Here is a 71,547-nt window from a genome sequence, read left to right on the forward strand (position 1 = left end):
TACAGATGACGCGTCAAATAAGCGGACTAGGCATACTGACCGTGATTTTTATATTACAAATGAGGTGTTATTTCAGAAAAAGACAGAGCTAGAATGGGTCAGCACGAAGGACCAGCTTGCTGATATTTTTACTAAGTGCATGCCGGCAGAAAGTTTCACGTTATTGAGAAGGAAAATTATGTCTGCGTAGTTTTTTTTTGCTGGGTTCTGTCAATTTTTTCCTTTTGCACATATTTTTTTTGTTTTGTTTCTTTTGTTTTGTCTCAATTGTTTTCTTCCTTTTCCTTTTTCTTTTGGTTGTTCTGTGGTGTTTGGGATACCGCGTCTACGGCGAGAGGGGGGGTGTTGTAGCCCAGAGGGCTACGCACTCCGAGACTCGCCGCAGTCGTGGTATCTTCAGCATCCTGGACTTGTGTCCGGGCTGAGGGAGTGTGAATCCATCCACATCTGTCATTAGAGTTCCTGAGTCACATCAGCTCTATCAATGACTGGCTATAGCGGTCATTGCTGGCTATAGTAGTCATTGAGAGCTCTCTTGATGACTGGCTGTGCCGGTTGTCAAGAGATCTCTCAATGAATTGCTATACTGGTCATGGAGAGCCCTTTCAATGACTGGCTGTAGTCTCTCAATGATTGGCTACATATACCGGTCATCAAGAGCTATGTTGATGACCGGTTTTATGTTTGATGACTTGGTTGCTTCTGGGTGCGTATGTATTATAGCACCCACGGGTGTGTGCCAGAGCCCCACGGGTTGCTATATGCCAAAATTTGTGAGAATTCACGCCTAGGTGAACGGCACCAACCTCATAAAATGAGAAAAGTGCCGGGATCTGAAAAAGCTGCGGAAACTGGTAAGCAAAGCAAACTGTCTCCGCAGTCCAAACCAAGTGCCATGTGTTGTGGCAAAATTGAAAAAATCTCTTGGATGATTACAGGTCCAACATCTGTGAGCAGCAAGGTTAGCCATAAAGGAAATCCTGGCCCAAAGTCATTGTCAGAGAGGATAACAACCAGCGCCAAAGGTAAGCAGTTTTTATAACTCAAAAACAAATAGACCAGATAGATGCTAATGCTCTATCCTAACATTTCTATAGACAAAGTCAAAGGAAAAGATACCAAGCACCCCGAAGCCACTCAAAGAGTAGGAAAAACTATTGGTAAGTGATTGTGTTGTCTCAAATGATGAGGAAGGAGCACAGTGAGAGCTAAAGCAATGCATTGGACTGGAAAGACAATGTTGCAAAGCTTCTCAGCCGATTTGCTGACTCAGAATAAGGAAAGGACAAAAAAGGGTCACATCCCTTGTTGAGTTGTCTGTTAGTCTGCTATGATGATGTATCACCACAGTATGGAGGGCTGTCGGATTGACCCATGAGCACTACCAACCAACCACCCAGCTGGCAGCCACAAGTGTCTGTAGCCTAGTTGGTAAATGCAGCACTTTAGTATGTGTCTCAGCATAGCTGAGGTCGTGAGTTTGGCTCTCACCAGACACATCTTCATTTTACAGTCTCTACATCCCTGTCCAAGTAAGAAGAAAAGTTCCTTGTAGAAAAGAGAGATAACGTTTGAATGAACTAACTGGCAGATACTTTGTAACAGAATTGATCATAACAATCTCCAAACTTCCCGCAAGTTCTCTATCTCTCAACTACCTCAACAACCAAAGAAGAAGCGGCCCAGATCCTGCTCTTAGGTAATAACCTGTTTCTGCTCTTTTTATTTTTTTATTTCTTAGCCCAAACAAAGTTGTATTTACATCAAGAGATATCATCTTAGTTCTCTGGAATCTTTCAGATTTACAGTCTTGATAGCTAAAAACGCAACCTCAGATTCAAAAACTAGGAGCAGGACAGAAAGATGGCCAATTCCCATACTGACTCCAGCAATTCATCAATCTGAGGAAAACCCACAATGAAAGTTCCTAAATTCACTGGAGAGAACTTTGAAATATGGGAGAAGAAAATAAGATGGCACTATCAACGGTGCACTGCTACACTACTTTTAGTTTTTAGCGTAGTTTAGTGTAGTATTTTTACGCTAATCTACACAAAAATTACCTGTAGCGCCAATTCTAGCCAACTAACAACTAACAAAATAAATTAGTCAAAAAAAAAACTGGTAGCGTAGCGTTAGTTTAGACCTAAATAAGAGAACTAACGCTACCATCTTTCACTGATAGAAGCTGTTTAGTAAGCGTAGCGTAGGTATCAGCTGCACTACCTTTCAGTGTAGCGCAATCATCAGCTACACTCGTCCCTTGCCGCCCCATTTGTTGCCCAGTACTTTTGACCACGTAAATCCTGCTCCGCGTCTCCGAGAAGAGAATAAACTATCTTTGTTTCATTTCGCGGAGGCCTCAGCCCCACCTCGGGAACCCTCCACAAGCTCTCGTTTCCCGTTTCAGAAGAATGCTCAAGAGCCAAACCTCGGTAGTCTCCGCAAAGAGAATAAACTACTCCCCCTCTGTGAAGAGGCTAAACTATTTACGTCTTGTGACGGCCTCCGTGATGAGGTTAAACTAACTCCTGTAAAGAACTTAGATGCTCGGTCATGCGGACAATCGCGGAGGATTGGGAGTAACAAAGTAAGTTCCTCCCAATATGCACCTCCGAGGCGTGATGCCGCCTTAGTTTCAAAAACCCTATCTCGTGCCACTCTGGTGAGCCACTCTCTGGATTTTGGCGCTCTTCTACTAGGACTTGGAATCTCCGACGGCGCGAAGCTCCGAGACAAGCTAAAACTATGCGGACATCATGTGGATTGCAAAGAGGGGAGCTTGGTGTTTGGGCCTTCGTGGAGAGCTCATGGCGTGAAAGTAAGTTCCAACCATGATGCACCTCCGAGGCGTGATGCTCCAAAAACGTCGAAAACCCTGCCTAGTGCCTGTAAGAGTTTCACTCAGGTTTCACACTTACTCAAACTGAACTCATTAGACACATATGTACTTATGCTTATACATGATATTGTTGCCCGATATATCTTGTACTCCCGTTTGAAGGACTCCTCTCTCCTTTTTTCCTCAAGCTGGTCTTCACCTAGGTTTCCCTTTCTCATTCATTCTTTTGAAATCACACTCTTTTCATAGAACTTCAGGCCTTTGGCCCTCCGCTCCACTGATCCTCTCAGTGAAGGACTTCCAGTCCTTACAGTGCCACATACGTGAGCGAAGAAGCTTTGTCTGGATTTTCCCTTGCAGATAAAGTAGCGTTCGAGGATTGGTCGGAGCATCGGACGAGTCTCTTGGTGGAAGCGGGACTGAGGTGCGGCGCGCAGGCAGTGCTAGCGAGAGCCTGGCAAGAAGGCAAATACTTGGCTATGGCAGCCAAGTATAAACCGGTCGCCAAGAAAGTCAAGCCAATGAATCTGCCCATGCCTCAGGAGCTGAACCCCCCTCTCTGCCGTCCGCCGCTCTCGCGAGATCCGTATCAGGGTTTGTCTCGCGCCTTGGCCGGTCCCTTCGTGCCCAAAGGAAGAGTGACCGAAGAGCGTCTCTCAGTGGTTAACTTCGGACCCGAGGGGTGGCTGTATCCCGATGAGCTGGCCCTAATCAAGAATGTGTTAGCGGAACGAAACCTTTCTATTGCGTTCACGGAAGAGGAGCGAGGCCTGCTGAAGAACGACTACAGGATGCCGTATATTATCCCGGTGGTTGAACACAAGCCTTGGCAGCAACGGAAGATCCCCATCCCTGCTGCTAAGATGGAGGAATATGTGTGCATCATCCGGGAACAAATTCGAAATGGCCTATACGAGCAATCCACCTCTAGCTACTCGAGCCCCGTCTTTTGTGTGATCAAAGGGAACGGGAGGAACGGGAAGCTTAGAATTGTTCACGATCTTCAAGCACTCAACAGGGTGACAATTCGAGACGCGGGCACGCCGCCAGCAACCAAAGAGTTTGTGGAGTCGTTTTCAGGGCGCGCGTGTTATGGGTTGGGGGATATCATGGGCGGCTCCGACAAGCGCGCCTTGGATCCTGTCTCCCGGCCTCTAACGACCTTTGATACGCCGCTTGGGCGATTTCAGTTAACCCGTCTTCCGCAAGGTGCCACAAATTCTGTGGCCGTTTATCAGGCCCAGATGGTCTGGATACTACAAGACAAAATTCCGGAACACGTCGGGATCTTCATCGATGACGGGGGCATAAAGGGGCCAAAATCGGACTACGACGGAGAGCTGCTCCCTTGGCATGCTGGTATTCGCAGATTTATATGGGAATATGCCGAAGTTCTGGAGAGAGTCTTATTCCGGATCGAGGAATCAGGGTTGACAGTGTCGGCCACGAAACTCGCGGCCTGTGTTCCAGCGCTGGAGATAGTAGGCCATGTGGTTTGCAAGGAAGGCAGGAAAATGGCCGCCAGCAAAGCGAACAAGATCACCTCTTGGCCAACGCCGGTTAACGCCACCGAAGTGCGCGGGTTTTTAGGAGTCGTGGTCTATGTCAGGATTTTCATACCCTCTCTTTCTTGGATCTGTCTACCTCTCCGTCGGCTTACTCGCAAGGACTCAGAGTGGGGTTGGACAGAGGAGTGCAAGCGGGCCTTTCAGGAGCTTAAGAAACTGGTCGGGGAGGACATAGTCCTGGTGAAGATTGATTACGGTCCGGACGCCGGCAAGCTCAAGCTGGCTGTTGATTCGAGTTTTCACACCGCCGGCGCCGTTCTCACTCAGGAGGATTCGAATGGGCTGGACCGCCCTGCGCTTTACGAGTCTTTGTTGTTCTCGCAGGTCAAGTCGCGTTATTCTCAAGCCAAGCTCGAGCTTTGTGGAGTGGCGCGGATTCTTAAGAAGCTCCAGACCGTGCTATGGGGACAACATTTTGAGTTGCTGGTTGATCCACAGTCGCTAATCCAAATGATCAATACTCCAAGCCTACCGAACGCCCCAATGACACGGTGGGTCTCCTTCATACAGCTCTTCTCTTTTGATATTAGACATTGCCCGGGAAAATCTTTCACCATGCCGGACGGGTTGTCGCGGCGGCCATCAAGTGACGATGAGGAGGACCGCCCATTCGATTTTGACAAGGAGGCTCCGTGGATTCGACCAGCGCGCGCTTTCTCTGTGACGGAGAAGGAGTACACTGGTTATCAGGAGGGTTATTGGCGACAAATGGAGCTCTTCCTCACTACTCTGCTCAAGCCCAAAGGAATGGACGGTGTTGAGTTTCGTGCGTTGAAGCGGAGGTCGGCGGATTCCTTTGTGCAAAACGGACAACTTATGAAGAGGGGCAGCCCACTGCCCCGGATTGTCATCACCATTCCATCAAAACAGGAGGAGGTTCTGCGGCAGCTGCATGAGGACTTGGGCCACCGCGGGGGGACGGAAACGTATAGGAGGATAGCCGATCAGTTTTGGTGGCCATCGTTGAAGAAGACCGTATTACGGTGGTGCCAGAGCTGCGACGCCTGTCAGCGGCGCAGTCTGCGGAGGCCTTTGGAACAGCGGTACCCAACCGGTGAATCAACGGTTTTTGGACGGGTAGCTATGGACGCCATGCATCTGAAAGCTAGCGGAGCTAAGTATCTCATCGTGGCTCTTGACGATTTCTCTGGGTGGGTAGAAGCAAAAATCCTGAACAATCTCACTTCAGAGGCGGTAGCCGCCTTTCTTCAGGAACATTGGACAATGCGGTACGGGCCGGCTCAATCTTACTCGACAGATGGGGGTTCCGAATTCAGAGGCGCATTGGCGGAGATGTTGCGTGGTCTTCCTGGCCAACATTGGGTGTCAACTCCCTATTATCCGGAAGGGCAGGGCATGGTCGAAAGGGGCCATGCTCCTTTGAAAGCGGCTTTGGTAAAACTGGCAGGGGAAAGTGGAAAGAACTGCCGTAAGTTCCTACCCTTGGTGCTCTTCGCCGACCGAATCTCCACCAAGCGCACCACAGGTTATTCTCCCTACGAACTGGTTTTTGGGCAAAGGGCGGTGCTTCCAATCAATCTTGAGATGGAATCTTACCTGGGTGTCGACTGGGAGTCGGTACGCACAACCACGGACCTGCTGGCGGCAAGGTCGCTGCAGTTAGAACGCAGCAAAGAGACTCGAGGGGTTGCTTACCAAAAAATGATGGAAGCAAGGGATGGTTCAGTCCGGTATTGGGAAGACAAACACGCTGATTGACTTCGCGACCCGCTCGAGGAGGGAGAGATGGTCATGGCGTATAACCGATCTTTGGAGACGCAGTGGGGCCAGTTATTCGCGAACAAATGGAACGGGCCCTACCGCGTCGTTCGCCAAGTTGAAGGAGGCTCCTATGTCCTGGCTGAGTTGGATGGCACTGAACTCAAGAGGCGTTTCGCGGCGGATCAAGTCAAGAGATATTTCTCTTGTGAGGACATGGAAGGACAAAAGTAAGTCCTCCCATGTGTATGCATCTCGAGGGTTCTTCTGCACACGTCGAAAGCATTACATGCCACTCTGTGAGCCACTCTTTGGTTTTCTCTTCCGGTCCAGCGGCAGGTTTCAGCAAGGCGATGCGCAGTCTAGGGACAGACTGCAAATGGGATGGGGATGTGGTGTTCAGGCGCGTACTCCGGATCAAGACACCAGAAAAAGGGCCAGAGGATCATCAAGACGCTTTAAATCCGACGGCGCGGCGCACGCAACCCCCTCAAGACCTTTCAAGCAGCTGTTATCATTTTTCCCCCTTCCTCTCTTTTCCTTTTTTTTCCTTTTTCTTCTTTTCTCTTTTTTTTTGTTTTGTTTGGTTTTGTTTCAGTTTCCACTTTTTACATTTCTTTTACACATGTCTTTCTTTTTTTTTCTTCTGTTTCTACCTGGCGCGCATTGGAGAGTTTGAGTTGTAGGAGGGTTGGTTTAGGGTTTGTTTGTTTTCTTGGTCTTTGTTTGTTGTTTTGTTGTCTCTTTTTTTTGGTTGTTCTCTCTTCCATGCTCATCTTAGTTGTACGGGCGCGGCGGGCACGAGGGCTCGTCGCGCGGCATGTTGCGGGACTGAATCCAAGTTCAGCCAAACTTGGAGGAAGGATCCGCATGGTATCCACCTCTGGACGACGAGGAATATCATCATATTTTTGAGTTCTGAGTTTATTGATCCGGATCGTGAAGATCCCGAGTCTCTGAGTTTTTCTTCATCTGATCACCCTCTGATAGTCCAACGAACGCGCCGGCCTTCCCTCCATTTTCTTTCCTTCTTCTTCTGAGCTTCTTACCCAACCAAACCGCCGAGGGTATTCCACCCCCCTTGTTCCCTCTCATACAAATCCCTTCCCCCCCCCCAACCGCTATCGCTTTTCTGTTTGACTATTCTCGATACTTTTCGCAGGACCACCAACGAGGGCAGCACTCGAGCACTTTCCCCTCACCCGACTGCCTCCGCCTGGCACGGTGAGGGACTCTTGTCCGTACAAGCGGAGGCAGTCGTGTGAGGGGATGGGTGCCGTTTAGGCTGCCCTCAAGGTGGGTGGTCCGTGAAGGTTGAGCGCTGAAAATGGGGGGGGGGGATCTGGGATAGCTTTGTGGTTGGGGTGGTTTTGAGAGGTTCGCCGGGGTTTTGGATCCTCGGCGGCGGTTGTTCTTTTGTTGTTGAGGGGATGAGAAGTGATCTTAAAAAGGGGAAGGAAAGGGGATCTGGATTTCTGGATGAAAGATGATCGGCGGGCGGAGCCCGTAAGTTGAAACTCTGAAGACAGGATCTATAGACTTGAGGATGGACCGTATTCTGGGGATCAGAATGCCATGCCTCTCCCATCATCCAAGTTTGGCAAACTTGGACTCTGGGAGAGCCACATGTCACATAGATTTCATCACATCCTCCGCACGCTACGCGCGCACACACACACAACAAACAAGAGAAGCAGGAAAAAGAGAACACAAAACAAGGAAATAAGGAGATCACAGTGAGTTGAGACAGAAAGAAAAGAACCAAAGAAGAAAAAGGGAAAAGAGGAAAGAGAAGGCAGAAACACTCAGGACAGAACAGACAGAACAAACAGAAGGAAGAGGACCAGAAACAACCAGGGAATAAACCCACAGCAGGCGCTTTTGTACATTGGAGCTTTGCCCTTCTGTTTGTCTGGTCCGGTGGTTGTTTCTGGGCTGGGAGGCAGTTTTTCGAAATTAGACTGCAACAAAGCGATATCTTCAGCCAGTTGGGTTCGGTGAGATATGTCGTTGATGTGCCAATTCGAGGCACCCACTGATTTTGAGGTCAAGGCAGGATTTGGTGTCGGAGTCATGGATGAAAACGTGGAAGTCAAAATGGGGAAGAAGGGAAGGAATGGGAAAGGAAAAATATTGGAGAGTAAAACGGAGAAGGTTTTCGGAGATATGTAAGCAGGTGAGAAAATAGGGAAAGGTGGAGGGAAAAACTAAGTTAAAGGTGAATGAGGAGATTGAAGACGTAGAGATATATAAGATTAAGGATATTCGGTAGATAGAAAAAGGAAAAAAAACAAAACAAAAATCGGTCGAGAGAGGAGGAGTGGAATCGGTCGATGCCTAGGACGTAGAAGTACCTAGAGCTCTCTTTCTCTAAAAATCAGCAGCGAACAAGACCGGGCCACAGTCTTGTATTCGGAAAGATGGCTAGTCTTCCTAGCTACTGAAAATTTTCAAAATCAAGCTTTCAATACCTCCGGCGAGTCCTGACTGGGTGTTGTCCAACTAAGTCGATCCAAAGAGAGAGAGAGTCGGGGAAAAAAAAATATGTGACCTGAAGAAAAGTGATTAACAGATCAAATAAGCAAACGTATTAAGTTTGGCGGCCGCTCGAAGAGTTTGAAGATTTAGATATTCAGAGGATTAGCCGGAATTTATAAGCGTTGGGGGCTCATAACCTGATGTGACTCAGGAACTCTAATGACAGATGTGGATGGATTCACACTCCCTCAGCCCGGACACAAGTCCGGGATGCTGAAGATACCACGACTGCGGCGAGTCTCGGAGTGCGTAGCCCTCTGGGCTACAACAAGAGCAACCAGTAGAGCCGGTAATTGAGAGATCTCAATGACCAAGCTTTCTTGATGACCAAGCTTTCTCAATTACCAAGAGCTCTTGATGACCTGCTCTCTTGATGACCAAGCTCCCTCAATGATCAAGCTCTCTTAATGACCAAGAGCTCTCAATGACCGGCTCTCTTGATGACCGAGCTCTCTTGATGACCAGTATAGCCAGTCATCAAGAGAGCTCTCAATAGTCATCAAGAGAGCTCTCAATAGTCATCAAGAGAGCTCTTGATAATGACTGACTGTACTTTTTCAATGTCTGCCCAGTCATTGAGAGCATTAAAAGCTATTGATAGCCGGCTGTATCAACACTGGGAATTTATGCTATCCAGGTTGCTTGGATGTCATTGAGTTATCCAGTCCTATGTGATGTGAAAAACAACATAAATAGAATCTGTGGGTATCACAAGAAAGCTTGAATGTTTCTCAACATGATAGGACCTAATTTCTTTGAAGAAATTCATGTTTTTGATTTTGAAATATCACTTTTGTCATCAAAAATTAGTTATCTAGCCTAAGTTACCCAGATAACTAATTTTTGTTCACAAAAATGATATTTCAACATGAAAAAGAGGAGTTTCTTGGAACAAATCAGGGCTCATCTTGTTAAGCAAAATTCAAGCTTTCTTTTGAAACCCACAGATTCTATTTATGTTGTTTTTCACACCACATAGGACTGGATAACTAAATGACATCCAAGCGACCTGGATAGCGTAACTTCCCAGTGTTGGCTGTATTTACCAAACATTTAGAACATTGCAAGCTAGCCACTACCGGCTAGACCAGTCATCAAGAGCTCTATCAATTGTTTTTTGTAGCTGTACTGTATGGTCGTTGTATGTACCCAAGGTGGTAAGTTTGGAGGGGGGATGAGCTGCAAGGAGTTGCTATTGAGTTGCTAGCGAGTTGCCAGGTGTAGCAACCCAATGCTGATTTTTACCTCCGCAGGCAAAATGGAAACTTGTTTTACACCCTGGGTGGGTGGTTTTTTTTGGGTTTGGGTTGGTAAATGCGGGATAGCAACCCGGTTTACCTCCCCAGGTGGAGATGCTCTGAGGAGTCAATTTTTTCCCTTTTTTGAAAAAAAAGTAGATTTGGAGACTTCTGATAACATCAATGGTTGAAGTAAAGAAAACAATTCAAGATTTTTGAGAGCCCTCAGTCACCCTGGATTAATCCTAAAACTTGCAATGTCTTTTTTTCAGGAAGAACAGAATGGTGTATGTAGAAATTCATGAATTTTATCAGGCAAAAAAAAAAAATCCTGTGGCTTGAAGCTAACACAGGTGCAAGTTGAGAGATTATAGGAGAGTATTAAGGAGACATGGAACACAGACAAAGGCATCAAGAGGAATAAAAAAATTGATCAATATACGCTATACTGATCAATATACAACATCGCAAATTCATCCATGTTGGTAGTGTGATTTAATCACAGACCTCCCTGAATCCGGCTCATGCAATAGCATAATGACCGTTGTTGACCACGTGACAAAAATGGTGCACTTTATTCCCTGCAGAAAGTCCATGAATGCGGAGCAACTGGCGGACCTGATGGCAGAGCATGTTTGGAAACTACACGGCACTCCGAAGACTATTGTTTCCAACCAAGGAAGTGTTTTTATCTCCCAAATCATCCACAATTTAAACAACTGACTTGGCATCCGCCAACGGTGGGCCGCTACGCTACACTACGCTACAGGGCCACTTAGCTTTAGCGTAGCGGCAAAAAGCGCCCGCCCATTTTGAGTAGCGTTAGCGCGCTGTTAGCGCCGCTACGCTGCGCTACGTTTCAGCGGCGCTAACAGCGCGCCAATTTTTTGTTAGTGTTAGCGCGCCGCTACAGTCACTACGCTACGCTACGCTGCGCTACAGCGCTTTTAGCGGAAAAAAAGGCCTTTTTTTCAGCTAAAAGCACTGTGGCGCACCGTAGCGCGCGCTCTTTTGCGCCCTGCGTGTGTAGCGTTAGCGCAATTGCGCGCATCTGCGCTAACGCTACGCTAACAGCTAAATTAGCTGCGCACCCTTTGCGCGTAGCGTTAGCGCAGAAAGGCGCAATTCTGCTAACGCTACACTGAAATTTAGCGGAATTCCGCTACGCTACGCCACGCTAACGCTACGGTTAGCGTAGCTGGCCCACCGTTGCATCCGCCTCCACCCCTCAACAGCTTACCACCTGCGGACCAATGGGCAGTTGGAGATTGCAAACAAGGCAGTGGAACAATACCTCCGCCACTTCATGTGCTACCAACAGGAAAATTGAGCCCCGCTTCTTGCAACGGCGGAGTTTGCCTACGACAACAACAAGCACACATTGACTGGGGCGTCACTGTTCAAGGAAAACTATGGATTTAATCCTTCGTACAGCAGGACCCCGGCAGTGGAGCAGTGCGTACCAGCCATAGCGGAATGACTCTGCCAGCTTGTGGAGGTGCAGGACAAGCTCAAACACTGCCTCAAATCAGCGCAAGAGACTATGAAAAGCCTGTTATATAGAGGAGTGCGGGACACACCGGAATGGAACAGCAGAGACAAGGTTTGGCTAGATGGACACAATATTTTGACAACCCGCCCCAGCCCCAAATTGGAACACCGCTGGCTAGGACCATTCCCAATAGCTACAAGAATTTCAAACTCCGCTTACAAACTGACCCTTCCGCTCTCCATGCAGGGAGTCAGGTGGAGAGGGCGGACAACTCAATATCCTGTCAGCTAGCGCGGATTTGGACCGGTGGAGAATTAATGGGATCCCAAAAAAAAATCCGTTTTAGGAAAACAAATCCCAAAAAGCGCGGTAGCCCAAAATAGGGGCCAGGTTGACGTCCGGACCCGGTCGCGATTTGGTCCCAGCGACGTATGGGAGTCGTTTTACCAATTTATGGAGTCGTTTTTCCAAGTCCCTTATAAAATTCAGTATAAAATCACAAGGTTCTGCATTTCTTCTGGTTTTGGGTTGGATGAACAAGATGATGCAGCTCTTCCAGAAACCCTGACCAAACATCCTCAAAGTTTTGAGGATGCCTGGTGGGTGCAGCTTGAAGTTTTCTCCCACTAAAAGTGGGAAACTCATCGAGCGAGTTTGCCGACCTATGGCCCAAGTCTCCCCTGCGGGGAGTTTGCTTCACGAACCCGTGGCTGGCCCCCGGGCAGACTTGTGTTAAGTTCTGTGGCAGGACTGCTGACAGGGCTTGTGAATCTATCCAAACCTGAAACAAGAAGACCCAAAAAGAAGCATAAGCTGCTGAAGAATCTTCTCCTGAATGCCGATGTTTCAACTAACTTAAAACAAGTCTCTCTTTTCGGAGGGCCTTTGTAGCTTGCGCGAAGAGCGAGCCTCCGAAGGAGGGACCCTGCGAGACGGCGTCCCCCCTCCACAAACAGAGGGACTTAGTTGAGTTTAGATGTTTCAAGTTCCAGTCGGAATACCCTCGGCCCACAGTTTTCTTCGGATACATAGTTCTGGACACCCAGCAAAATGTATGTAGGCGCTAACTGAACCAAGTCCCTCTCTATGTGGAGGGGCCGACGCCGTCCCGCAGGGACTCTCCGAAGGAGGAAATTAGCTAAGTTAGATGTAGGCTCGTATCAGGATCAGATGAACCATACATCCTAGCTTCCATCCTACGAACATAGCCCGGCCCTGGTCAAGATTTTCTTGCCTTCAGAACTCTTGATCAGTCCTACTAGACTTTCTTCACAAGTTTGAAGAAAGAATCGAGAGTGCTGATTGGTTACCAATTTCCTTTCTTTTTTTGTTATAGGTTTCCTATCCATCGCGCATTTCATCTCTTTCGCTATCTGTTTGACTCGACCACTCCCCTGGTTGCAACTACGGCCAATCATACTTTCTTTCCAGTCTTGTGATCAATCAATCTGAATTTCAGTCTTCTTATTCCTGAAATAGATTCCCGAAAGGTGAATAGTGTGCGCTGGTGGAAACTTCTTGTCGAGTGCGACAACCGTAAAACCCTACCAATAGGTGCAATTCCTCTTCAAAATCTGTCAAAGAATACAACGTCTTCCAACAAACACTACTCACACAATCTGAAAACCTGGCAGAGCTTATCACGCATTTGAAGAATAAAAATCCCTTGAATTATTGCGATGGCTGCGCGGTTATTATGGCTATTAGTTAAGCGCTCTTCATTCCATCATGAAATATTTGGATTGTAATCTTCGAATTCTACCACTCATGATTGGATTTCTAGCTTGTTGGGTACAGCTTACAAATGGAACATGCAGGAGGATTTACACATAATTCGGGCATTGGACCCGCTATAGAACTCTCTAGCCACTCCGACACAGTTGACAATTACCGAGGTCACATCATCGTGGATATACCTCGAGAATTCCTCAATAATGTGAGTGCTTTTTGTTGAAAAGATTGAGCCTTCAGCCTCCCGATTCCTGCGAGCTGAATTTTGTTTTTTATTGAACTGAGGAGGGCAGCAGCCCGAGGTATCTTTGAGCAGGGCATCTTCACAAACTTCCATCCACGCACCCACTGTTTCCGCAAGCTCTAGTGTTAGATCTAGTGGTAGAGCGGTACACATTACCATCCGCCCTGATGACGAATGTGGGATTTGCCTTGAACCACTCCTCGAAATAATAGAGGCCCACAAACTAGAACTAGAAGAGGCCAAGAAACTAGAGACAAACAAACTAGAATTAGAGGCAAAAAAAACGGACGTCGAAGAACCAGGCGCCGACACCAAAATACCGGATGCCCAAATACTAGAGGCCGAAAACCCAGAGGCCAAAGAAGAGAAAATAATTACAACACTTCAAATATGCGGCCATTCGTTCTGTACCAAATGCGTTAATAAATGGTTCACAGAACACTCTAGCTGTCCAACTTGCCGAGCACTTTATCCTCACGCAACAACATTACCCATACCTCCAGAGTCAATTGAGCAAACCTTAAGTCGATTACTTCAGCGAACACCAGTAGTTAGGCCAACCAGAAGTGCATATTGTCAATCGTCTGCCATTGTCATAATCAGTTACACGGCCATAGCGTTGGGGATTCTCAAAGCGTAAGTTGTTTAGTTATATTTTCATCCCTCACGTCATCTTGAATCAACTTTTGGCTTGACGTTCTTCTGATGCACCTGTTTCAACCCCAGTTGCCATGTTTATTGAATCTAGCAATGAGCCTGAAACTTGAGTAGCTGTAACTCTTTCCCACCTCCTACCCAGCCAAAATTTTGTGACATGGAAGTCTATATTAATGCCATAAAGTTTGCATCCAATTCATCAGACAGTTCAAGGGTGGAATGGGTATTCCATTGCTTGAGATTGCATTTACATAATGTTCCTTGTATTGAGTTCTTCTCTTCTTTTTGAATTTCCCTTGTTTGATCTTCCTCTTTTCTTACTTGTCTCATGTCACTCCCTGTTTAACTCTTGTCACTTGTTTCATTATCAGTTATCCTGTTTTTTTCCTTATTCATTATGTATCACCATGGCACCCACAAGTTGATCATTTTGTATCTAGTCTATTTAAGCCCACTAGCTACTGATAAATTACAACTCATCAGTGCTGACCAATCTGCATCCTTGAGTTGGCACTTCAGCCCCTTGAGTCTCTCTGCTTAGGAACTTGAGCCCCTAAGAGTGAGTTGCCTGGTCCTTTTCAGACCTTTTTGTAAGCCAATCTTCTTACCCTGTCATCTGTTCTGCCTGACTCTGGCTTTAATTTCAACATCTTTACAATGTTCTTTTACAGATTGATTTTTTGACAGTCCCTGCAAATAAGGTTTTTGTTTTCATGACATATGTTGGTATGTTGTAACTTTGAGGACCTTAACTCCAAATTGGTGATTCAAGGTGTTACCCAAGCTTATCCAAGTCTCTCCTTTGGAGACTCTTTGCACCTCCAAAGGAGAGGGTTACCTCTAATGTCACACCATGGGCCCTACAAACCCAAGTTTTTCTTGTAAAAAACCATTATTATTTCAAAATGGTTTTGAGAGGGTAGTTTGTGATTTTGAAGAAAACTGAGAAGAAAGACTGGTAGCCTGCTATCTCAGATTTTCTGCAGATTGTTTTCCCAATGCCTCTCATGACTACTAGCCCAATCCACCTACTCTGAGGTGGTTCTGAAGTGGTCTTTGAGCCTAGGTGCTTTTGAGTTCAAAATTTGAAATTTTCTGTGTTCAGATGGCCTCGGCTCAAATGAGACAGATTGTTACAAAAATCAATCATTTGAACAAATTTACAGGATGCTTCTTGCCAGGGGCAACAATGGGTATATATTATGTTCCTTTATTTGCATAATTTCGGTAACATAACTACCCTTGTTACCCATAGTTGCCAGTTACATTATTTGTAACAGGGTCTTTGCAGGCCTTGCAAGTAAATTAGTAACAGCAGCGGTCAAAAAATACAATACAAGACCAGTATTGGCCAATACTATGTATTGTATTTTTTTTGATACATCAGAATTCAATACCATATATCGTATTGAAAAAAAGATATGATACAGCATATTGTATCTAAAAAAACAACACCTTTTCTGGGCAATTGGCGCTCAATCCAATGTCCCCTCCCAGCAATACACTTGTATTGTATTGTATTGGAATGTATTGGCAATACAATACACATGTATTAGATTGGTTTGGTGACTTTATCCAATACCAATACAGTGTATTGGACTCAAAAACAATACCAATACATGTACTGTACCGTTTCACCATTGGTAACAGGCTCTTTTTTTGAGGTTGTTACTGCGTGTTATCCACCGGATAACGCATAACGGGCCAAAAATAGGCTGTTATCTGGTGGTCCGCAGGCGCCAGTAACGTAACAACTATCAGGATTTTTCTCTTAAATGAAGTATTGCAATTACAATTAACAGTAAAGATAAAAGCTAAAAAAACGCTATGTTAGACCATGGGAGTTTGCTCAGCACTTGCATGCAAGTGACAATTCTGAACTCAGTTATAGATTTGGTTGTATCTCAGTTAGATACTAGTTTGAAGGCAAGGTTCATGTCTGCCACAACATATTCTGATATTAACTTGAACAACACTTGATGTATTGTATAATGTATGTGTAAAATGTATGCCATACCTATCCTGGAAACAAGGCCAATTTAATGATAAGGTTTACTTGATCCTCAATCTTGACCAAAGTTCCTCATGTTTTGATGGTGATTATTTTTGACCTCTTTGCAAACACATACCCTGTTGGTTTCTCAGAAACTATTTTTATATTGATTTTCAGGGTGCATACCAAAAATCTGCTAGTTTTTGTTAAATCCAAGTTTATTGAATCCACACAATCATGGAGCTCAAGATCATGGTTTTGGCCTAACTTTTTCTCAAAAGACTGTTGAATTTACTCCCCAAACACTCCGGAGAGCACCTTGGAATCACCCTCCAGCCCGTGCCGCAGCAACACGCAAAAAAGGGCGGGTCAAAATGAATTTCAAGGAGGGCCTAATCAAGTGATCAGGGAAGCTCCAGGGAGGGGAAACACACCTCCTCCCTCCTTAAATAGACATTGGGTCGCCATACCTGTTTGTCACCCGCGGCCACCGCCACCGCCCACGCCTTGCTGTTGATAACAACAGGCTCCCACGTGACCTATCCGGATCAAACTCGTCTGTCTTCGGACCCTTCCCCTCGCCTTGTTGGTTCACAACCAACACCACGGCAATAGTACCACCAAGCAGTATTAGAGATGTCATCAGGTACCTCTTTGCAGGTACCTTGTGTTCGTGGGCGGGTTCCTGTTGGCGGCTAGCAGGTACCCGCCGGCGGGTGCGGGTGTCTGGCCTGATGAGCTGCTACCCCAATACCCGTCTACCTCGCCAAGTGGAATCCCTCATGGCGAGCGGTATACAAACAACCCCTTGCCAAGAGGGATTCCACTCGGTGAGCTGGTATACATATACCAACTCGCCAAGATGGATCCTTCTTGGCGAGTGGGTATACTACACATACACCAGCTCGTCGCCGAGAGGGATTCCTCTTGACGGGCTGGTATGATACTCCAGCTCGCCAAGAGGGCTTCATCTCGGCGAGCTGGTATACATATACCAACTCGCCAAGATAGATTGCTCTTGGCGAGTGGGTTCACACACACCAGCTTGTCAGATTCCTCTCGACGGGCTGGTATGTATAATGTACACCAGCTTGCCAAGATGACTTCCTCCCGGCGGGCTGGTATGCGGACACCAGCTTGCCAAGACTTCCTCTTGACTGGCTGGTATACATCCACCAGCTCGCCGTGAGGGCTTCCTCTCGGCTGGCTGGTATACATACACCAGCTCGCCGAGAGGGCTTCCTCTCGGCTGGCTGGTATACATACATCAGCTCGCCGAGAGGGCTTCCTCTCGGCTGGCTGGTATACATACACCAGCTCGCCGAGAGGGCTTCACGCCAGCTCGTCGAGAGGGCTTCCTCTCGGCTGGCTGGTATACATATACCAGCTCGCCGAGAGGGCTTCCTCTCGGCGGGCTGGAACACGTACACCAGCTCGCCAAGAGGGCTTTCTGTCGGCCGGCTGGAACACGTACACCAGCTCGCCAAGAGGGCTTCCTCTCGGCGGGGTGGTATACATACACTCACTGGCCGAGAAGGCTTCCTTGCTTACGTAGCCGCAAAAAATCTCCACACCCGCAGGTACCCGGGTACCTGCTTCCTGCTCCTCAGAGGGGTGCCGGTGCGGGTGCAGGTGCTGAGAATTAGTGGTTTTTTTGGGGAGGTACCCACACCTGTGGCGGGTACCCGGGTATCAAGTGACATCTTCATGCGGTATACCCAACGTAATGAGTTCATTTGTGTGCAACTGAAATTGACAACACTTTTTTTTGATATTTAGCTTGGTGCCAGCACTTATCCTTGCAATTGGGACTACAAATTCTTGGGGTATATTGCTGATTGCAAAAGTGTTTTCTTAATGATTGATTTCAGTCTAGCACGTTCCACCCCTTGATATGACAGCTTTATTTTGTTAAATTTTGATGTTTGACAATCTAGATGGCCCATATCTCAGGACTGATAGGCAAACCAGTGGAAACCAACCCTGTTGAGGAGTATGATGTGGTGATAAAGACAAACACAAAATGTCACAATGACCACGGTCAAGAATGATATGTTTCTGAAAGGATAAAAATGAAACAATCAAGGATTGAATCTAGAAGGCGGTGTTTGCGGGCTGCCAGGGCGGGCCACAAAATCACAAAATTGCGGCCATAGCGGTGGCTAAGCCAAGCTTTGTAGATTAAGCGCGCCTAGCTTTGTAGATTAAGCGCAAGCGGTGATCAAGAACTGCAAGGCTCTTCTGGAAGAATTGTTGAGCTTGGGCATAACTGGAAGCAAGGTCAAGAAGATCTGTGATCTATGTTGAACCCACCCCTTTGTTCAAAAAGGATCCTTCACTTTTCGCCTGAAGAGACTCTCACTCTTGAGGTGATTCCTTTTTTCCAAGACTTGTTTACTATTAACAATTCCATTTCTGGTGACAACAAGCCCATGTACCAGGATAAGTCCAGCTATGAAGGTACCTCAGCAATCAACACATGTCTTAGGAGATGGGCAAGAAGGCCAACTTCATGCATTGCGTTGTCCAGAAGCTAGATTTTTGATGCTTTTGAGCAACCTTTTCTTGTCATCATCTCACTCCCCAAAGCCTTCAGGCCAAAAGCAGTGGAGTACTTCATCAACCATTCCAAGACAAGGCTGGTTGTCAACGCCTGCCACATCATTCATGAGCTGCACTACGCACATGTGACCTTGTACATTAAGGTCATCATCTCTGCCAAAAGCAAAGGAACTCCAGCCTGTTGAGCCCAAAACTGTCTTTTCTGGGGACCAGCCCCGGCGCCTGAAGTGATTGGACTAACAGCTTGGCATCAGCATCCAAGAAATTGAAGCAAGGATTTTGGACGCAGCACTTTCTTTGGGAAAAAAAGTTACACATATGTACTGAAATCAACACCCTTTCACCAAAGCTTGAAGTTGTTCCCATCCTACAGCTCACATTCCTTCAAGTCCAGCCTCACTGAATTCATTTGGCTGCACCTCTGAGACACTTGGGATGCTCAAAGGGGTTGCATGACTTAATCAAACCATTGCTCTTGTGTGGTTGGGCAACTGACCTGGCTCAGGTTGGACAAAAGGGCACAACATTGTGTTCTTCTCTAAACTCAGTGGCTACTGTGTCTCAGCCAACAAACCTATTTAGCTATGTTTTGAACTGCACTGATCCTCTGGCTAGTAAATTCTGCCTTTCTTTTCCCCCTCCCCCCCACTTCCCCCACATTATGTTATTTGTGACTCCTTTGACCTGCCAATTTTAGTTTATTTTTTCTGATGCTGGAGATTAGTTTTTTTTTTTTTCTTTTTTTTTTGCTGCAATGTCATGCATCCTGAGGGAAGTAGAAAAATCAAAATGAGGCCTGTCCTGATTGGGTGTTATTTTTCTTTTTTTGAGTTTTCTCAGATGTGTCGAACTGTGGTGAATGTTGAATGAGTCCCCTTGAATCTTTTGAACTGACTTACTTGTGATCCATACTTCAAATAAGAAGAAAGCAAAGTTTGATTTTCTCAAACTTATGGGTCTTTGTCAAGTTCCCCCAGGCTGTTCTGTAAAATCATGAAATGGTTTTACAATGTCCTATATAGTGTTTAGGGTGGTGCCAAAGCTTTTCCACCAGACCTCTGGCTACAAAAAATTAATAGGAACCTGTACATACCTGGTAAAATTGCTTTGTTGAAAGGTTTTCCTCCACGGAAAAGTGGGAGAAATACTATGGAAAAATTTTCAAGTTTGAATTTGAGCTGGGTGGCCTCTTGCTGTGATGGGGTTTGCAGCGGCGAAGCCGCCTTGACCTCTAGTTGTTTCTATTACATATGGTTCAAACTTATGATGGAGTGTAGTGAGACTCTGGGAGGTCTGATTTCGCCCTGGTACTATGGTTTGACTTTGGCTTGCATTGGCTGAGGGTCCCACTGTCACACAAACTTATAATGCGTGTGGGCTTGTGTGACAACTTGTGTCACACAAACGTACGCCCCCACGTTTGCGTGACACATTGTCCATCACAAAACAATATTGCACCACACTGAGTGCCCCTGCAGAACCAGGGGATTCAGAGAATCCTTGACAAATTTTACTTTATTTTCATACATCTGTACATAAATCTCTTTGAGGAGATCTTCTGAAGTCATTCACAAACCCTGTGTAATCTGGGGCCCCCCTGGACTTGTCCCAGAATTTAAACTCCCTGGGGAAGAAATTTAGCAGCTGAAGAATATTTTACACAAATTTACACATGCATGGTGGTGTGTCACATTTTTTATCACCAAGCTGAGTGCGCATGCAGCACCACAGGCTTATGTGGACCATTCACAAATTGTATGTAATTTTCAGCAATATGTATAAATATAATCTTAGGGAGATTTTATGAAGTCAGGTCCAACTCCTAGTTAATGTGAGGTTTTTTCCCATGGAATTTTCCCTGAGCTTCAGCTATGTTTTGAAAAAATTCAGCAACTGAAGAATGTGTCACACAAATGTGCATGTGCATGTTTTTGTGACACTAACATACATAAAGATTTTTGGAATTTATGATAAACACATGAGAAATCCAATATATCATTCCTGTGAAAAACCCCTTTTTTCTGCAAAGTATCTGATATTGCTTTGCAAGGCATTTTGAAATGTGTTCTAAAATAGTTCCAATAATACATAGAGTCAAGTTTGGGCTGGTTTTCAATCAAATTCAACCCTTTTTCAGCATTCCTTCAGCTCAATTGAGCATCATCTCAACATGAATTCATCATGACTTGAGCGTGTTTTGAGGTTAATGTTCCAGGATATATCTAACAGGGCTCTAAAAAAATATTGTGTGATGGCACTTGCACGCAAGTGCCAAGCAAACTCCCATGGCCCTTAGTCTTTAACCAGTGCCTCCGCCCCAGCTCCACCCGCTTTGGCTTTTCTGGCTCACCTGCTGGCGCGCCGCTGCTATCAGTCCACAATTTTGGTCCGCCGCAGTCCAGTCCTGCCTATCTGCTCCAGTCCGGGTCCCCAATCCAAATTCCGTGTTCTCCCAAACCGTGCATTCTGTCCACACGCAACTTTCTGTAAACTTTCTTACTGTGCTTTTCTGACATCATCCTCAGTGCTTATGTCACCAAAATGCACTCTGCACTCAGCCGCTTTGTGCATTCCCGCCCGTGCTATTGCTGAGTTGAAATTCTTCCACGCCTGCCCATATAAATCACCACAATGTTGGGGAGCAGTCCTCCCAACATAAACTGCATTTGGTAGTTGGAAGTCAAATTTTAGTTAGTCAATTAATCAAGACCCTACCATTATTGGCAACGTAACTACCCATCATTGCCGGGGGGGATGGATATGAAGGAGTTTGAAGTGGGAGAAAATAAGCTAAGGAGCTTCTGATTTCAATGGTGCAAAAGTAAAAGTGAGCATCAGAAGTCTGGAGGGGGATATTGGGTAAAATGTGGCCAAGTCAGGTCTCCCCTGCCATTTGGCTCAAGTCTTTAGAGCCAGAAAAGCCATATTAGGTGCAATTGCCTCCTTTGGAATCAGAGTTCACTATGCTCCCCAAGGAGGGTCTACTTATGTTAATTTTAATCTACATATCATGATTGATGAAGAGATCATGTGGTTCCATCTTCATTCTTGATGCCAGCACTACTCAGCTTATCACTAAAGTAAGGGGCTTCCTGTCAGTTCTGCAGCCCCAGTTCTGCAGGGGCCGCCCGGCTGTAGAACTGATGGGATGTCTACCAGTGTCATAGGCAGGCCTGCAGGAAGCAGTCCAGGAGTCACTTTTCTTGCCACTTGGTGCTGTTTTTATTTTTAGTTTTAAGTGCTGATTGATTAAACATTGCACACTATGGTGATATTAAAGGTGTTCAAAGTTGGTTTGCATAGTTTTACGCATGCATAAATCATAAAATCATAAAAATAAATTTGCAGGTGATATAAATGTCTGATTATGTAATACAAAATTTCCTCACCAAAATATTTTTATAATTTTATGATTTACTAGAGGCCAAGGCGGCTGCGCCGCTGCAATTTGAAGGAGTTAAATTTTCTGTCTTTGTAGCTCTGTACAAGATAAATTCACATAAAATCCATCTCATTTTTCTACTATGCAGCATCTCAGATAAATAATTAGGTTTTCATAGGTACAAAACCAAATTTCAAAATGACACACTTGTCTTGGCTACTGAATTCCACAGCTGTTAAATGTATAATTTTTTTTCAAAATTGTGTGGAGCTCAGCAGCCCGGCAGGGCCGCAGAGGCACTTACTGTACATGACAACCAGTAACAGCTGCAAAGAAAAGAAGAACAGCATGGTGTGTCTGAGTTTGGTTCTGGTTAAAACAAAAAGAGGTGGTGGGAAAGGTATTCCAAATTGCAGAGATGTATACAAAAAGTGGTGGATGATGTTGAGGAATGGAGCATTTTGGGGGTGATGATTCTCCCTGACTTTCAGGTCATGGTTTTCAAGGAGGACCAACTTGTATGTGAACTGACTGCCTAGATGGGAAATGGCCAAGGCCCAATCAAGCAGAGAATTCAACACCTTGAGGGGACAGAATAGAAATCCATACTGAGCCCCCATCTGCAGGGGACTCTGTAGTACCATCCTTTGTCAGGGAACAGTTCATAAAAAAAATGTTCTGATCAATGGAAGGGCCAGATGGCATAAGATTTTCTAGGGAGTACTCTAGTAAAGAAGGGCTACCCAGGCAAAAATAGAAAGAACAAAATTGTCTTCACATGACATGGTACATGATGTGGAGCCCAACCAATCAGGAAATTTTCCAGGGAGGAGAGAATGAGTGGAAGAGGCTCTGTTTCTTCTGGAAGACCAACTGTTCAAGGGATGGGACGAGAAAAGGCATGATGTCTTGCATGACCGGGCGAAAGTTCTGGGTGATGATGCTATTGAAGCTGAAAGACAAAGAATCAGTGGTTTGCTGGAAGAACTTCTGGAACAATGAGGTGAGATTCAAGAAGACTGCTGGAAAAAAACATACAGGTCAGCGTGAGTCTAAAGAAGTCAATTATGATGCGCACTCACAAGCAGAAATTTGGGTAAAAGGGCTTTTGCCAAAGGTGGTTTGCAACAAGCTCTTGAAGTTAGTGAACTGGATCATAGTGCTTGAAGCAACGCTGCTAGAATGGCCCGGGTTCTACAAGAGAAAAGAGAGGATAAACAGGTTGCTCTTGTGAAAACAGAAAATTTTGTTGGAAAGCTACTTACGTTGAAGCAAATACCACATCCGTTGGCTTCGTTCAAGGTGGCCTGGAAAGAAGCAGTGAGTTTCTGAACTCTTTGGTATGCAATATCTTGGGTGAGATGCCCGCTTGCAAGTTGGGATTGGAGGCCGCCAATCATCCTGTTGAGGCTTTGGAAGCTGGAGCGGATAGAGGACAAGCTGGAACTTTGCTGGCTTGTTGAGAAGCTGCATCTGCCGGCCCCGAATCAACGGTGTATCCGCTGCGCTACGCTAAAAAAAGCGGCCTTTTAGCGTAGCGCAGCGGTTGACCGCTACGTGACCAGACCAAAAAGCGATAGCGCAGCGAGAACACCGCTGCGCTACTCGCTACGCGCAGCGATTGTCCGCTACCCTCCCAGGGCCATTAGCGAAAGCGCAGCGAAAGCGAAAATTCGCTACGCTACCCGCTAAATTAGCGGATAGCGGAACAGTTTTGTGTTCTAAACATGTTTTTACATACATTAAACCCTTTTTCCTTTTTTTTTCTTGGATCCCACATGGCATAGAGAAAAGCGGCGCTGACCGCTACGTGATTGCTTCTTTAGCGCGCTATTTTTTGAATGTTTTTCCGGGAAAATCAAAAAGCGCGTAGCGCGTAGCGCAGCGACCCGAAAAATCGCTGCGCTAACCGCTTTGCTGCGCTATATGCAGCGCAGCGGATACACCGTTGCCCGAATCCACCCATGGTACCAGCAGTGGAGCTGTTGGTGTTCAATTGTTGATTGAAGATTTTGCTGCTCAATTGTTGTATGGTGGGCAGGAGGGCATGGTCCCTTGAATGACTGGTCCAAAGTTCTAGGGGATAAGGTTAGTGGAGATGAACAACAAAAATGGTGGCGCTTTAATTTCTGGAACAACAAGGTGATCATTGGTGGACTTGTGTTGAGTTAGGTTGAGTTTGACTCCCAGGAGGCCTGTTCAAGTCAGGGATCCTCCGCATTTGGTGCCGAGGTGACACTTTTTTGTCACAAGTCCGAAACTCGAAGATTTTATTCAATTCAAACATCCGCCCGTGTTAAGCTTACATAAACATACCATACACTAACACTACATTACCATTCCCGCAAACATCCCATTCCCAAGCAAGCTCCCCGCAACTCGACTCGATTGGAAACCTCACCAACCAACCAGTCCCGGTTTTCATCGACGATTCCACTCGACCTGACGATTATTCACCCCTCCATCGGACAGCATGCCACCCAAAAAGAATGACAAGGCCGGCGGCTCGACCTCCAAAATTGTGGCCGACAAAACGTGAGAATCAGTTTCTTTCAGCCGGCATTCTTCACCCGCTTACTCTGCATTTCGTCTTCTGCCTCAGGTTCGGCATGAAGGTTAGTGGCGGATGTGACCGCGTCGACGACCGCTTTCGTCCAGCTGACTGATCCATCGCCAACCAATAGAACAAGAAGGGTGCCAAAGGCCAAGCAGCAGTCGCTCTGGCGAAACAACAAGCCGCGCAAGTCGGCAAAAATAAGGAAGCTATGTCGAAGGATAAGGCAAGAATGGACAAGGAAAGGGAGAAAGAACAGGAGCGGAAGAGGAGGGAAGAATTAAACGAGATCTTCAAACCTGTTCAAGTTGCCCAAAAGGTCGGCCAGCTTCATCTCGAAAGTATCAACGAAACATCAATGCGACTGATAACTGACTAGCTGAAGAGCTTTTCCTCAACCGAAATCAGGTTCCTTTCGGCACTGATCCCAAGACGATCTTATGCCAATATTTCAAGACGGGAACATGCGAAAAAGGGTAAGCAGACAGTAATAAACAGTTGTTTTTGAGCCTATCAGCCATTGATCGCCCCTCAACACCTCGTACAATATAGGAACAAGTGTAAATTTAGCCATGATCTCAACGTCGACCGAAAGACAACGAAGAAAGATCTATATACCGACGGGCGAGATACCAAAGAAACAGGTAAATAACACCATGGTCGTGCGGATCTTAAACCGTTTCGACAACGCTACTTACCTGCTTTTTTGGCATGGTAGATACCATGGACACATGGGACGATGCCAAACTCCAAAGCGTCGTCATTTCCAAGCACGGAAACCCCAAAACGACCACAGACAGTCAGCAGCTCAGATTCCGCACTCTCATTCGCTGCTCAGTCATCTAGTTTCTTTCGGAGCTCTCTGACATCGGTTTGTCCTTCCCAGTTGTATGCAAAAACTTCATCGAAGCCATCGAATCAGGGAAATACGGGTGGTTTTGGGTGAGTGAAATTCAGGATGGGGAGGGGGGGGGGGAGCGAATGAGCTAAGGAAGGTTGGACCAGTTTCAGACTGACTGAATCATGCCGGATAGGAATGCCCATCAGGCGGGTTGAACTGTAAATACCGGCATGCGCTGCCGCCGGGGTTTGTGCTCAAGGCGCAGAAGAAGAAGGACGCGGAGGAGGCGAAGAAGAACGAGCTCAGTCTGGAGGACTTCCTGGAGCGGGAGCGGCATCAGCTCGGCAAGACGCTCACCCCGGTCACCAAGGACTCGTTCGCCAAGTGGAAGGCCGAGCGTCTGTCGAAGAAACAAGTCGAAGAAGAGGGCAAACGGAAGTTGAAAGAGCAGCAGGCTGCCGCCGGAAGGATGAACGGCATGAGTGGAAGAGACCTGTTCACGTGCGCCCGCTCTTTTTCTCTCGTTCTCTTGCTAATCGTCCAACGAGGAAAACTGATCGATTGGCGGGATCACCCAACAGCTTCGACACGACGGGCGTGTATGGAGACGATGCCTACTCAGACGACGAAGGGCCCGACGAGACAGGCGAAGAAGACTGGGATCTGAACAAGTACCGCCAAGAGACTGAGGCTGAGCGCACAAGATTAGAGGAGGAGCGGATCGCCAAATTGGGCGGGATCGGGGTCGGAGTGGGCAGTCTGAGTCTGGGCGAATAATAAAAAAAGTCACCAATAGAGACACTGCTGCTTCCCTCCCTGTTGATCTTACCTGGCCACCTACACCGAGCGCCAAATCCTTCCTCCTTGCTATATCGATCAAGTCGTATTCCCTTCTGTTTAGCAATACAAGATTGGCCAGTTTTGTACCCCGCATGCCCAAGCAAGATGTGTCCCCAGAGCTCGGGTTTGTTTGCCTCAATATACCCCTCCCTCATACCGAGTCTGCTCCAACTGCTCCACCCATCTGGACGGTGCTTCCTGGATAATATGCAGCAAAGAGGGCTGGGGAGCTCCAGGCGTCGTCCGCCACGATGGTGGATTGTTGAAAAATTCGGGAATCATGACGCCCATCATCTGCTTTGCACGCACTGACAGGGCCAAGCATTGATACATAGAGAGTGGGGTAACTGTGTGGCTCCAAGTGTTGCTGGCCCAGCACGCCACAACTGGACCTGCAAAAGGCACCGCACACCTTGCCTGAATGGCCGATCAACTTCGCACAGCACAGGCAGAAAGACGCTTCGCAGGGAATTCCACTACACACACACGCGCATTACATAACTCCAAAAGACATACAAAAGCGGGGCCATACACTCACAACTCTCCGATAAACATCCCAGCTCATTTCTAGCACTCGATCAAGTGGGGGGGTACAAAAGGAAGCGCAGAGAAACAGACTCTATTTTTTGCTTGGGGGGTTTTCCTCTATCGTGACTAAGTACATATACGCAAGTATTTAGGTCAGGGCAACTCTAGAACAATAAACAGGGAGCCCTCTCTGGGGTTCCTGAGCAGAAAGGGAAAACAACAACAACAACGGTACAAAAAAGGGAGGGGGTTCTAGCCCGACGAAGAAAAGGGGGTGTGGAGGAGGGAGAAGTAGAGGAAGACAATACAACAGCAAGAGTGGGGGTTTAGTGAAGAAAGAAAGGGCAGAAAGCAAGAGGGGATAAGGGGGGAGGTCAAGAGCCTTCGCTTCTGGAGCAGCCGCGTTTCCTGCGCTTGACCTCGATCTGGAGCGTGTTATCGCCCTCCTCATCGTCGTCGTCGTCGTCGTCGTCCGGGTCCAGATGCGCGTCGCGGCGAGGCTGGCCGAGGCCGGCGGGGCCATCGATCTCGGGCAGCAGCCGCTGCTGGTGATGGTGGTGGTCGAGGATGAGAAGGGGAGTGATGGAGGGGTGTGGGGGGACAGAGGGGAGCGGCTCGGTGGTGGTGCTGGTGGAGGTGGAGGTGGTGGAGGTGGAGGTGGTGGAGGTGGAGGGACAGGGGTCGAATTGGGGCTGGGACATGTCGCGGGAGATAGAGGAGGAAGAGGTGGACGACGAGGAGGAGGAAGATTCGTCTTGTTTCGGCTTCCACCCACCTTGTGGTTGCTGTTGCTGTTGTTCCTGTTGATGTTGATGTTGGTGGTGATGGTGGTGATGGTGGTGGTGTTGATAATGGTGACGGCCACGAGGAGGAGGAGGATGGTGATCGTCGTCGTCGTCAGAGGAATGGTATTCGGTGTGGGAGAGCTCGACGGAGGCGGGTCTGAACGTGAGCCGGGGCTGGATCCAGGGCGAGGATGAGGAAGAGGGGCCGGGCGGGGCGAGCAACAAGTCGTGGCGAACAGAAGTGGGCTTCGGGTTCGGAGAGGGGGAGGGGTCGGAGTCCAGGGCGAGGCCCTCGAGGTCGCGCGCAGCTTCGTGGACTGCCGGCGTCGTCTGGGGGCCCTCTTTCTGCGAAACCATCATCTGCTCCAGCCAGTCGTGTGCCCCGTCTCGCCCGCGCGTTTTGAGTCCATTCTCGTCGGTGGCTGGGAAGGTCCATTGGGTGCCGTCGTGGAACATCAGCGGCTTTCCGAGGCTCTCCGAGCCGACCTCTTCCTCCTCCTCATCATCCTCATCCTCATCCTCCCCCTCTTGACCGTCACCGACTGCTTCCGGGAGCCGGGAGTGGTCGGGGGAGATAGACGGTTCGGGGTCGGAGGAGAAGACTTCAGAGGGCGGACGATGGGCTCTGAGGTGGTCGAAGAACTCTTTGGAGCCCGTTGCGGGCAGACGCGAGCAGGGGTCGGCAGAAGGATCGCGGGCTTGGATGGGCGTCCGGTCGAGGTCGTCGGATGTGGACAGGTCGGTAAGGTGGCTGTTGCGACGATGGGGCGAGCGAGTGAAGCGGCGTCTGACCCGGAAGAGCGCGTCCCTGAACCAAGTGGGCGGAGGGGCAAGCCGGGCCTGAAATTCAGCCTCGCTGGTGCAGGCGGGCGAGGCCGTGCGGGGCGGGATCAGCGAGGTGCGCGAGAGTGAGGTGAGTGCGTGGAGAGGTGCGGGGGAGCTGGGCAGCGAGCGCCGATGGTTGTTCTTGTCCACCGGGAACGAGATCGGGTCGAGTAACATGTGCGGATGGTTGGCATGGATGGAGGAGCGGTGGAGCTGGTTGACTAGCAGGCAGGTGCTTGGGGAGGAGCTGCGGGGGACTGAACGCGTGGAGGAATGGCTCGGGCCATCGTTGGCCTGGGAGGGCGAGCCGGAGCGGGAAGATACCGAGGAGAGACACGAGTGGGAAGGACCGACCCTGACTGGGGTTTGAGGCCGGCTGGTTGTTCCCGTTCGGCGGTGGGAGGTAGAATAGACTGGACTTCCGGGCTGTGGAGGAAGGCCGGTGTGCCGAGAGGATGTGGATTGGAGGATGGTCGGCTTGGGGGTGATGGCCGAGCTCCATCCTGAACAGACGCCAAAACCGCGCTTGATGGATGCACTCGTGCTCAATGGATATGAAAGAGGCGTGATCGGTGGAGTCTCGGGTCTAGGGTGGCTACTAGGGGGCAGATGGGTTGTGTCGATTGAGATCTTTTGGCGGACGTGAGAGGTGGATGACAAGGGAGAGTGGCGGGGGTTGATGACTGGGAAAGTGGCTTCGACTTGGGGACTTGGTGAGCCGCTGGCGCCGCTACTCACACTCTTTGATCTGATCCTTGAGATCTTGTTGGTTGGTCTCTGTAGGCCTAACTTGATGGCCGCTTTTCGGAGGCTCTGCTTGACGCCAAACAGCGGTTTGTGGGTCGTCAGACTAGCTCGGGGCCGTGAAAAGTTGGCGACTTCTTCCGTCGTCACGTAGACTGCATCACCCCCTACAGGAGCGGTTTCGTGAACCCAATGTTGAGTGTTGTCGAGGTTGTTGAGGACCCAGGGATGAACCTTGAATGGCAAAGATTGTTAAATATGGCGAGATACTTGAAGATGTAGATGAGAACTTACCTTGACATCTTCAAGTTTGATCCGTTTGCGTGGATCTTTTTCCAATAGTTTGCCCAACAGGTCGATCAGTTCCCTCGAGTCCCTCTGTACGGGCCCGTCGAGCGAGCGATTAGCGGGATCGAATTCAAGTGATTGTCGTTCGATGCCCATCGTCTCGGGCACCAAGATAGGTTCGTTCCAAATGACGTTAAACAGTTCGTACTCATTCGGTGCATTGAACGGGGTTCGTCCGAACAGTAAGCAGTATAGGGTGACGCCGAGTGCCCATATGTCGATGGCCTTCCCGACAGCAGGCCGTTCGCCTTTAGCAAAGGTCTTGATGGGCAGTGGGAGTGAGATGAGACGGGCTGAGCAGGCCAATGGGATGTTGTGCTTGGGTGGGGTATTTGGGGAATCGGATGTGCTGGTGCTGGCGGGTTTGTTCAGGGTGGAGCTTCTGCGCTGGGTGAAGTAGTCGACTGCGGTCGCTTCGGGTGGAGTGATGCCCGGGGTGGCCTCGACGGGGCAGCAGAGTTCGGGAGCCATGAAGGCCGGACTGCCTTCGGTCTTGCGTAAGGCTTTATCGTCTGTTGAGTTGATCGTCCGCGGAGACTCGTCGGCGGGCCCATCACTTGGGACTATGCTGGCCGGCAGATTGCAGTTGGATGCCGAGCGCTTGAGGACGCCGGAGATGTGAGAGACCCCGAAATCGGATATCTTGACTGTCTCTCGGTCGGCAGTCCATAGCAGATTAGCAGGCTTGATGTCACGGTGGATGATGCCTTGGTAGTGTACTATCCGGAACCAAGGATTGATTAGCTGGCGAACAAGAGACGGTCAAGAGAGATGCATACAGTACTCGAGTCCAAGCAGAACTTGTCTGAACGTGTTCCGTGCCTGCTCGACGGACATCAGGGGAGTGTGGGTGAGGGGGTCTTGCCATAGGACTTGGCCACCCTCCATGAATTCCAAGACTGTTCGTGCGTGTGTTTTTTTTTTAGGTCAGTAGTTAGCCTAGCAGCCGGAGTGAGTGAGTGAGATTGACTGAACTCATAAAGACTTTCTTGCTCTTGGCATCGTCGATGACCTCCTTCAGCTGGACGATATGTTTGTGCCTGAGACGTTTCATGATTGCGATCTCCTTCTTGAGTTTGTCGTCGACATCCTTGAGGAGGGGTACCCGACCGACGGCTGTTGATGGATGGGGAGAGAGGAACCCGGCGTGATCGCCAGCGGCCAGGACTGGAGCACTATCGGAAAGGTATCCGAGTGCGGATTGGGTGGCGGCGGCTTCCCTCTGCTGCTGCTGTTGTCGTTGCATCTGTGATCGTCTGAGTGATTTCGGTCCCTTGGGCTCTCTCCGAACGACCTTGATAGCCTGTGTGTGAGAGTGGTATGGATTCAGCAATCTAAAGCTGAGGCAGCAGCTAGAGGAATGCTGACCACGGTCTCGTAGTCTTCCTCGGTCCATGTAGATGTCCTTGCGGGGCCCTCGCCATCCTGGAGTTGGAGGTTTGGTGATGATGATTCGGTGGGGATCGGTGTGAGTTCCTGGGAGTGGTTGAGGATGGATGGATGGTGATGCTGGGGAGGCGAGGTTCGGATGAGCTTGTCCATGTTTTTGCCGATGTAGACGATTCCATGGACGCCCTATAAATGGATGGATGCGTATGTATGTGTGTGTGTGTGTGTGTGTGTGTGTGGTGAGTGCTTGGTTCTTTTTTTTTTTTTTTAAAAGTCGAGAGGAGGATGGAGAGAAGGGTTTACCCGACCGAGTTCGTTTCCCTTCATGTATTGGTTGATGATCAGCCGGCCTGTTCGGGAGTCCCTGGTCTTGAGCAGCTTTGTGGTATGCCTGACGACCTCTGATGGGCTGGCCAGTTCGTTCCAGTGGGGGAGGGACTGGGATGAGTTCTTGGGGGAGAGGGGGCTGCTGAGACTGTTTGATGAGCTCTGAGAGGTGTCGAAGTGGGACTGCTGGTCGAGGCTGAGATGGTGGTGGGGTGCTGAGGAGCTCTCCCGGGAGGCTGAGGAGGTGGTGACGGAGAGACAGTGGAGCATTCCGAGCTGCTGTGGTTCTGGTCTGGATCGGAGGTGGTGCTGCTGTTCATGGGCTATCCGGCTTGCTGGATGGTGGCTGAGGAGCATTTGTGGTTCTGTGATGTTTGATGTTGATGTTGATGTTGATGTTGTTGTTGTTGTTGCTGTTGATGTTGGTTTGGGTTGTGTTTGCCAGGAGATTGGGTTCATTTAACTCGAGCGTGTTTCATCTCCAGATCAGCAGCCACCCACACAACCATCACCACACCCACCCGCGCCAGCTGCCGATCCAGACCCAGAACATGATCCAGAGCCTGTGTATCCCAAGCAGGCGCTTGGGTTGCCTGGCTGCAGCCTCGCTAGAGCCACCATCAGCAACTGGTTTTAGTATGGCCGCTCAGAAAGGGCTTAGTCCGAGTATAGTGTAGAAGCAGACTGTTTGGCCGCCGTTACAATGCCCTCATCGCGAGGGCATCAATCATCAAGGCTTGACACCTTTTTGGACCCGTTGTTGTGTTGTCTTTTTTGAGCGGACCACCCCCGGCCTCCCCCGGCAGATCTATAAGTGGAAGAAGCCTTGGCATGAATTTTATCTCACCGATAGCTTTTCTCTTTTCTTCTTCTTTTTCTCTATGTATGTTCTTGAAATCTACAGTCCCTGCAGAACCAGATCTGCAGTCAATGGGACAGCATGTCCCCGCAAAAATTAAAGCTTTCTGGCTGCAGATCTGGTTCTGCAGGGGGCTGCAGATTGAAGGCAAGTCCTCCACTGGCTAGTTACAATACTCCAGGATGCAGATTTGTACTGGGTTCCTTTGTAACTAACCACACTAGTGGCCTTCAAATTTTGAATCACAATTCAAACACCATAGAAAGCAAACCTTGAAACAGGTTTGAGTGAGTAACACCACTGGAAGCTTCCTCAGAGTTCTCAAGTATCCCACATCTCAACTGGTTGGCAGTTGGGGAATTTCTGATTGCAGAGCCACACTTGTAACTTATAAATTACATACAAACACCAAAAACACAAAACCATCAGTATCTTGCTACAAACACAACAATATTGCTACCCTCACTCAAAAATGGAAGACTTCCTGTAGGATCTACGCCCCCCGTACAGACTAAAATTTCACAGATATAAACCTTACTGGCTGGTGAAAAGTGATTGAGATCAAGTTCTCACCAGCCAGTAAGGTTTAACCTGGCCTGACAGATCTGGCTTTTTAGCCCACGGGAAGTCATCCAATCACATTCTTTCCTTGTCATCAAACAAACACATCTCAAATCAACCACTCCTATTGTTGGAATTTCATCTCTGACATCCGCGCACGCGTGCATCAATTGGTATACCCGAGTCAACCCAGGTGTCCATGTCTCTACTTGAACTTGCCTCTGCCAATTCCCGTCTTCTCCCTTCCTGAAACAACCTACTCCGCCAACCAATTCTTCTCAAAACATCAACCATGCACGTTTCAACTCATTGTTTCAATTCAGAACCACAACTTGGCCGCTCAGTCTTCAAGCTTATAAGCAGTCTCTGATCACCAGTTTCTTGGTTCCTCAGCAGACTCCTTGACCTCGAACCAGCTTTGCTCCTCCAACAACCTTCCACCATTCCTTTCTTCACGCTCCCCATACAAATTTGTGTCTTCCCATCCTTGCTTCTTTATCTTCTATTGCCCACATCAATCATTGTTCAATCTCATTGCTTCCAACCTGAAATCAAATTGTCCTTCAGCTCAACAGCTCTCATTCTGGTAGCGCCTACCCAATCTCTTGAATTCATTAATTGGTTATTTCCAATTTGGTGAGAAACAACAACTCCTCAAGACTTCATCAACAACCCAACCTAACCTTTCCCTGTTTATTCCCCACAGTGTCTACTATTACTCCTTGTTTGATCTGATCTACCTTAGTCTGTCTGTGCTTGTTCCTTCAAAAACTCACTCACATTGTGGTATGCTCATCTTCATCTCAAATGTCATTCAAACGGTCTTGTTCTTGTCCTTACAAATTCCAACATCTATTGTTGTTTTAGTCTTGGTTCTAGTTTCAATAATTAAACCTGTTTTCTCTCACCTATCACTTGGTTGAAGCTTTCAAAGTTTATCTTGGTTGGTCTAAGTGTCCTATAGTTCCTCTCAAACATCAAGAAGAAGGGTTTCACAGTGCACAACCAGATTTGAGGCTCTCACTGGGCCCATATAGGTTTGAAACAAAAAAACCCCTGTGGGCATGGAATAATGGCTCCTTGAACAAGGAAAGAGAAACAACGAAAATTGCTTCAAAATTCCAAACATCTGGGGAACAAGAAACTCAAGAGATTATTTTCACAGATTGTTATTACATCAAGTGAGTCCAGACCAACAAAAGACATTTTAAATTTTGTTGGGTGGTATGAAATAGATTGAATGCCAGGGCTTTTGTTAGGATATTTCCTCCAAGAAAAAGGCTACTTCCTCTTAGGAGCAAGAGGGGGGGCGGTTTGAATCAGTAGCCTTCCATTTTTACCCGCAACTCCCTTAGCCTTGGCAACAGTCCCAGCCTGTTGGAGTGATTGGAACAAATCTCAATATCAGTCACCGGAAAAATCCAAAACAATATCAGGCTAGTTTAATTACCTGGCCCTTGCAAGTTTTAACTACACTGGTGAATAGCTGAAGAAGTGAAGTCTTTGTGCTATTAGGATTAAAGAATGGTGGTTAATATGTTACAGCACCAAGTACTAGGAAAGGTTATATTTTAAACTAAAGAGCTCACTCAGTGATAGCTGATCCATCAGTTGAAATGATTTTTGCCTAATTGGAAGTGATGTGCATATTGAAGAAAGTTTCAGATAATATCACACAGATATGGCTCAATGTTGAGAAAAATCAAGAAACTGGAAGTTTCATTCCATGAAGTTTAGGTCTTGTCTATTTACATTTACGCTTCTAGGCGGCAAGAGGAGAGATAAGAAATCTTCTTTACCTGGAAGCAGGTAGAGGGCCGCTGCTTGTTTTGGTGCGTGCTGTGGTTTGACTTTTGTTCTGCGGTTTTGCAGTCCGTCTTCTACAGTTCGGGCCGCGAGTCTTTGCTCTTGTTGGCCTAGCTGAGGCACGATGATTGAAACGTGTTGACGGGTTTATCTGTAGTTCAGATTCGTCAACGTCAATCTTTTGTATCGCTATTGTCCTAGCTTAAGATGGATTGGGCTGCTCACCTCCTTCGGTTCCTTTTTGGTACGAGGCGGTGGCTGCTCCGATCTTGCTTCCGGGCGTTTTGCCTGTTGAAGCGGGGACTAGCAGTTATCTAACAAAGCAATCTATTTCAGTTGCTCCAATTTTTTCAGATTTACAGTCTCGACCAGCTCTACTTGACTACCTCGAAGAACAACTGAAAGCAGGATGAGATAGCTCTAACCGGCGGCCTGATAAGGACCACGGCAACGTATCAAAAATCTTGAAGGCTCTAACTTGACCTTGTGGCAGCGAAAAATACACATGAATCTTCGTCTTCGTTACCTTGAATCACTCCTGGAAGGATCTACGTCGGAAAATCCTGATCCCTCCACCATGACGAAAGCTCTTGATCAAACCTGCAGCAAACTGAGACCGACGCCGGAAAATCCTGATCCCTCAACCAGGAAGAAAGCTCTTCGAACCTGTAGCATACTAATCTTACTTGGTTGTGGAATCGTTGGACGTCGCACCAGAAACTTGACGGTACTAACTAAGGGTAACACGGCACATTGACCGAAGTAAAAGCTACCTTTGAATCCATCGGTCATCTGTAGGAAGCCGCTCCACATCCAGAATACAAACGCTGGACCTTGCATGCTGAGCTCAGACCAGCAAAACGACCTCAAGTCTCTTACCGCACAATGGGGTTAGAAAATGAAAGCTCGGAGGGCAATACGGCACGACCACCATTTACGTACAACTTGGTGGCTGGTGTAGCAAGCATGCTGCAGATAAACTTCGATTCAGAAGCAAACAATCAAATGCTCTATTTCCTGCAATAATTTGAAGAAACGACTCCGGTTCAAATCAGCATCACCATTGGAAGCGGGGCAGCGGAACTTACCATAGTAACGCAACAAACACTGATCTTTTCTTTGAATCCGGACAAGCATCTACAACAAGAACGGAAATATTGAAGTCAAAACGGACGTGAAAGGCCTTCTTAAGGTTGATGTTTTGAATGATCTACTCGGCATCGTTGGCATAACCCATTGGTTGAACCAGGCTCCCCAGTTTCGACACCACCGATCCTCTACCACTCAGCAAGGAAGATGATGCAAACGGTGATCTCCAAGTGGAGAGTGAAGATGAAGAAAGGCAAATTTCGGACATCGCTCAGGATCTTCGATTGCGGAGTTCGTAAGCCAACGATGAAAGGCAGTCTCCATCTGTAGATCAAAAAGCAGCAATTCTGAGTCGTGGCAAACAATATACTCGGACCACAGCGCCGCCGTCGTACAATATCAGCAGCTCAACGGATAGTGGAAACCTCGCTCCGGGAAAGAGGACCCATTATGCCTTGCTGGTCAAGATTGAAGCTGACCTCACAGTCGCTCAGGAAAGCTATGAACAGTTAAGACCAGACTCAGTGGAAAGAAGCTGAAGCAAAAGAAATCAGCAACATGACGATGCACAGAGTTTGAATTTTTCGCCTCTGGCGAGACTCTGATGAGCCAATGCCGGCCACGTGGGCGTACAGAAGGAAGCTTGGGGCTTTAGACAAACCCACAAGAAAAACTTCGACATCACCTACGCTTCAACCGTCTAAGTGGCGCCACTGCGGCTCCTGATCTCCTTCGCCGTCTATAATGGTCTTCTTATCCACCAGCTCGCTCACAGAGCGTTTTCAAGGACAGATTGCAAATCAACCAGACCCAGCTCATCGAGCAGAAGCGGGTCAAACTCGGACTTGAGAAAGAAAATCCCGCCTCCTGTCCGCTGAACTCTTGTGCACCGCAGAAGAAAGTCACTTTGCATGAAATCCAAGTGTTTGAGACACTAGATGCTTATTCACGTTGTCGCAATATCCTGAACATCCGGGTACCAATGTATATCAAGCGGCGGCACAAGTTTTGGATACTTGTCAGGTACTTGACACGGCGGATTGACGATCTTGAAAATGAAGACGACGGGAATGATATTGTAGTCGGCTCCGAAGTTGGCAGAGAAAGAACTTAATCACCGGTGAAATTTTGGTTGCTGAACCTCTTGTTTCTGCTCCCGAGAAAACTCAAGTCAACGATCAAACGGCGGCTCAAGTCTTTCGATACTTGTCAGATACTCGGCACGGCGGATTGACAATCTTGAAAATTAAGACGACGGGAATAATATTGTCGTTGATGGCGTTCTGGCCGATACTATTGAGTCACATACCGGCGCGGCCTCCGGAGCTGTCCTTGCTGCGGACTTAGTGAGAGCGCAAACCTAATCATGATGTATATAGTTCAACTTTATTCCACCACGTTGTACTCTATTTGTCATTCCCATTTGCAACTACTCACTCCGCACATCTCCTCCCGGCTGTCCGCAGGTATGCGTCCTCACTTCTTTCTCTCATCTCCCCTTCTAGTGTCTCATTCTCACCTGTTGTGTCCCCAGGTGTGCTTCCACCATCAGTCGTCGTGTCCTTGTTCGTGTAGCTCACGGCACTTCCCGTGTCATCTCAGGTTGGTATTATATTGTCATGTTTTCATTCATTGGTCATTCCCATTTGCAACTACTCACTCCGCACATCTCCTCCCGGCTGTCCGCAGGTGTGCTTCCACCATCAGTCGTCGTGTCCTTGTTCGTGTAGCTCACGGCACTTCCCGTGTCATCTCAGGTGTGCTTCCACCATCAGTCGTCGTGTCCTTGTTCGTGTAGCTCACGGCACTTCCCGTGTCATCTCAGTGCTTGCCTTCCTCGCCCTTTAGATACCAACGTTAACCTTGATGGAGAGGAGCTGAGGGCTCCAAAGTTGGGAGAGAAAGAACCTAATCGCCGGCGACATTTTGGCTGCTGAACTCCTCGTTTGATGGCGTTCTGGCCGATAACAACGTTAACCTTGATGGAGAGGAGCTGAGGGCTCCGAAGTTGGGAGAGAAAGAACCTAATCGCCGGCGAAATTTTGGCTGCTGAACCTCTCGTTTCTGCTCCTGAGAAAACTCAAGACCTTGATCAAAATATCCACCCTGCTTTTAGACAAGAACCGGCGGACACCATCAAACAAAACGATGATAATTCTAGCATGGGTCCCAGGATTGTTGATCGACCCAGCAGCATGATCACTCTTGTTTTATCTGCTGCTAATATGGGAAATCCATCACGGACGGGAAGCTTCTCAGTCGATGGATGATGGCGTGAAAACGACTCGGAAGTCTTGTAAACAGCCAACGGCGTCTTTTGTCGACATCCAAAGCGGAATGCAAAGCTTTGTCAGATTCGGGGCGCAACCTGGACCAGTCCGGCGCCACTCATCTGGCAATTAGCAAAACATCACAGGACAGCATCCGGACAAAATACACGGATACTCAATTGCATTTCGGTATGAAGCTTATCCATCATCTAACCAAACTTGGCGTCTTTTGTCGACATCCAAAGCGGAATGCAAAGCTTTGTCAGATTCGGGGCGCAACCTGGACTAGTCCGGCTCCACTCATCTGGCAATTAGCAAAACATCGCAGGACAGCATACGGACAAAATACACGGATACTCAATTGCATTTGGGTATGAAGCTTATCCATCATCTAACCAAACTTCGCTACATCAAAACCACAGCAAACGCGGCCGACCTCCTGACCAAGGCAATAGGACGATCGGTTATCAGGTTCAGATCAGGGTACTCCAAACTTCAGAGGCTGCTTCTAATCTCGCGACTAGAAGCATGCGAGGCTGTAGGAATACAGACCAATGACACCAGCAGGAACCATTATGGACACTGCTTGGTTAGACTCAGCTGCGTTGAAAGGCAAGCCCTTCCGCGGTCCCCAGAACCCAGACCCAGTCGCGTTGAATGGCGAAGCCCTTCCGCGGTCCCCAGAACCCAGACCCAGCCGTGTTGAATGGTAAGCCCTTCCGCGGTCCCCAGAACCCAGACCCAGCCATGTTGAATGGTAAGCCCTTCCGCGGTCCCAGAACCAAAACCTAACCCAGAGCATAGCTGAGAAAGTATCGCTTCTACGTATGCAGAAGCGAGAACTAAAACAGTCAATGCCAAGGAAGAAGGAAGACTAGAACCAGAACCAAGACAACCTCCTAAAGGAAATCAAAGACAGCTCAACAAGCAATCACACAGCGACGTTATCGTACGCACAGGACAAATTGAGGAGATTAAGCTGATCAAGCTAATTACTCGTAAGTCCCAGAACAGAGACATAAGTAGGGAAGAACAGACACAAGATTGAAGGAGCTAACAAGCTCCACAATAGTTGACAGACAACAAGCTGAAGTAGCATTGGCCATATAGGCAACTGCTCAATACTACAAGATTCCACAGTCCTATCACTTAAGCTAGAACATCTTGTTCTGCTTTCAGGTAAATTTAGCCTACAAGTTTTAATCTCTTTACTTGTATCTAGTTAGTTTCTCTCAGCATCTAACAAAGCAATCTATTTCAGTTGCTCCAATTTTTTCAGCTTTATCCTTGTCAGTTATCCGGTAGGGAACTCAAGTACTCACCAGAGGTGTCTCTCGAGATCCTTTCCAGTAACGACGGTCGGCAGAGGTTATCTGTTTTTTCGACCTTGCTGCTCGTGTGATTGGTACCTGCTTTCATCAATTCGATGCTATCAGTTTTCCCGGTCTCATGAGCAGCTTGGACTGCGGAGGGAGGTTTGCTTTGCTTGCCTTGCTCCGCAGCTGAGATGGGTCGCGCCATCCTTCTCACTTTGTGAGTCGAGGGTCGGTCTCCCTGGTCTGCATTCTTACAGCCGTCCGTGCTTCGTGGCGCAAGATGCGAAGCAAGCCGAGAGGCTTGGACTACGCCGATTTGATCCAGTGCCCTTCTGATGATTAGGCGACCGGTGGGCTTTGTCAAGAAATATGCCGCATTGTTGGCGGTTTTGACATACAGAAGCTTGATGAGCCCGTTGAGAATGAGCTCTCGCACGAAGTGTAGTCGGATGGACATGTGTTTGGTGCGGAATGAGTTTTGAGAGGTTTCGCTCTTGGCCAGGTCGATGGCGCCTCTGTTGTCCATGTGCACCTTGATTCCGCTGAGTCCGGGAAAAATCAAAGTTTCATCTGCAAGACTCGCTGTCCACGCTAGGTCCCTCCCGAGGTCGGAAAAGGCTTTGTATTCTGCCTCCGTTGTCGAGAGAGAGACCGTGGTTTGCTTGGTCGATTTCCAGTTGATCAGGTGTCCTCCGGCCAGCACCACGTATCCGGTGGTGGAACGTCTTGTATCAGGGCAATTGCCCCAGTCCGAATCAACGAAGGCTCTGACTCCGCTTGGCTTCTTGGTCCAGTAGGTGAGTCCAACTTCTCGAGTTCCGCTGAGATATCGGAAAACCTGCACCGCTGCTTGGTAGTGCTTGATTCCAGGAGCTTCCAGATATTGCGATAGGGTGCTGACGGCGTAGGCGATGTCAGGCCTCGTCCAGATGCTCAGGTAGTTCAGTGAACCCACCAGCGCGCAATAGTTCACGCCCATTTTGCTGAATTCGGCAATTTCCGCTCTGCTAGCTTTCCTGAGATACTCTCTGGGGTTGAGTGGGCACAACGCCGGATGTAAGTTAGAAAGGCCAAACTCTTGCAGTTTGCGGTTGATGTACTGAGTTTGGTTAATTTGGATCCCGGTTTTGAGCCGATCGATGTTCATCCCCAGCAAGAATTCGGCGTCACCCATTTACTTGATGTCAAATTCCCTTTTCATTTCCTCCTTAAACACGGTTGGGTCATTGCTGATGATGACCAAGTCATCCACATGCGCGAATATCCAGGTGGCCGGCTTACCAGGTGCTGGTGTGCGCCAGAATACGCATGGGTCCGACAGTGCCGCTTGGAAGCCAATGAGCTTGAGATAGTTTGACAGCCTCTTGTACCAAACAAGGGGGGCTTGGCGCAGGCCGTAGATTGCCTTCTTCAACTGGAGAACCGAGTTTGGCGGGCAGTCGAGGCCTGGTGGAGGCGTTAGCGTCACCTTATCCTCCAGGGGGCACGTGAGAAACGCAGACCGAACGTCTAGCTGATGGATCTTCAGTCCGTGATTAACGGCAAAGGACAACAAAAATCGAAGGGATGATGGTTTTCCGGTTGGCGCGTACTTCGCCTCGAAGTTCAAGCCGTGAGTCTGCTTGAATCCCTGCGCGCAGATTCGCGCCTTGAACTCCACCACTTGGTTTTCGGAGCCCAGCTTTTTTCTGTAAGCCCATGTTGAGGGAATCGGATCGTCGCTTTCAATTCTAGCTTGGACTATCCACACGTCGTGCTTCTGCATGTTGTTGATCTCCTTGAGTTCAGCCTCCTTCCATTGCTGGCTTTCCGGGCATGACATCGCCTGCCTGTGATTCTTCGGTTCGATCGACAGAGTGACGGTATAGGCCTGTTTCCTTTCACGCTTTCCGGTTACAATGTTGCGCTGATTGATGTCGCCTCTGATGATCTGCGACAAAGGGTCTGCCTCCCAGGGTTGGTCATCAGTGCCGTCGGTGCTGAGAGGAGTCGCTTCTTTGAGGTTCTGAAGAATTTGGTGGATTTCCGCCTGTTCTTCTCTTTCCTCAGCAGCTTCATCCTCCGGGTTTTGCTCCGCCGGAATTTCTTCATCTTCAAAGGGCAGTTCTTGGTCCGCGTTGAACACCGGCAGTCGATTGGCCCCAACGGGAATTCGACCACGATGTAGTGCTTTGCAGTCGGGGAAGGTGGTTTCGTCAAAATGCACGTGCTTCGCCATTATAACCTGTTTATCTTCAAGTCGAAAAATTTTGTACAAAGAATAGTCATTCTCGTAACCTAACAAAATTCCTTCCCATGATAGCGGGCCCAGCTTCGTTTCCCGATTCGGTTTTGGTTTGACGACCCATACCCTGCAGCCAAAGGGCCGAAAGAAATTCATGTTCGGGCTGACCTTGAAGAGCAGTTCAATAGGCGATTTCTTGCTCTTCGACAGAGAGGGCAGGCAGTTAGTCGTCGCCGTTGCGGTTTTGATTGCCTCGCCCCACCATTCTGGGGCCATGTTTGCGTGCATCATCATGCATCGCGTCATGTCCAGGACCGTCCTGTTCGCCCGTTCGGCTATTCCGTTGTTCTGCGGGGTGTAGGGAGGCGCTACATTGTGTTGTACTCCAGCTTCTTTCAGGAGTTCTCCCAGCAACCGGTTGCAGAACTCGCCGCCGCCATCGGTAATGAGCTTCTTGACAGCGTTGCCGGTTTGTCGCTCGAACAAGGTTTTGAAGTCTGCAATTGCCGCCGCCACCTGAGTCTTGTCTTTCAGGATCGTCGTGTGTATGTACCCCCTGTGTTGGTCTACCAGGGTTAAGAAGTACCTTGCCCCTCCATTTGTTGGTGGAGTAATCGGGCCCACGAGATCGCCGTGTATCACCTCCATTGCCGACGTCGTTGCTTTGAAGTGACCAGTGCAGGGCTGCCTTGTTATCTTGCCTTGCATGCAAGCGTTGCAGGCGTGGGTTATTGTGAGATCAAGTTGCTCCGGCACTGCTGTTGCTATTTGCTTGGAGCTGGCGTGTCCGAGTCTTGCGTGCCATTTCGAGAAGTCAGATTGATGCTTCTTTTCCGCAAGCAAGCCGACAGTTAGGTTGGCAGGATTGATGACTCCCTTGATTTCCAGCAAGTCATTGCTGACATCAACAGCAAACGGTTTGCCGTCGTCGATGCGGACCGCATAGCCACCTTGGTCCTGATGAACTAGCGCGCGCCGTCTCATTAGCTGAACGAAGGACACCAGGTTGCGTGTCAGCTTCGGGACGTAAAGGGCATCGTGTAACGTCAGAGAGCCGCCATGCTCCAGGAGCAAGGTCGCCGTTCCTCTTGCAGTGGCAATCAGTTCGCCTGGCCCGCTTCCTGTCACTATTCCGATATGCACCGGTTCGGTTTCGCTGAAGTAAGCCAGTGAGTTCAGCATGTGATCACTGGCTCCGGAGTCAAGAATTGTTGTTTGCGAGTGTCGACCTGTTGTCGCGTTGAGGTGGTAACTAAACGACGGTCTGATGTCGTTGGTTGGTTCTCTGTCGACTCTCGGGTCCATGGCAGTGTGCAGTGATGTAGCCGCTTCTCTTGCCTTTTTCTCATCCTTGCGCTTCTTTTTGAGGATGCCGGGGTGGAGAGTCCAGCATTCTTCAGGCGGATGTGTAGCCGCCGGATTATGGCCGCCAATGCATCGAGGTGGATTGTATGGCTTCTTGCGTTTTGTTCCCGCGCTTCTAGCGGCAGGAGCGTTGGTAGCTAGGGCTGTCGTTGCTGGAGATGCTTCAGGCTGTTTCTCCTTGGATGTTTTTTCGAATCGACCAATCTCGCGAAGTTTGACCAGGAGCATTTTGGGCTTTCCGAGTGCATTCAGATCACCAAACAGATTTTGCATCAACATGGGTCGCTTCTTTGTGATCCTGCTGATGACGCTGCAGCATATTACAAAGTCGGGTACCACCATCCCGAGGGAGTCGAATTTGGCGAGGCAGTCTTCTATTCCCTTGATATATTTGGCCATGTCGTCGTGGTATTGGGTGTCTTCCCAGCGAGCCCACACCTCGTATCCGGCTAGAATGGAGTCAGATGCGTAAACGGATTTGAACATTGCCCATAAGGCGTAGGGATTCGCAGCGTTATCCTTCTTGACTATAGTGTTGAAGACACCGTCCGTTAGGTTGGTGCAGAGGATGTTCGCTGTTTTTATCATTTTCCGTCTCATCTTGGCTGATGGGTCAGGGAGAGGAGGCTTGTCGATGAATCGCAAGAGATTGTGCTCGTCGAGTGCCATTCGGACCTTCCTTTCCCATATTTCAAAGTTATCGCCATTGAAGCGCGGAACCTTCATTGAGGATTTTCCGTCATCGCTGGAGCTACTTGAGTCACCATCGGGATCGGCCATTTTCTTCTTCCTGCTTCCGATTTCCTGGGATTTTTCGAGGCCTGAGCGTCGAGACTGTAAATCTGAGAAAAATCAAGAAACTGGAAGTTTCATTCCATGAAGTTTAGGTCTTGTCTATTTACATTTACGCTTCTAGGCGGCAAGAGGAGAGATAAGAAATCTTCTTTACCTGGAAGCAGGTAGAGGGCCGCTGCTTGTTTTGGTGCGTGCTGTGGTTTGACTTTTGTTCTGCGGTTTTGCAGTCCGTCTTCTACAGTTCGGGCCGCAAGTCTTTGCTCTTGTTGGCCTAGCTGAGGCACGATGATTGAAACGTGTTGACGGGTTTATCTGTAGTTCAGATTCGTCAACGTCAATCTTTTGTATCGCTATTGTCCTAGCTTAAGATGGATTGGGCTGCTCACCTCCTTTGGTTCCTTTTTGGTACGAGGCGGTGGCTGCTCCGATCTTGCTTCCGGGCGTTTTGCCTGTTGAAGCGGGGACTAGCAGTTAGCTTTATCCTTGTCAGTTATCCGGTAGGGAACTCAAGTACTCACCAGAGGTGTCTCTCGAGATCCTTTCCAGTAACGACGGTCGGCAGAGGTTATCTGTTTTTTCGACCTTGCTGCTCGTGTGATCGGTACCTGCTTTCATCAATTCGATGCTATCAGTTTTCCCGGTCTCATGAGCAGCTTGGACTGCGGAGGGAGGTTTGCTTTGCTTGCCTTGCTCCGCAGCTGAGATGGGTCGCGCCATCCTTCTCACTTTGTGAGTCAAGGGTTGGTCTCCCTGGTCTGCATTCTTACAAATGTTTCACAAACAGGTTTTACTTGCCTGACAACTGTTTGAAGTTTGTAAAATTTTGTCACTTGCTTGTCCAGTAAATTGAGATATCAGTTTATTGTCCTTATCAACATTAATTGAATTGAAGGCACTACCGGTAAATTAGCAAAAATACCATGTCAGATAGCTCCAAGTCCAATCATCTTACTGTATTTATATTGCAGTAAAAAATACATACTTCAGGCAATCTTGATCTAGTAATCCTTGTTGAATACTGCTGCATGATACTTGGAGTGGTGGAAAATTATCATCAAGAACCTTTTCAACTGGATTGGTTTTAGGTTGCTTGATCTGAAAAGTAACCCGTGCATCCTCTAGGGCATTGATACTTCCAGCCTAAAAAACAAGCTCAGAGTGAAATTAGAAAAGGAAAGTGCATTGGCTCATGAATCACCAAGCTATATATTTAGCAGAAAAAAAAGCAAACAAAACTTACAAGACCTTTACATTGAGTTACAATTGCTTTGATGGCATTTTCAAAATTTACCTGGGTTCTAATGATATCAAACAAATTGGTTGTATAAACAGTTTGTTGACTGGTTACCCGGAATCATACTCATAGAAATTTTGCTTGACTCACATCAATGGAGGTTTACCACCAACCGGGACGCTTCTTAACCTATCATAAACTACCTGATGACAGAAGTAGATTCATCAGCTTCCAAACAAGGAAACCATTTAGAATTTCATTGGAATTTGCGCTCTAAACGAGGCCTTACCACACAGCTTCCAGAAACCCTTTCAATGTGAGTTTCAATCTCTTGAATTACAGGTGGCGCAGCAGGCTGAGAGGACGGACTTCTGCCCTGGTAGATAACCTGTTTAAGTGCCCTAATTGAAACAAAAATTGAGATTAAGATAGTGCACAAATTAGTCAAAGAACTTCTGAGCCAGCCCCTGGATGTTGAAATCCATAGCTTCATAAGTAAGGCCGATGCAAAATTGGATATAGCAAGCTTACTGAGTGCAATCGTTTCCAGCGATTCTGGGGGCTTTTGTATCAGTGCTGCATTGTACACCGGTCTGGCCAGCTACAAGGAAGCCTGGAGCAGGTATCAGGCTGAGTACTGCAATGCAGACAGATTGGTAGCGTAGCATATCTTTCTTTTGATGGAGTGTCGAAGTTCGATGTCAATGAAGTAACGACCGGAGTTCAGTATTCTTTACCGGACTACAAGTTTGTAAATATTGGTTTCTATCGCCTGCAGACACAAATGCGTTAAGGACAAGAGGTGAGTTTTTGGCAGGCTGATCAGATGAGTTAGTACCGCTATGTCTCGCTATGTAGTACCTCCATTTCATGTATTGATGCTCTGTTAAGTCGCCACATCCACATCCTGTCCGACGCCGGTGATGGCTCGGCACCAGGGGATGACACCCGAGCCGGTTGCACCAGGTCCGAATCCATTGGTTTCTATCACAACACGTTCCAATTCCTCACAACAGCCATCCATGAAACATCAGTTCTGAAAAGGGGAGCAGAAACTACATCGGTGCTATCTTGCAGGGCATTGATTAGTCTAGGGGACTGGCCGACGGTCATTCTGACCAAATGTGTAAATAGATGCTTGGCGCCGGTGGTCCACCGTGCTCGAGATGATTCCCAAGCCAGGTACACCCAATTCATTAGCACTGTTCAAATTGGAGGGTGTTGTTTGCTGAGGAAGGCCAGAAAATTTGTGGAAATGTGGTTAATTTTGGTGTGAATCACACCTTCAAATTAGCCTGTTCACATTGGATTTTTAGCATCATTTTTATCACATTTCCCATTGAAATTATTCAAATTTTTCAAGTTTTTCAGATTCTTCTGAAGTTTTGAAACAATCATCTATGATGGTTGAAAAATCTACCCAAAATGCATAATAAAATCAAAGAAAATTAGCACCAAAGTTACCGATAGGACAGTTCACATCTGAGACTTTAGCTGATGTCACAAAAGTTTAGCGCAAAAAAGCCAAGTTTTTGAATGGGCATGCTGATGGTGTGCTAGCAGAGCTGCTAAAAACATAGACGTGAACCATCCTAATAGGGGGGTTCACAATTGAAATTTACAAAACTTTGGGACCCATTTTAAGGTGTTTATGAACATTTTTTAAGAAATTTGATAAATTGCACTGATTGATCAGTATCACCTGCTGCTGTGCAATTTCCCAAAATTTTAAAATTTTGTTCATAAAGGCCTTAAATTTGGCTCCAAAGTTTAGTAAAATTCAATCATGAACCCCCCTAATGTGAACTGGGCTATTGCTGTTTGCCAGTTTAATCTGATATAACATCAAATTTGACTGATTACAGCCCCATTCACCTCAGGCAAATTGGGTTCATGAGAAGCATGCAGGTTTCAGGATCCTTTATGCATTTCAGGTGATATAGTTCCTAAATTTCTGTTGCATATATATACAGGACAAGATTTCTGGATCATGACATGTAAACAACGGGTGAAGTTACTCAAAATGATTTTGGTTGGCAACCAATATCATTTTGAGGTGTCTGCCTGCAAGGATCAGACGGTTGGTGTTTCCACTGGAATTTTCCTGGCAATCTACTGGAGGGCAATCCAAAAATATCACGGATTGCCAACCCCCTTCCAAATTGCTTTCAAATGCTATTTGGAATGGTTGCAGGCTGTGGCGGCTGGTGATTGGCTCAAAATGAGGACAACACAGATCACTCAGCCAAAAGAGGGGCTTGAAGTTTGAACCAGCACCATGTTGCTGATCCACCCCCACTGGAGCTACTTGACCACTATGCTAGACAACCCATACAATAAGGGGATTGAAAGTTGGTCATTTGTGACTTGCATGCACTTTTCCAAGTTGGTGTTCAAGGCTTTTCTTGATGACCAACTTGCAAAAAGATATTAAAAAAGGCTTAGGGGCTTGGTACAATGTGACCAGCATGCAATTTGGCAACTTGGTGCTCAAGAATATAATTGAACACTGACTTTCAAAAGTGCATGCAAGTTGCACTTGGCCAACTTTGAAACCCCCTGATGTATGGTGTAATTTGTATATATGAGCCTGCATCTGCAAGGCTTGATCAGTCATATACAAAAATGATCCAGGAAAAATCCAGGGAAAATAACGGAATGGAATTCCAATCTGTATTTCCTGGAATGCAGTCAAAACCTTTTCAACTTTGTTCCAATGTGAACCTTTTTTTTGGGTTTGGTTTTCACCCAAATTGCACTTGGAATGATTCCAGTCCTTCAACCATACTGGTGTGAGAATAAAGGATGGTTAGTGGGTAGAAATGACAAGTTTCAGCCTCCGTCAAGTATATGTTTATCCGGGCTGAGTGATTATCAATGTCTTGGCTCCGCACTGCTACATTCCGCTAGCCTTCAGCGCTCCGCAATGAGCCTGATCTATGGTGTAATACATAATATGCAAGTGGAAAAGCTCTGCGCTCCATAAGCACAAGAATACACAATAGTAATCAATTATCACATAAGCAAGATAAGGGTTACATAAAACTCTTCTAATGCTTTAGTACATCCGTAGGTTGTAAGTACAGTAATGAGTAGAAACTAAGATGATGAAAAAGGAAATAGAGAAGAGAAACCATGAACCTACACCAACAGTGGGCCAGCTACATTAACTGTAGCGGAATTCTGCTAACGTTTAGTGTAGCATTAGCGGAATTGTGCCGTCTCCACGCTAACGCTATGCGCACAGGGTGCGCAGCTAATTTAGCTGTTAGCGTAGATGCAAGCAATTGCGCTAACACTACAACCAGAGGGCGCAGAAGAGTGCGCGCTACGCTGCGCTACAGCGCTTTTAGCGGAAAAAAGGCCTAAAGAGCTGTAGCGTAGCGTAGCGTAGCTTAGCAACTGTAGCGGCGCGCTAACACTAACAAAGAATTTGCGCGCTGTTAGCGCCGCTGGAAATTAGCGCAGCGTAGCGGCGCTAACACTATTCAAAATTGGTGGGTGCTTTTTGCCCCTACGCTAGCGCGTATTGGCCCACCGTTGCCTCCACCCCCCTTCCTTCCCTCCATGCACATCTCTGTTCCAACCCAATTCCGCAGATCCAACACTTTCCTGAACTAGTCCATCATATCCGCCCAATTTCCGCATGACATTGTCCCAGGCTCTGCTCCTCTCTGACACTTGACCTCCCCCATCATCTGCCTAGCCCCCGCCAGTTAGTCTCTCACCAGCGCCTCCGCCCCAGTTCCACCTGCTAGTGGAACCCACTTTAGCCATCCTGGCTCCCTGCTGGCACGCTGCTGCTATCAGTCCCCACAGCTTGGTCCACCGCAGTCCAGCCCTGCCCATCCAACCAGAGGGGAATTTTTGCCCAGTAAATCAGGGGGAAACGTTTTGGAAACAATTCAGCTGGACATGTCCCTCTGGTCTGAAAAGTGTGTGATTTGTCACCCTAGTACAATAGAATGACAAATCAGACACTCTTCATACCAGAGGAGGATTTCTGCTGAGTAAATGAGGGTAAAATTTAAGAAACAATTAGCTGTAACTGCCCTGATGGACTACAATTTGTCACATTGCGCCAAGTTATGAAAAACATTCAAGGTAAGGCACTCCCTGGGGAGTGCCCCCCAAGCTTCCCTGGTGTCATTTTGATTGATACCAAGCCCAAATTCCTTTGTTTTGATCTTTATCAGTAAGTGTACAGCAATCACAATTTTGACATATAATTCCAACATCTGATTCATTTCTCTTTCATCTCCAACTGTCTCATCTCTATTCATTCAGCTCTCATCCTCTGTTTAACCCTCCTTCTCCCTCACTTTATAATTAGCTTAATTTTCTCTTAGTTATACTATTTTCAGTTAGTAAATATCCAGAGACCTGCCAGTCCATGGTAGTATCTGCTCCTCCATGATCCTGTACCACGGGAAACCAACCTCCCACTAAGTCTATTGCCGCAGTGGACCATACCAAGAACATGCTAACACAGATGAGCCTTTTAGAATATTTTAGCAAATCAGCCCACCATTTCAACCTGCCTTATAATGAAACAAGCTCATCTTGAGCTAACCACTTCTATCAATTGGTTAATGATTTCCAAGCATACCATGGAAGTTCATCTGATCAGGTGACTGGCAGAGCACAGCTCAGAGGTCCCAGGTGTCCACGGGAGCCTGAGGTGAGCCAGTGGCCTTAGCTTGAGATTCTTGCATGTCAGGCAAGACTTTCCCAAGATAGAGTGGTCAATTTCTACAGGCTGCACTATTTGAAATACACTAGTGTGTGAACCAAGTAGCTCCAGCCAGGGGTGGTCACCAGCACCAGAGAGATGTGATAGGAAGAAGCCTTCTCAAGAAAGCCCACATAGCAAACAGAGTATGAGCCAATGATTGTCTCAGGAACTACGTTCCTGGGGTCCTTTTTGCTCCAGCCACCCAGCCAACATGCACTGCGGAGAGTTTAGAGCCTCAAACACCACTCCCTGAGCAGTCTAGTTTTCTGCCTTTCTTGGAGGAGATTCCTGATTCAACAGAGTCTCAACCCTCAGGCGCGTCAAATAAACCTCCTCTCTTGGTCCCACACACAGTTGTTCCGCAGGCCAACAAAAACAGGGGCTCCCGGTACAGTTGAGCCCTGTCTTCGCCTAGTTCCGACTGTTTCAGATGCAGAAAACTGCACATAGAGAGCGGCCAGACAGGCTGGCTGCACAGATGCAGTCTTCATCCTGCTGCGCCGCTCCTCTCCATCATCCACTCACTGAGCGCCACGGAGGCGGCAGTGGATTTCATCTCATAGGTAGCAGGGGAGAGATTCCAGCTCCCCCTTGAAATCAAGCAAAAGAAATTCACAGCCAAATTTAATTCTTACCTTGCATCCACATATATGATCAAAGAAAACTCCCACCTGAAGTCTAAAAAATGCAGCAGCTAAGTGGCCTTGGCCTTTAGCTAGATCAATGGTTTTATTTAACATTTGAAGAAATTTGATTCACTATTCTAAAAACTTTGAAAATTTGGGGAAGAAGAAATTCAAACAAGGTCTTTTTGAAAATGTGTAGTAAAAAAATAATTTTTTACAATTTTTTGACAAATGATGAAAAATGGGTACACTTAAAATTTACAACAATTTTTGGGTTGAAAGAGAATGTATTGGATGGGAAGACATTGGGATATCTTTTCTGAGAAAGGTCTAGTTTTTTCTAGGAGGGGGTGTAGTTTGAATGAGTAGTCTCCCATTTCTGCCTGCAACTCCTTTGGCCTTGGCAACTATACCGGGCTGTTAGATTCATTTGAACTCATATCCATATCAGTCATCTGAACAATTAAAATTAATATTATTAAAGGAAATTTAGCAATTACCTGGCCCTTGCAAGTGTTAACTACACTGGTGAACAGCTGAAGAATTGAAGCCTTTGTGCTGTTAATTTTACAAAATAGAGATTAGCATATTGAAGCACATAATGGCAGGTTTAAAGGTCAATTTAAGAGCTCACTCTGTGATAACAGATCCATCTGTTGACACTATCTTTGCCTAATGTGCATATTGAAGAAAATATCAGATACCATGGCACCAACATGAGGCCCAATGTGGTGCACACAGGTTTTACTTACTTGACAATTATTGAAAGTCTGTAGAGCTTTATCAGTTGCTTTTCCAGTTGATGATGATATAAGTTTATCATCCTTATCAACAGGAAGTGCATTGAAGGCCCTGTTATTAAATTAAAAACAACAACAGGTCAGATAGCTCTACTCAATTGTATTTAATACAGTCAAAAAACATACTTGAGGCACTCTTGATCTGGTAATCCTTGTCTAATACCGCTGCATGATACTTGGAGCGGCGGAAAATTATCATCAAAAATCTTCGTAGAAGGATTGGTTCTAGGGGGCTGGATCTTAAATGTGACTTTTTTATCCTCCAAGGAATTTACACTTCCAGCCTACACAAAACTCCCAGGGTGAAATTAGAACCAGGAACGCGTGTTGGTAAATGTATTCCTAAGAGTAAAACAGAAGTTTATATACTTACCAAACCTTTACATTGATTTACAAGTGATTTGATGGCATTTTCAAACATTGACTGGGTGCTGATGACATTCAACAAATCAGTTTTATGAGGAGTTTGTTTGCTGTTCACTTGCGCTGAATCATGCCCATAAAGTTTTTTTAACTCACATCACGGCAGGTTTACCACCAACCGGACCGCTTGTTGACCTATCAAAAACTACCTGATGTCAAAAGAATATTCACGAGCTTCAGAAATAGAGAATCTTTTGAATGTTGCGCTTTAATTGAGGTCTTACCACACAGCTTCCAGAAACCCTCTCAATGTGGGTTTCAATTGCCTCAATTACCGGTGGTACACCAGGCTGATTGGGTGGATTACTGGTCTGGTATATAACCTGCTTAAGTGCTCTAATTGGTTTAGAAATTGAAATCAAGATAGTGCAAATAGTTAGTCAAAGAAATTGTGAGCCAGCCCCTAGATTTTGGATGCCAAAAATCCATAAGAATGACCTGTGCAGTATTGGATATGAATAGCGTACTCAGTACAATCTTGTCCATTGATTTTGGGGGCTGCTTGATCGGTGCTGCATTTTGTGCTGGCCTGGCCGGCTACAAGGGATCCTGGAGCTGGTACCAGGCTGAATACTGAAATGAAGAACAATTGGTAGGTAAGCATCTCTTTTGTTTGATGATGTGTCTATGTTTGTGAAATAAGAGGAGTTAATTCTTTTGGCGGGCTGGTCGAATGAGGTAGTATCTGATCAGCTAGTAACTCCAGTTTATATATTGATGCTTTTTTGCAAGGTCAACCGCCATATTCAGATTGGTTGCCACGTCTCAACCGTAAGGCAGGCTGTGCGACACCGGTCATGACTCGGCGCCGGTGGATGCGGACAACCGCGCCAATTGCACCAAATCTATTGTTTCTATCACAGCACACCTGTTTCCCCCGCAACGATCAATTACAGATTCAGTAATGTCTGCGGGACTGGACACCGGTCATGCTCACCAGCTAAGCTATGCGGATACTCGGCGCCGGTGGATATGATTCCCAAGCCGGGTGCTCCAAATTCTTTGCTGCCTCACCACAACACTGAAACCACAACAACAGAAATCTTAGCGCTGCTCGCGACAGCAGTTTGAGAAGGTTTTAAACAAATGAAACTCTCATAGTCAGCTGGCAAGCAAGTCAGAGAGCCAAAGAAGCTTTCAGCTGGTACCTGAGTTGGTCACTTCACTTCTCCATTGACCCTGTTTGAAATGTACATATTGTGATTGCTGTCATGAGGAAAGAATGCACTGAGTGACTGCGATATGTTATGGCCTACGGACCGAGGAATTTGGCGAACCCAGCTCGTATGCCACCGGCTCGGTAGCCATGCCATCGGCTCGGTGACCATGTCATCGGCGCCGGGCAGGTATTAAATTAATGACTGACGTCGCACAGGCTGCTTTGAACCTAGAGGGTATCAAGGTGAATATGTAGCTCAAGGTGCACTACAGAAACAACTCCAGGTGTCCGCCTTAAAAAACACACCACCCCAAAAAGGGAGGCAACATGTGCACATTGCCATGCTGAAACATTTATATAAAAATAGTTGTAAATTCATCAAATAAAACTGAAACATGCCTTGTATATGTTTCTTACATGTTTCCTATATGTTTCTTACATGTTTCCTATATGTTTCTTACATGTTTCCTATATGTTTCTTACATGTTTCTCATGCAATTTTTATATTATCCTTACATTTTACTTATGTATTCCTAATCTTTCCCCCCCAGAAATGTGGCATGGATACTTCTAGTGTAGCACAAAAAAACCACATCAAAAGTGTGCAATTTATGTCAAAATGCCTTCTTTTTTTATTTGAGGAAGTAGATATGTTGCATGATTTTTTTTTCAATTTACCCTCCTCCATCACCTCACCTGGTTCCTCAATGAAAACTATGCAGGCAGGGCATCAGATGTCACTGGATTCAGTTTGGGCTGTCCATCTCCACAAAGATGCATGGGCCTCATAATGTCCATTTTGTTATATTCTGGCCCCAGAGCTCATGTTGTCTTAAACATGCTATGTGATTTGCTAAAGATTGTAATACTACTTGAGAATGTTTCAACAAAAATGAGTAAAATTGGCACAAGCAACAGCAGGAATTCATTAATATTGATTAACCAAGCATTTTTGACAGGCACAAGTACTTTGTCAGGAAATTATGTTTCAATTCAGAAGCATGAAGAGGCATCCATGACATTTCTAGATAGTGAAAATCCACATTTCAAACCACCCTGTAGACATGAGCATAAAAGACAAAAAATAAATTTGACATTTGGTGTTTTTGTATTTTTATATTCTGGAAAGTAACATAATTTAAAAAGGAAAATAATTTTATACTGGAAGAGCATATTGGTGAGCAAGAAAAAACAAATCATTTGGCAGTAATGCTGCGAGGGAGTTCAAATTTAGTCGCCGGGAATTGGTTTTGAAGGCAAACTAGGAAGTCGGCGGTAATTGCTTCGGCAAGTTGAAGGATTTGTGGACGGCGGAAATTGAATAGGCAGTTGGGGGTGAGGAAAGATTCGATGAAAAGACCGTCAATATAGGAGCCAAGCCTTTTCCAAACAGGTTCCAAAGCCTCGCGCTGAGGAACGTTTTTTTTGAAGAGGAGTTCCACAGCGCTCAGGAAACCCAAAGTCGATGCACCGGAGGCAAACTGCTGGTTGTTAGGAGCCAACATAAGACCACGAACACCGGCGACAAGGTAAAGGCAGAAAGGAATATAATTATGTCTTGAGCGATATTTTTCGAGGTCCTTCTTTTGCAGCACGAGTTCCTGACTATCTGCAGAATTTGCCTTGGGTTCCACATCGGCGGCAGCAGAACCTCGGATGATTCCGTAGGTGATGAGAACATCGATTATCAAGTCATGCAACTGATTCAAGGGTTTAAGTGCCATGTCGTTGCGCACGGTTCCGTCGTCTGCATTTGAGTTCGATGTAGAAGTCTTGCAGTTAGTCAGATAGTCAAGAATGCGCAAATGCAACCCAAGGTTGTTGCTTTCCAAGTTGGCTAATGGCGGCGGCTTAACGGAGAATCCCTGTGCAGTCAACTGGATCGAGGTGGCGATGCAGTTGGACCATCGAGACAACTGGAGCTTTGACGGTTTTTGGATTTCCCGAAGCAACAGGGCAAAGCTGAATTCGACATGGCTACTTGCCTTCAAGTCTTCGAGGTTTGCCGACTGGATTTGTGAGATATCAATCAATGTAGGCGCGAACCAAGGCTCATTGTTCGCGGGTAATAAAATCGTTCCCACTGAATTGAAACAAAAGAAGAGGGTGAATTAAGAAGGAGATAAAGCAATTTATTATGAAAAATAATATTCCGGCAAACGGTCAGACTTACAATGCTTTTGAATCTCTTTCAACCAAGATTTATGGGTAGATTCCGACTGAACCAAGCTGAACTGAGGTAAATCCGGTGGCGGGGTCCTCTTGTGCATAGATTTTGCTCAACAGTCAAGGAAGGAATGGATAGAATTGTGCGCAGCGGTGAACTTTTGACGGTTGAGGTTTCCCTGGAAATTCTTCAGGATGACATGCACCTCGCTTCTGATAGATTTGTCTTTGATGAAACTGATAGGACTCGGCTGGCTGGTAGATGTAGAATGAGCGTGTGTTTGATCTGAAGGAGCAGGATGTGCTGAGCCTGTGTTTGCGGCCGATGAGAGAAGAGTGATCATGGGGGCAGGTGGTGCTTTAAGGAGAGGAGCATTGGTGGGATTGGCCGGCGAAGGAGTTGGGAAGCTATCATGAGGCAAATTGGGGTTGACTTGTGGCCCAGTAGCGGGTGGTAAGGCCGGATTGTTGGTAGAAGTCGGACCAGTCGATGTTGCTGAGGAAAGATTCACTCGCACCTGCTTGTCAGTCGAGTTGGCTGGTGTCTGAGTCTTAGCAAGATCTGGCCGAGTTGAGTTGAGTGTGGTGGTGGCCGCAGGGGCAGCAATTTCAGGAAGGGTACTGGTGGTATGTGAGGCGGTCCGAGATGCAGCGTCTGGATGATCTTACAAAAAAGCCACATTTAGACTTTGAACAATGAAGGGGAAGTCGAATAAAAACTTACCTATTTTTCCATGTAACGGGGCATCATGAGCATCCTCGGCGGGACCAAGATGATCTGGCTTGTGTTGGCCGACCGATGGGGAAGAATGGGGGGATTCTGGGCGAGGGGACTGCTGGGGACTCGTTTTTTTGCACGGTAATTTGTTGTCCTCTAAGCGCTTACGTTTGGGGAGTGATTTGGACGCTGAGGTTACTTGCGTGGATTTATCAAAATCTTCATCGTCGCTCTCGTTCGTAAGGTCTATCAAATCCTCCGGAGGGATTGGCTTCCCTTCGTTCACGTCTGAAAGAAGTTGGGGAGTTAGTGTTGTACCATGCAGCCAGTAGTCGCGTAGACATGACTCACCTCGCTTTCTCTTTTGGCACTCCTCTTGGATGTCTCTGATCCCGGAAATGATTTGGGCCGGAGGGACAGGAAGAGACTCTGAAAGACCCAAAGCCTGCTCCAATATTTCCTCGAGCCTGGAACAACTCGTCACATACTCCTTTTTTCCAGCTTGCCTTCTCTCACTACGAAGGAGAGTAGGTTGTGAGATTGCCTTGTAATTCGCGTAGGCTTCGAGCGAAGGGGCCGGCCCCCTGAGCGTATCTAAAGCTACAAAAGCATAATTTGAAGTTGGTAAATGCTCGGAGGAGATAGGAAAGTGTTAGATGTACATACCAGAAGACGAGACCACATTTTCTGCATCACTGTGGACATCCGGAGCGGGCGCGTTTGGTAGGAGGGCTGGATTTGGGAGCAGGGAGGCATCGGAAGCAGGATCCATAGAGATAAGGCCTGGGGAGAGTAAAAGTGGGAGGGGAGTGCACTAGTGTGACGGAATGAATAGATAGATTTTTTTGAGAGTTAACAAGGATGAAACTGGCCGGCTTGACGAGTGAAGATTGATAGAGGGGGGGAAAGACAACACCAAGGAACAAAGACGAGACTGAGACCCTTACATGGCAGACTATTTTGGGGGAGGGACCGATCGTTGAAGGTAGTGGGAAGAAAGCTTGAAAATTGTAGAAAAGCTGACCTACGGACAGATGATGACGGACTACCTGAGCCATTCATGATTGTTTGGATTGTTGACGGAAAGCTCAAAGGAAGGCAGCTGCTATGAAAATACGAAAGGGATTAAGTTTATGATCTAATCTTCAAGTCTGCAAAGAGATAGGGCCGTGAGCAAAGGAAGGCGTTGAGCTCAAACATACGCGAAAGCTTGAAGGGAGATGAGGCTTACATAGAATTCTGAAGCTAGAAAAGCGCTGAAAATTGATGAGCTCATGGGACGTCAGCAGAAGGGATAGAGGAACGACAAGGGCCAGAGCGTCGATGTTGATGTTCCCAAACTGTAAGTGGGTGAACCTTTCCAAAAGAGCAAGATAAGATGTTTCTTAGAATGTACATAGCGTGGAAAGTGAAGGGGAGGTGAAAGAAGTTGGGCGCTCACTTGTGGGGTGATTGGTTGCAGCTATATGTACGTCCGGATTCATGTACATTTTCATTGTCACGTTTCAGGCTCACTGTGTAATGTTTGATGATCATACATGCCTACGCAGGCGCATACATATAACTTTGCACCATGTCAAAATTGTTTGGACTTGTGCAAATGTATGTACATAATAGGCCGCAATGGTGTAGAGGGCACCTAACTGCTATGACCTAAGTGAATAACAGGAGTAGATATGTATGTGTGCGGGATGTCCGCACATTGTCTGAAATTCCGCCATAGAGAGACTCTATCATTCTGGTGGAAAATGGAGTTGTAGACAAATGTCCATGATGATATCCATCCCAGCTACGCCGCTCGGATGATTGGACAATTGGCCAGCTTGGACGATCGTCCAACTTGGACGATTGTCCAACTCAAACGATTCTTCAGGTGCAGGATAGTCATCCAGGTCAGATCACGATCTGGATCAATCGAGATCGTGATTCAAGATGGACAATTGTCCAAGTTGGACAATCGTGCAAGTCTGACCTTGTCTGGGAATTGGGATGGCAGTTTGGAGGGTTTTGCATTGGGCAAGGGCCAAATTGATGGAAACCTTTACCTACTACTTCAATTCGCTTTGAGAGGTGGAAGGCCTTATCATTCAACAATCAATTTGTGAGGGTATGGGAACATGCATGTCCAAGCACCCATCATCGTTTCTTGATTGTGCTTGTGTTGGACGATTGGCCAAAGTCCAAGCGGCCGGGCACACCTTACTGAAGACAATAGGGCGCAGGCTATATATGAATTGCATCAAGACAGTTGTGGGGATCGCCTGATTGATGCAGCTGGTGATGATTGTGAAGGCCGATACCTTATTCTGCACACCTTTATTGATGCTTTTCCCTGAGGTCAGCACTTAAAGCTACTTGGGACCGCTCTTGATCCCTCTCAACGAACAAAACAAATGTGCCTAAGTCTTAAGTGGCTGATCCGAGCCACACAAAAGCCAAATAAATATCTGGCTTCGCAAGGTAACAGGTGATCAGTCAAGGAGCTCCTGGTGCTTGGGGTTGGCTTTCTGGTTATACGTTGAGAATCATATCTCCTGGAGCCGACCACCGCCACCAACATGGGATGCCCTGTGATTTTGAGTACATACTAAGGCAGTGTGATCCATTGGGGTGGGAAATACCTTACACAAACAAATGCAGATACATAAGATAACACAAACGATGGTAGACAGGCAGTTTGCCCTGGTCGAATGTAACTTCCATGCAGCCAATTGAATTCAAGAAGTTCATTGGAAGTTGTGCGGGCTTTGCGTCCCCCTTTCAGTGATGATTTGGAGTATTTCGATTGCCGGGTCAAGCCGCAAAAATGAGCATGTGCCCGTGTTGACCTGGTACTTGATTAGCTGTAGTGTATCCATCAAGTACAATAAGTACACTTGCCGGTAGTCTCAACACCATCTCAACTTCTCACCCGTTACCTGTCTAGCCTTTAGTAGTTGGATCGCCGCCCCCGGATTGCAAGCGTCGCGGTTTTTTGTCATGGATATTGATGACATCTTCTTTACGGAGGCAGCTGTGGATCCCGGTTTGACTGAAAGAGCGGTTGGAGGTAATCGCTGTTTCTCTCTAAGTACCGATGTGTGCTAAATCTGATGACTAATGAGTTTTGCTTTTAATTATGTTTACAGATGTCCCGCTGGAAACCCTAGCTGAAGGCAGCAGCCGTCGCCAAAGGGCCACCAAGGCCCGCACTCAGGACCGACAAACCAATCAGGACTTGTCTAGGATCATTACGCGGGCAGCTGATGAGAAGCCTCATCATCGGGACAAAGTTCTACGGAGTCTTCAAACATTCACTCGGGCCATGATGGGGCTACCACCCAACGCAAAGCCACAAGATCTTCCGACTTCTGTAACTGTAGAGGAACTCGCGAATTGGGACACCTGGAGAGAGCGCCGAAAGGAAGCCTTTAGTCAGCGATTGGAAGAAGCAACAAAGAAGCACCCGCAAGCAAATGAACAGGAGATCAAACTCATCCGGAAGACTGAGATGGAATTACTTAAAACTTGCCTTGTACCTGTGACTTTCCGAGCTTCTCCCGTTAACACGACCTCGGCTGTCTCGATCCATGTGAAGAGGGAGATGGAAGCCGATCTAGCCAAGCATGGGTTTCCCCGCTTCACCTTTGACTGGAATGCACCGTTTGTACGGGATTGCTTATGGAACACAGTTATGGCAGACATTACGGTTCGGCACTGGCTGCCATGGGCGAAACGCATCAATGTTGAAGTTCTTGAGTCAGTAATTCCCGGAATCAAAACACAATTTTTCGAATGGGTCAGCAACCAAGGGTTGACTAGGTTGAAGGCTCAGGTCACCCCAGCTGTCGTGGTCGCACAGAGGAAGCGCACCCAGTATGTTCGATCTACAAAGAGAAAGGTAAGATAGGTGCATTCCGTTTGTCCTCATGACCCGCTTGGAACAACATGATTAATTGAAAGAATGTGGCTTTAATTATATCAGATTGCCAACCTCCGCGCGGACACCTTCCTATCCCTCTACCCCACAAAGAAGATTCTGGGGCATTTACTTCGTGATCCAGATGCAGTCTTGGACTTTGAAGAAGACGATGTGAACTCCTTGCCCCAACGAATCACAGCATACTGGCGGAGCGCGCAAATGGAAAACATAATTCGCTGTATTGACCGTGCTGCATTGCAGCGTGCCAAAACCCCTCAAAAGAAGATGTCGGTAAAAGGCCTGTTGGACCGCAAAGACACCCGAAGCCCTACTGCTGAAGAATGGACCGAGCAAACTGTACCCAATCGCTACCCCCGCGACGCATATGGGGATAACTATTTACAAGAAGTTGGTGAATTCCACGCAGAACATATCGCAAGCGAACACATGGACCTCGATAAGCTGGCAAATGAGATGTTGGAAAAATCATCTGGCGCATCAAATCACCGCCCCCCGGTCCAGGGAAGCAGTCGTTCAACCGGGCCGCAACAGGCGGCGCCGGCGGCCAGCAAACAGGCAGGCTCCTCAGGTCCAGAAGCTCAAATGTCTGGATGAAGGTATGTGTCCAGTCAGTTAAACCTAAAATTTTATGATTGCCACTGAGACATTTGGATATTTGGGCTTGATTGGGAATCATGTGACGGGCAGGGATGAGGTGGATAGAGATAGAGGAGTCTGGATTTTCATAGGACAGCCGGGGGAATAATGATGGGCGATCTGGTTTTGCTTATCATTCACAACGGCGTAGGAGATGGGGAAAAGTACGACTTATAACATGACTTGATGTATTTGTATGGAAATGTGGGCCAATAAAAGCTCAACATAACTTAAGGATGTGGTAAATCGTGGTCAGAGCTTTCCCCGCTATAGATTTACATAGTAGTTTTTCATTTGATTTCATTTGTGTGTATATATACGTGTTTATCAATGAAGAGGAGTGAGGCGCCAGAGGGGTAGGGTTTGTAAATAGATGTTCCGGAGAAAGCTTCATCTATTTGTATCAATTGTCATGTTTGGCCAGTGGGATTTCACCTCTCTGAACGGCCAAACAATATACTATGTTGAATTCCTTCTTGACGGGGATTCCTGCTCGGAAAGAATAGTCAGAAGTGTGTCCCGGGGGTTTTTGCAGGAGAATGACTAACCTCTGCCGAGCTTGGCCCGGCGAGCTACCCAGAGAGAGTAAAGGTCAGGGAATTGATCACTCAACCGCATGGATACGGCTTCCTGTCTTGCACCATTGTAGTAAATGTTAATGTGCCTCAGCACATGATCGTCGTCCAGTGCCTTTTGGAGGGGGGTCCTGGGGTCGTTGTCTGGTTCAAACTTGGTATTGACCATGGATTTCATGGAATCAATTACGCCGTAAATCCATTGCTTTTGGGATTGAGTCAGGTGATTGGACCAAGAACCATCCAAATCTCTTTTTTTGGAAGACTCCGGGTGGGAACACATTGAGAAGCTCGCAGGGGTATCAGTTGGGAAATCTTGCGGGAGGCTTGAATGGGGGCAGGCACAAGAGATATCCATTAAGGCTGGGGGAGCTCTTATTTATTTTCGAAAGCCTGCTGGCTGGCAGATGGCAGTCTGAAGACCAAACACCGCACAGGGTCTACTGAAACATGTGGAGATGCTCTTCAGAGTAGAGGATGGGCTGTGCCGGACACATCTTATCATGCAGTGAGATTGTCAAAAGGTAAATCTATATCCAAAGTCTTAGGGAGGATCGGAGGGGGTGGTAGATATATTGAAATTACAACATTGCTGTAGTTTGAGAACCACGCCGCGGAAGATGTAGAAATGGAACAAAACGGGGGAGGAATAGAAATGGGCGTACATCTTGTGGTAGGTAGCATTTCTACAGATTGGTTGTAGAGAGGGACTGCGTCAGAGGGGGAGTGGGGCGGAGAAGCTGAGAGAAAGAAACATGTAGGGGGGTTTTGAAAGTTGGAAATGTTTGGAAAGGGTTGGAGGCTGTGGAACAAGTTGCCGGCGACACGTACGGCAAAAGAGGGAGGCTGAGGGAGATTTGGACGAGCATCCAAATGGCCATTGGCCGGAAACTTGGACGATCGTCCAAGTGGGAAGGTTTGGAAACTTGGACGATCGTCCAACTGGGGAGGAATGGTGGTTTGGACAATCGTCCAAGTCCCAGGGGCCAAGGGTTGTGTGTCAAGTTCCGCAATACGTCCAGCGAAGAAACCGTTGGATGTTGTCAATCCCTTGTCACGCCCTGAGGTTAAAGCTTATGCATCAGTGGACGCCGATGAGAATGAGGGGGATACAACGGCATGATACCAGGGGTTCACTCACCCAATGATGGACTAAGGCCACTGAAATGGTTTCAATGTTCACGCCAAAGACCCCTGAAGGATTCGTCATTACTGCCACATGTCCTATGATATCCTTGGTGGGTAACACAAGTGTTTGAGGAGTGTTAGATCGGACAAGAAGTTGGTAGTGGAGCCTCGAAACCTCTCGGTACGGATTGATATGCGCGTCCTTCTTGTCCAGTTCCGCAAAGAGGGCCACATGTACCCATGTGGCGTTAGGAAACTGCTCAGAGGTGAAGATTGTTTGGATACTTCCAAACTGGTTCTTTCCTCCCAACCTAAAGTGAATGTAGGAGTTGCCTTTATGGTCCTTTTCAACAGTGTAATTCTTCTTTTGTGCATCCTTAAAGCTTGGCTGCAAGGTCACCAAAGGATTTAAAATTGTGGACGTGTTCGAATTCCTTTCCGATGCTTCGCGAATCCATTGGGACAATGAGTATGGAGGGTATTTGTTCAGATGATCTCGCCAGTTGGCATATATTTCACCTGGGAGCACTGTTCGAGAAACCGTTGGCCTTGTCCCCGCACTGACGCCACAAACGTTCCTATCAGTAAGCTCACTCAAGCGTTTAAATGTACTCCGCTGCATCCATCGGCGAAACAATGTCTTGCTCAAAAAACCTGGATCCGGATCACAATATGTTAGTCAATTGCCACACATCCAGAATCAGAACCAAGTGAATTGCTGACCGGAATGATTATTGGTTTTGGCTTTCCCAAGGAGTCCGTTCAAGCGCTCCTGGGCCCATGCGGCATACGAAGCTGGTGGCCCAAAGCGTTCGATTACTTCCGGGAAATGTTGGAGAATATGGATGTTTGGCTTTGATTTAACTGTCGGCCAGCTCTCAAGCGTGTGCTTCCTGTACTGCTCGATTGCCTTGCGGATGGAGTTTAACTGTGCACTGGTGATCATCCAATGGTTCAACAGATGGATGATGTGAACGATTTTCACCAAGCTTTTGGCTAACACTTTACGATGATTGTTTTCCTCACAAAGGTCCCATAGAGGCAATAAGACGAGAGGGTAAAACACAGTGTACAAGATTCCCCATTTGGCTGCTTTCAGTGAACCTGCACTTGCGGCGCCTAATTTGAGAGGCAGGCGGTCAACCCACAACGGTAGGCAAGTTTGCTCAATAGCCCGCCAAACACACTCGAGTTCTTCAGGGAGCAAGCGCGGCATCTGATCGTCTAACTGCCTCTCCGGCGTGCTTTCCTCCTCGTCGTGAGTGTCCGCTTCGCTCTCCAAGCTTCCCCCAAGAGAATGACGTGATGCTCGGGCAGATTCCTTGCGCAGATTTATGGTTGCTTGGCTTGAAACACTTCCTTTTTGGCTGGTGAGGCGCGCTCGTAGGCTGTACTGATGAACTGTGGCGCCGGAAGCTTGTGTTCCTTGGGAAGAATTTCCTTGTGGGCGTGTTGCTGGAAGGTTGTCTGCACTTGTTGCGGCCAAAGCTAGAACATTTTCTGTTGTTAAGCGGCGTTTTGCTGGATGTTTGTCGTCTTTGGCGGGACGTTTTTTGCTCTGAGTTCTCCTTTCAAGTAACACCTCGAACACGGCCTCTTGTTTGCTCGGTTGAATTTTTCGCATCTTCTTCAGATCGGCCTTGAGCTTCTTCCCAGTAGCTGCCAACCCAAAGTACGAGAGAGAATGGTCTTTGAGCACGCCCAGCATTAAAGCATGCATAACATCAATACTAGAGTATTCCAGGGGCCTCCAGTATGGTAATTCGTTCAACGGGCTATAGCGGACACCTTTGTCTTTGACGATGGCATTCCTGCGCGTACTATCAGGGCTATCGAGCCATTTCCTAGCCCACTCAATGTGATCTTCATGATTCTGGGGAGGAAATTTTGACGGATCATAAACATTGATCTGCGGGCGAGTAAGCTTACACAAAGAACAGAACAGAGTGGCTGAATGAGACGCAAATCCGGCCACCTTTCTCAGTGCTGGGAGATCGGCTATCAATGGGAGTAGAACTGCGTGGATCGTTCTTCCACCGGGAAAGCGTGACGCTTGTTCGAATGCAACTCCATCAGCAAATTCCAAGAACTCCGTCACCAGCGGTTGAAGGACATTGTGTATGTGATTGGCTGAGGGCTGGCCCGGAGTGATTCCAAACAGGAAAATATTTTGCTCTAGATAGCGGTCTCCTGGAGGCAAGTTAAGACAGACTAAGGTTACAGCGCCAGCCTCCAAACACTTTCCACCTATCTTATTCCCATGAGGATTGAACCAGTCGACGTAGAGGCTAAATACCAGGTTTCCAGAAGTGCGTGTGTAAGGCTCCGAGGCTGTGCTGGGATGTTTGAAAGTCTTCCATACGGTACCGTCCCATATATCCCGCATGACACCGTCTTGACTCGTATACTTCAAAGGCGCTTCAATCAGGTCCTCAAAGTCCTGAAGGAGAAGCTTCCTCTTCAGCCAGTCTCTCAGCCTCTGATAGCAGAAACTTTTAATTGGTCGCCAGGCTGGTTTCCCAGAGGCTACGAATTCCTTGAAAACTGGCTCTTCGCACTTCCGAGGCTCTTGTTCATTTGACGCAGAGAGGCTCCTGGCGGATGTGAAGAATTTGGCCGTACAGCGAGTCGTCAATGTAGCGTGAAGTCTTTGCTTCGCCCAACTAGCAGAATCTGGAATGGCTTCGTAGAGCGTCCAACATTTTGGACAAGTCGCCTGCTCCTGAAAAAAACAGTCCAACCCAAGATGCAATGTTACAGTACTCATCGAAGCTGGGATGTTTTTCAACATGATCGATGTTTCGAAGCCGAATCTGGTACCCAAGCGAGATAACTTTTGTTTCTCGTCAGCCAGGAACCGCTCACACGCCTCTTCACTCATATAATCCTCAAAGTGGAAGCGAGTGGCTTGAAGTAACACATGGAGGGAATGTGGATCTATGAATCGCAGCCCTGGGTCTAGATGGTGGTTTTCCTGCGTCTGTGGAACGCTATGTGTGTTGTTGGGATCGCGCCTGGGATTTTCAGTGTCTGATTGGGATCTCGCAACGAATACGGCTGAGTTGCTGCTTGGGCCTTCTGGGCGGTTTTCCTGGTTGACGGCGTCCGGGATTGGGATTTGAGATTCAGCGGCTTGTATTCCGGAGGCCGTGGAGAGGGGCCGCGGATGGGGGGTAGTTTCTTGATTATTGAGCCGTCTACTTCCCAGTATACCGGTCAAATTAGCCAACCTTTCGTGTCTTCGAAAACTCACATCTGACAACGGAACACCCATCCGCTCAATTCCATTGCTGTCACGGTAAACCTTTTGCCCACAACCAAATTCCTCGCAGCTACAAACGCGCATAACCTGAGATGCATACCGTTACCATCATTGCTACATGCTGTTGAGGCGAGGAAAGGACAAGGAGGTACTCACAGATGGTGTTGGAGTATGTGGTTGAGTGTGATTATGCTGACCGACAAGAGGGATGTTTGGAAGGTTGAATGAATTCCTGGTTGTTGGCAAACACCAGCACTGGCATGAATGCAAGGTTTGGGTGCATTTTCTACGTATGTGCAACAGCTCCTGGGCGCCCAAAATTTACATATGTACACACACACATGTTTGTACATGTTTGCCATCCCGCTGGCGCAATGGCACAAGCGTCCGGCTGATATCCTTGAATCCCTGTGAATTCAGAGAGCTCAACGGGCCATGATCCACTCGCCATGTACTACATATGCTGGGGGTTAAACATCCAACCAAGGGATTATCATTGCTAGCATTTCCGGACGCTTTGGACGATCGTCCAAGTTGTTCCTTTTTCAAATTACCGCACCGCCTTCTTCTTAGGCACATTGTCTAAGAGAATGATAGCCATGGCAGTCAATTTTATTGCCAGAGTTTGACTTGAACAATGGTCCAAGGTCTTTAACAACTTGGACGATCGTCCAAGTCATTTCCAAAACATAAACCACCTCGCTTCAGAATCTAAATACATACTCTGCAATGCATTTTTTTTGCAAAAACTCATGACCATCTTTGCCTCTCAAAATTTCACCCCCTCAGGACAACTTGGACGATCGTCCAAATGTCCAATCGTTCATTGGACACCATGGGCTTGAAATTTCCACCCATGAGCCCTTCATCCCTCCGCCACAAGGGACCGGTTCATCTTGGGCGGCTACATCAATGAAAGGGGATTTTCTGCGGCCAAATCAACCATGTACAACAGATCCCCAATGTCTGGGTGCTTGGCCACCGGGTGTTGATTTTTTTGCCAACCACACCACCATTTCCACTTTCTCCCTCACTCCTTTGATCGTCACACTATCAGATCAACCTCTTCCGATCACCAAGATGAAGACCCATCATCCCAGCCTCAAGAACGGACTTATGCAAACCACTGTCACTAACCTCCACTCACAGCTTGTTGCGAGTGGTATTCCATCTGCTAACTCTGCATTCGCTCAATCCCTCTACGACTTCACGAGGGTTTTGCTTGGAATCGACGCTGCCAAGAGCGACCTCCCGCCTTTGCCACCCCAATCACAGCTTTCCACGTTCAAGCAGAAGGCAAACGAGGCATACACTAACTGTCAGCCTGCGTGATGCCAAGGACAATAATCCTTCTAGCTACACGAGCTGCAAAGTGAAATACTAGAGTTTTAAGGACTCTGGGGATGATATCCAAGGCTTTGGAGAGGTTGTGTGGCGTAAAAAATAGAGAAATAGTAGTTTAATTATATTAATAAAATTAATATAATTAAAATAAGAGGGGCCTGCAAGCAGGGGTGGTTTAGATCCCTCTAAGGTATCGTGCAAAAGCAGAAGATTTAGGTACCTGTTAGTACTGGGGCCTGCAAGCAGGGGTGGTTTAGATCCCAGCAAGAATGAAGCGGAGAATCTCAAGAGAAAGGGGTTAAACTTACTAGAATTAAGCCCTTAAAGTCTTGAGGTTCTTCAGGGGAGAATCTGAGCAGATTCAGACGAAGGAATTGAGCTAAAGTCAGCAACTAAGGATCTTACCAGGCAGAGAACAGGTGTTGAGCACGTGTTGGAAGCGGGTAATGATCAGAGTAGGTGTAATAGCATGAGGGAGGGTCTTTGGAGCGCACAGAGGGCCCTTTAAATAGTCATGAAAGCCCTCAGGGAGCGCTCAGGGAGCCATATAGCTGCTGGCCAACTTGTGGGCGTAATTCTGGCTCAATTTGGCGGTTGGCCAACTTGTGGGCGTGATTTTAGACCAATTTGGCGACGCTACAGGAGGACTATTCCTTTTTGGGGCGTGCAAATGGCTGCAAAAGTAATATTTGGCCGTATCAGGACTAGTCTAAAACACTTCTAACTAGTAGGGGTTGTTACGTGTGTCCTATCTTCTAGATTGGGCCACTTATGATGCTCCTGTATCATAATTAGTCTGAAACACATGGTAATTGTTTCAGGCTAATTTACAGGTTACATAATAGTAATTACTGTTTGGGACATGCAGACTGTCACGTGTGGCCAATTGTTCTGCTTTGGTCTACATAATGACATCACATGTACCAATTGGTTGGTACTTCTTATCTTTGTGCGTCAAGAATGTTTTATTTACATCATTACATATGTAATGGAACATTCTAGGCGCTCATGGGACTCAGAAGGTGTCATATCTTCATAGTATGGCGTGATCACGGCCTTTTTGGGTGTCTGTGGCGCTTACAAGCATATGTACATGAGCATATAAGCATGAGCGCTACCTTATCCGTGGTAACTGGGTATATTTTCATGTGTAATTTACACAGGGAAGGAGTAAGAGTTTAGGGTACGTTGCAGTGAGGTACCCTAGTTTATTTTAGGCGTAGATTAGGAATCTGAAGTAATATTCTACAATTTACATATGTAAGAGTGCGTAATAATGTCTCTTTCATAGGTAATATTTATACTTTTTATAGTGTTACATATGTAGGAGATTAGTAATAATGTCTCTAACATATGTAACAATTTATTATTTTTCTGTGATATTATGTCACGGTGGCTCTGACATAGTAGCCAGCTGACATTCCCTACCCCTAAGATGAGTCTCCAACTCAAACAAAAAAAAAAAAAAAAAATTGGGCTCATATAAAGCAACAAATCCAAACAGGGGGTAAGCTTGGGAGAAGAAAAAAAAAAAATTACTAGTTTCTTTTGGACACCCTGTAATTCCTGAGGTGTATAGCACCGTCCGGTATATTATTCTCCGGCAACCATTCATCTTTGTCGGCTGATTGGTGTTTATACCTGACCAAATAAAGACGTATATCTTTCCCTTGTATCCTTTCTTTCTTGTCTTTAAGAATTTTCTGCACCTTCAATTGTCCTGAAGGGGGAGTTTCAATAAGGGGTACTGGCGCTACAGGTCCTGGGCATTTTTCAGACCTGGCAGAATAGGGTTTCACCAAGCTAACAGGGAATACTGGATGTTTCCTGGACAGTTCTTCAGTCAAAATGACTTCTACTGCATTTTTACCGTGTAGCTGTTTAATGGTAAAGGGTCCTATAAATGGAGGTTTAAGCTTTTTGCTCCCACCCAAATTGTTAAAATTAATGGTGGAGAGGAGAATTTTTTGGCCTACTTTGAACTCTGGTTCCTTGTGACTTTTGTCCCATCTACCCTTATTGTATTCTACAGCATCATCTACACATTTTCTGGCGTGTTTTTGAGTAGAATCCAGCATCTTTTTGAAGTCTAATGCTGTGGGGTGCAGATGAGGCAATTTATCATTAAGTGTGTCTTTAGGCATGCGGGGAATCCATCCTCTTTCTAAGACATAAGGAGCTTCTTTTGTTGAGGAATGCTTGCTACTATTGTACGCAATCTCTAGAGCTGGTAAAAGGCTTACCCAGTCATGTGTGTATCCATCATGATTTTTGAATTCAAACCCAAAGGAACAGAATCTGCGTAACATATCTTCCAAGGTTTGTATCATTCTCTCGGCTAGCCCATCCGTTTGGGGGTGGTATGCTGTAGAGAAAGCCAGTTTAGTTCCTAGCATATCATGCAAGTTTCTCCAGAATTCTGACGTGAATTTGGGGTCTCTGTCACTGATGATGATTTTAGGTATTCCTACGTCAGCCATAATCCTGTTCCAAAATAACAAGGCTACTTCCATAGCTGTGTCATCTTTATGGTTAGGGATGAATCTGGCCCTTTTAGAGAACCTGTCCACAACAACTAGTACTGAGTTAAAGGAATAAGGTCCTCCTGGAGGTAAACCAGTTACAAAATCCATATTAATTATTTCCCATTTTTCCGTGGGCTCTTGGATTTTCTGGAGAAGTCCAAATCTTTTACCAGTCTGTTTGTTACCTTTCTGACAGACGTCACAGGACTGGATATAATCATGTACCTGTGCTTTCCAATCAATCCACCAAGCAGTTTGTTTGATCCTCTCCACTGTCCTTTCTTCTGAGAAGTGGCCAGAATTAACATTATCATGGCACTCTTGCAAGATGTTTCTAATCTGGTCTTTGTCACTCAGAACTAACACGCTGGAGTGCCTGTGGCGAAAATATAGCAATCCATCAAGTAATGTAAATTTTCCAAGTTTGTAGTGTTGGGCTAGACTATCCGGTAGACTGGCTATCAGCTCAGGTGGACTACTATTATTTCCCAGTATCTCCACTAACTTGAGTAATTCACAATTCTCATCGTAGCTTCTCTGAACCATTTCATAGAAAGCCTCATCCAAGTCACAGACATGTATACCAAGAATGGGAAAAATATCCTCATCTTCAGGATCATATGCCGGATTTTCAGGAGTATTAGGCAAAGCCCATCTACTTAATCCATCAGCATTTTTATGTTTAGCTCCTGCTTTGTGAACAATTGTCATATGACCTCTGTAAAGCTGTATTGCAATTTGCCACCGGAGCATATGCCTGTTAGGTGTTTTCATATTCATAAGAGTTCTTACAGCTGTGCAGTCTGAAACAACTACAAAGTTGGATCCTTCTAGATAATAGTGGAGTTTTTCCAGCGCCCAAACCAAAGCTAGACATTCCATCTGGCTGGCTCCGTACCTTCTTTCTGTACTTTTAATTTGTCTAGAAATGAAGAGGATAGGTTTTTCCACTGGTTTATCCTCTATAATGAATTCTTGATGCAATGCAGCACCTAGACCATCTAGACAGGCGTCAATATAGAGTATGAATGGTTTCGTGTAATCTGGTTGCGCCAAAACAGGCGCAGAAGTGAGGAGTCTCTTCAGTTCTTCATAATCTTGAACCCTTTCATATGTCATCTCAAAGATGGCGTCATTACCACAGATGGCGTACAAGCTCTTACTGACGTGGGCAAACTGTGGTACGTGTTGCCTATAGTAGCTGCAAAATCCTAAGAAGGACATGAGTTCTGTTTTGTTCTGGGGCATGGATTTACACATCACAGCCGCAACTTTATTCTGATCTGTTGCAAGAGTAAGGCCTGAAACTACACGTCCTAGCGCTATTAATTCGCCATAACCAAAGTTACACTTCTTAATAGACATTTTCAACCCAGATTTTATAGCAGTACTCAAGACTAAATTAATTTTCTCCAGATGGGTATCCCAATCATCAGAATAAATTATTATGTCATCAATGTACACCATCATCCAATTTTGTCGAATAAAAGATCCAAAAATTGAATCCATCATTCTTTGGAAGTGGGAGGGCGCATTCTTAATTCCAAAAGGCATCCTGAGGTATTCAAAAATTCCTAGGTGACAAATAATTCTGAGGAATTGTCTACTTTCTGGATCTATAGGGATCTGGTGAAAACCTTTGAGCACATCCATAGTGGTAATGTATTTGGCTTTGGATAAATTATGCAAGGAGTGATCTATGCGTGGTATGGGATAATAATCAGGTCTGGTATAATTATTAAGGGCACAAAAATCTCCCACCATCCTGGATTTTTCATTATGCCATGCAATAATCACAGGAGTTGTGACTTCTACTTGCTCATTATGCCCTACTTTCCGTAATACTCCCAATTCCTGCAGCTCTTTGATGTGAGTTTCAAGGGCCTCTCTGGATTTGGGGCTGGAAGGGTAAGGGGGTCTTCTCAGTTGCGGAGGGTAAGGTTTCTGGACTGTCAATTCCAGTTTCATGTCATGACCTTTAATATTACCAATAGGTTCTTCTGTAGTGCAGAAGGCTTCTTTGTGCTTGAAACAAGCCTTCAACACGTCAAACTGTTGGCTCTCAGTTAATATATCACTGATTGCTGCTTGGGACAGGTATTCAGATTTAAAGGAGTCAAGATCATTCTGGTATTCCACATTATTAGTGGTAAGTACATCAGGGAGCTTGATATTGATGTTGCAGATTTGGAATTTCCTTTTCCAATCACCTCCAATAGTATAGAACCTGTCTTTGCTTTGGAATATGTCTATTCCATACATGCAAAAGGTATCATTACCTAAGATTAAGTAATTACATACAGCGTCTTGTAGTACTACGAATTCAACAGTTAGCCTCAGAGATCCCTTGGAATGCGGGAAAATTAGAGGCATGACCACTACTCCTACAGGCTTCATGGAGGAATTGCAGCTGCTGAATTTAGCTCTGGGCATGGGCAATAAGTGCTCTCCCCAATCTGGGTAGCACTCATCCAGAAAGTTCTTGCTGACACAAGAACAGAAGGCCCCTATGTCCAGCAAAGCTTTCAGCTCCTGGTCATGAAATAAGACAGCAGTATAGCTTGTTTTTCCCATAGTGTAACTCATTCCTGCCTCAGGTTTGTTGGTAAGTAATTTGGCGTCAGAGATATGGCCAATTTTCATTGAAGGGTCCCATTTCTGAGGCAAGTTAGATTCCCCATGGATGGAGTTAATTGACATTTCATCACCAATATCAGCTTGAATTACGTGGATCATGGGATCTTCAACCTCTGCAGCATTAGTGGTTACTATGTTAAACTCAGAAGAGTCTTCATCCTCACTATCTGATACTTCTTCTACTTCTATATTGTTGACCTTTCTGCGTGGATTAGGGCATTCAGG

The 71,547-nt window shown here is 46.9% G+C and overlaps 4 protein-coding genes across 4 annotated transcripts; 1 reads left to right on the top strand and 3 right to left on the bottom strand.

Annotated features, from left to right (window-relative positions):
* Positions 1-22,776: 22,776 nt before the first annotated feature.
* PtA15_15A298 (uncharacterized protein) lies at positions 22,777-23,366 on the bottom strand (the record flags this gene model as incomplete). Its single annotated transcript, XM_053163489.1, has 3 exons — positions 22,777-22,988; positions 23,049-23,160; positions 23,232-23,366. 3 exons carry the CDS (start codon positions 23,364-23,366, stop codon positions 22,777-22,779), a joined length of 459 nt encoding a protein of 152 aa, XP_053027460.1.
* A 1,073-nt stretch (positions 23,367-24,439) lies between these two features.
* On the top strand, positions 24,440-26,138 carry PtA15_15A299 (uncharacterized protein; the record flags this gene model as incomplete). The annotated part of the gene is made up of 10 exons (XM_053163490.1): positions 24,440-24,501; positions 24,569-24,581; positions 24,651-24,710; positions 24,929-24,996; positions 25,073-25,164; positions 25,239-25,319; positions 25,407-25,462; positions 25,555-25,607; positions 25,668-25,862; positions 25,943-26,138. The coding sequence occupies 10 exons, from the start codon at positions 24,440-24,442 to the stop codon at positions 26,136-26,138; spliced, it is 876 nt and encodes a 291-aa protein (XP_053027461.1).
* A 965-nt stretch (positions 26,139-27,103) lies between these two features.
* Positions 27,104-45,334, bottom strand: PtA15_15A300 (uncharacterized protein; the record flags this gene model as incomplete). The annotated part of the gene is made up of 11 exons (XM_053163493.1): positions 27,104-27,154; positions 27,662-29,317; positions 29,378-30,150; positions 30,211-30,330; positions 30,407-30,734; positions 30,800-30,907; positions 44,495-44,572; positions 44,673-44,730; positions 44,817-44,869; positions 44,956-45,067; positions 45,198-45,334. The coding sequence occupies 11 exons, from the start codon at positions 45,332-45,334 to the stop codon at positions 27,104-27,106; spliced, it is 3,474 nt and encodes a 1,157-aa protein (XP_053027462.1).
* Positions 45,335-54,935: 9,601 nt separating this feature from the next.
* PtA15_15A301 (uncharacterized protein) lies at positions 54,936-55,332 on the bottom strand (the record flags this gene model as incomplete). Its single annotated transcript, XM_053163494.1, has 3 exons — positions 54,936-54,983; positions 55,094-55,230; positions 55,317-55,332. The coding sequence occupies 3 exons, from the start codon at positions 55,330-55,332 to the stop codon at positions 54,936-54,938; spliced, it is 201 nt and encodes a 66-aa protein (XP_053027463.1).
* Between the last annotated feature and the right edge of the window lie 16,215 nt (positions 55,333-71,547).

This window comes from Puccinia triticina, chromosome 15A, assembly GCF_026914185.1.
Source record: "Puccinia triticina chromosome 15A, complete sequence".
Classification (NCBI taxonomy): Eukaryota; Fungi; Basidiomycota; class Pucciniomycetes; order Pucciniales; family Pucciniaceae; genus Puccinia; species Puccinia triticina.